The 72,089-nt window shown below is 40.7% G+C and overlaps 1 protein-coding gene and 1 long non-coding RNA gene across 2 annotated transcripts; one reads left to right on the top strand and one right to left on the bottom strand.

Moving 5' to 3' along the window:
* The first annotated feature begins 19,613 nt into the window (after positions 1-19,613).
* On the top strand, positions 19,614-21,233 carry LOC114553522 (uncharacterized). The gene is made up of 3 exons (XR_003692339.1): positions 19,614-19,732; positions 20,906-20,963; positions 21,147-21,233. It is a non-coding gene; the product is annotated as an uncharacterized LOC114553522 (long non-coding RNA).
* Positions 21,234-28,528: 7,295 nt separating this feature from the next.
* LOC114553767 (uncharacterized) lies at positions 28,529-59,445 on the bottom strand. The gene is made up of 6 exons (XM_028575105.1): positions 59,269-59,445; positions 32,897-32,956; positions 31,311-31,403; positions 31,140-31,209; positions 30,832-30,997; positions 28,529-28,837 (listed from the first exon to the last, which is right to left on the bottom strand). The coding sequence occupies exons 1-6, from the start codon at positions 59,443-59,445 to the stop codon at positions 28,690-28,692; spliced, it is 714 nt and encodes a 237-aa protein (XP_028430906.1). The 3' UTR covers positions 28,529-28,689.
* Between the last annotated feature and the right edge of the window lie 12,644 nt (positions 59,446-72,089).

Below are 72,089 nucleotides of genomic sequence, written 5' to 3'. Positions count from 1 at the left end.
GTACTCGAATTTACTGACCTTAAGCAGTAGAAACATGGGTGTGCGTAGCTCTGCTACGTGTGTTTGTGTGTGGTCAGATCTCGAGGACACACACGCACACAATCTCAACCGGGTAGTCGGTCTTCGTCCGAACTGTGACCTCTCCTTTTTCTTTTTCTCACTTTTTTCTCCGGCTGGTGTCAAGCAGGGTCCGGTTAGATGGATAAAACAAAACATTTCACCAGGTTAAAATCTATTAGCTCAAGCTTTACGCTTGATTTATTTGTAACATTAACCTCTACTTATGAAATGAGCCCCCTCGCTTGATTGTGCATTATTTTTGATAAGCTATTGCTTGGAAATGTCTTGTCGTTAATTCTAGATGTATGATACAAACATAAAAAATATACTTACCGCATACTGCTATATATGTCATCCATCGCCATCTAATCATTCTTTTTGTCTTCGCACTTGTGGTGGTTTTCATCTTTCTCTTTCTGCAAATTGTATATGATGTAGCCTATAGCGACATGACCCAGCACCCAAAACACTCCAAGGCACCCTCCATTCTTCGTGAAAGATGGATAAAAAGGTGCAAAAGAAGGAAATAGGTACCTTGAAAAATCAAAAAAGCCTAGCCAAATTCTGGATAAATCAGAGATGCCGATTCGCACGGGACTAATATTATCACAGGACCTCCGTTTTCGGCGAGATATGGTAGGTCATTTGCGGGGGAATTATTACTTTTCGCACGGGATTAAGATCACAGACAACCTCCGCAATTATTACAAATGACTGGAGGTCACCAGGTAATACTAATCCCGTGCGAATAGGGCTTAAAACTACTTTTCAACATATCCCAAAACAAGTTCCTTCCCGATGCTATTTTGCAGAGGCACCGTTGCTCTGTCTGCCGCTTAGTGCTGCCCAAGACGATTGTGATTGGGTTAAAGAAATGCCAATAAACCAGAACACGTTTTTCTCTCATCTAGGAATGCTGTGTGGACTAGACAGACCCTCCTCCACAGCCCTGTGGAGGAAGGTCTGGACATGCAAGACTAGGATTAAAGGAATAAAAAAAAGTGTTTTCTTCTTTTCTCCTCTTTCCCCTATTTTCTCTTTGTCTCCTCTTGACACTCATATTCATCCCCTCTTCTTTCCTCTTGTCTTTTCTTCTCTTCATCTCTTTTTTCCTCTCCTCTTGATCTGTCGCTTCATCCCCTCTCCCCCCTCTGAACTCTTCTCCTCTCATCTGGCTGTTCACTTATTTTATCTTCTCTCCATCCCACTTTTGTTTCCCCCTCTTTCCTCCTCTCCTCTGCTGTTCTCTTCTTTTATCTGCTCTCCTCTGTTTTGTGTGCTTGTCTTTTCTCCCCTACTTTTATCTCCCCTCATCCCTTCTCCTTAATCTCCTATTGTTCTGTCCTTTCCTCCCCTCCTCTAATCTCTTCACCTCTCCTGTCTCCTTATTTCCTCTCCTCCCATCTTCCCCGTAGGTGGTTAGTTTTTGATAGGGAAAACAACATATTTGTTTGATAGGTTTTGTTTTATTTTGTTAAGGTTTATCTTTGTCTTTTTTTATTTTTTATTTCTGTGATAGTGAATCTTCTCTAAAAATGGTCCAATAAAGGGACTTTGAAAACCAAAACTCTCATATTCTGTCCTGTTCTCTCCACTTTTATTTCCTTTTCACTTCCCCTCTCCTCTGCTGTTCCTCTTTTTCCTTTTATTCTTGTCCTGCCACTTCCTCTCCTTACATTTCCTCATCTTCACTCCTCTCCTATCCCATCATTTCCACCTCTCCTCCATCCTTTCGTTTTGTCTCCTCTTTCTGCCCTTTCCTCTTCTCTCCTTTGATCTTCTCTTCGTCATTTCTCTCCCTCATCCTCAACTTTCCCTCTTTTCCTATCACATCTTCTTCAACTTCTTTCTCACCCTTCTGTCTTCTATCCTGCCTACTCCTCTTGTTCTCTTCTCCTCTTTTTTCCTTCACTCACCCCCTTTCCTCTCATGTTCTCTTTCTCTCTATGTTGCTTTCTTTTCCTCTTCTCGTTTCTTTTCTTTCTTTTCCCTTATCCTCTTGATTTTCCCTTTTTCTCTTCTAAAATTTCTCCTTTTGTCTCCTCTTATCCTGTCCTCCTTTCTATTTTCTTTTCTTTTCCCCTCCCCTTTCCCTCTTTTCCACATATGTCTTCTCTTCTTTTCTCTCCTCCTTCTGTCATCTTCTTTCAACTATTTTCTTCCTTCTCATCCCCTATTCCCATCTTTTCATCTAATTTCTTTTTCTCCTTTCTCTAATTTCATCACTTGTCTTCTTTCTTGTCTTCTCCTCTGTTCTCTCATCTCCTATTCGTTCCTGTTTTGTCTCCTTTTGTCCTGCCCTTTTATCTTCTCTTCTTCATTTTCCTCCATTCTCCTCAATTCTCCCTTTCCTTTTTTATGTCTTCTGTCATCTAATCTTTATGTCTCTCTCCTCTTCTTTTGTACTCTTCTTTTATCTTCTCTTCTCTCATCCCATCATACTTCACGGTCCCCACTTCTTTCCTCTTCTTTTGTCTTGTCACTTCCTCCCCTCTCCTCTCTTCCTCTACTCTGGAATGGCACGTTGTTGTTTCGACCTGTTCATAGTGTGATGGATTGAAACCCATTCCACATTCGTCAGCCAACTCTCTGTCTCACCTATTCTCCCGTCGCTTTATCACAGCCAGACGTCTTCGACAAGGCCTCTCTCAGAGTCTCACAGGCAGCCAAGACTTACCTCTTCTCTGGCAGAACAAATCTGATCGCTATAAAATATAAGAGACATCTGCTTTTGCAAGAAATCAACAGTACTTGGGCGGTATATATTGCTGACATATTGCTGATATTGGCATATTACCGTATGAAGCTAGGTTTATGATAACCGTTGTGTTCCCGGCGTGTTGTCAGTCACTTAGAATAATAATCTGAGCCTGTCAGTGGCAAAACAAGCAGTTTTGTGAAGGTAAATACAAGGTGGACAATTGCCCTATTAACTTACATTGTAGCTTGTTTCTCCGCTGCCGACTGCAGAGATCTCGTTTAATACTGGACCAATGTCAAAGATTGTTGTTCCCATCAGTCACTTAGGCACAAAAACATAGGGAAATAGAGTCCAGGTTGAAAAAAATGGTAGTTACCCTTTAACTTTTGTCGCGGCAAAACACTCATTTTGTGGACGGAATTTATCCGTAATGTCGGCTGAAATGACCAGCAGCTCATAGGGATCTGTACACGGCTCAAAGTCACCTATTTTCAGGTAACTGAACCACCAGCTCTGTAGCCGCTTAAACAACTAGCAACTGCCGCTCGGCATCATGGAGCTCGTAGCCAGCCAGCGTCACATGACCAGCCGGCATCACGTGACCAGCTGGCGGTCTCTTAATTTCATAGGATATCACACGTTTTGGTGTGACTACATTTTCATACAATATAATACGGACCTGTTCATGAGAATGCATTGAGAAGGGAGATTGCCTTGATGTGAGAATGACTGTGATATGACTTTTGTGTCCTGCATGAACCAACGCAATTCTTAATTTAATAATTAGATGTTTGGCGATCATATATTTATTTACAACTGTTACCACTTTCCTTTACTTCCGCTCTCTTCTTCTCTACTACTTTCTTATTCACAGATTATTCCATTTTTACGCACCCTGGTGTTTCGGAGAATACTGCAACGAACAATGCATTGAGCATAGAAGTCTCCTTGCATGCTTGTAACACGTGTGCCGTATATGGAGAACTGAGCCGCTGTGTCATGCTCAAATATAACCAAGCCTTCAGAAATTAGGTCATATATCAGGGCCTCAATATCATAGTTTACATAACATTTTCTTTACACATCTTCAAAGCCTTTCAACTGAATTGATTCAATTAAATATTTGAAGCAGATCCAATTCAATCATCAATCAATGCAATGTTTGTCAACGAACCACCGTTTGTAAGGCATTAGTCATGTCTTCTAGTTTTTCTTGTGGTGAGTTTTATTTGAAGTTTTCTAATCTGACTACATTGAACACAGTTCTGAAAAAACAAACAAATTATATAATGGCAAACATAATATTTTAATAGTAGCCTGAATTAAAAAGAAAAGAAAATGTTGTTGTTGTACTGATGTTAATGGATGGCAGAAGAAACACTAAGAGTTTGGCTGTGAGCTGTCTTTTTCTCTCCAGCTTTGTTGGGCATCGCTACAGCCCGGTAACCCATCAGAGTTAAGAAGAGTGCATTTTGGACAGCCATTACGTTTTCCAAGTATATAGTACATGATGAAGTACTAGATTTATGTTGAGCGCTGGGACATTCCCACCCAGAGGCTAGAAGTAAATGTACTTAAGTACATTCAACCACTGGTTTCTGTAAATTATAAAGTATGGTCTAGACCTACAGTATATGCTGTCAGTGTCCTGAGATAACTTCTGTTATGATTTGTTACTATAAATAAATTTAATTGATTATGTTTGTTACTTTAATACAGTAAATGTAATTAATGAAAGTCTGTTGTGGTTTACAGTTGGGTTAACTAAAATATTGACATTGATATTTACATGAATAATGTAAATTACTGACTTTAAAACTTACACTTTCAAGTATTCAATTTGTGCTGGAAAAAATGCTGGAAGCGTTAATATGAACCTTATTTAAAACAAATAACTTGCAGGAAATCCATTCCCTCTCCATTTATGTAAATTAAACGTGTTGGTTTAAGTCATGTGTGAAACATTCTTGGACGCTGTAGATCTGCTTACAGAACATGTGGTGGACAGAGTGTTTGCATGGCAAGGTGGCACTATGCATGTTTTGTGTGTGAATACATGTGCATATCACTGTGTACAGAGAATGTGTGTGTGACAGCATAGAGGCCATTTGTGTTTAATTTAGGTTGGGAGGGAAGGGGACCCAGACTGAGAAGCCTGTCATCACTGTGAGAGGACTGCTCTGCTCTGCTCGGCAACCTCATCTTCATAATGGCTTCCAGTTGCTCGTAAAAACACACTGAACCATGGGAAACCAAGACAGGCCAGCGGCCATCAGAACCTCCTCAGATGTCCGGCTGGCAATAGCTGCAAGAGCTGATATGTGTGTGTGTGTGTGTGTGTGTGTGTGTGTGTGTGTGTGCGTGCATGTGTGTCGTGGTGTCACTCAGTCTGATGACAAGATGACAGGGAGGCTGGTACTCCCCAATGACAACCACCAGCCATGGAGGGAGTACGTCCTTTGAAATGTGTTGGCATTGTGTTGCATCCTATATCATAATTACATATTTTAGGCTACAACGTTATGGTGTATACTCTTTGAGAAATAAATCCCTAAAATAACAGAAAAAAGTTCTTGCAGCTCATTACCCGAGAAATTGTGTGTGTAGCTACAGTAAAAATACAGAACATTTTCTGTTATTTGAAATTCTCTCAGGCTCAGTTAGTAAAGCTCTGAAGAAAAATCTGTACTTTAATTAATTAAAGCTTTTTTTACACTTGCTTCAAAGCTTTTGTTTTTACCCTTTTGGCATTTTTTTACGCTTTCAAAGTTTTTTTTGCAGACAGATAAAATAAAATTGTGTCGCTTTTGCCTCCAAGGCCGCCTAAAGTTGTTGGAGCAGAGATTATGCAATTTAAAATGTAAATAAACAGAAATACAACTGTGAATCTTGTTGTATGGACAATTTCTGTTAAAATATACAGACATACAACTGTTAATACACAGATATTTGTAGTGTAGTGTAGTCTTTGTACCTCTTATTATTTATTTCTGTTGTACTGCTGCAACAACTGAATTTCCCTGCTACGGATCATTAAAGGTACATCTTATCATCCAACAGCAGTGTTTCAGATCCACAAGGGTCAACATAGGCATTGATACATAAAGTTGATAGGTAAAGCTTCTACATATTTCATAGTGATAAACCATACCAATACTGTTTCAAATGTTTGAAAGACACAATGAGGTATGCCAGATAGAAGAACATGATGATAGAAAAACAGTATATTTACTGTACAGTTGCCAGCTCTCACACTATGAAATGTCTAGAACAGGAAGCTTAACAAAGAACAGCAGAGCTAAGTTGGTTGTGTGATGTGGAGGGCAGGCACTCATGCTGTCACTGCCTAGAGCTTTACTGAAGCTAAATAAAAAATAAAATAAACCGTAAACATGGGTCATAATTGCTGATTGTACAAACAACTTATGAAGTTCTTTTTTCGGGGGAGGACTGTTATGGTTTCAGTATTTTGCTTTGTATTTTGCTCCATTTGTATCTGGTATCTTGGTTATATGTCTTGTCTCCTTGTGATTGTGTAATTAATGCTCTTGTTTTGTATTATGTTCTGTTTCCTGTTTTATTGTGATACTCTGGTTTTCTGTGCTGTCTTGTCTAGTTTTACTTCCTGTGTTTTCCCGCCCTCGTGATTGCCTGATGTTTCTCACCTGTTTCCCAGCCCTTGTGTCACCTGCCTCTTGTTACCTCGCTACCCTGTTTATTTAGTCTTTGTCTTCCCCCCTGTCCTGTGTCAGATCATTTTGTGTTTGTTCCTGCCAGTTTGTTTGTTCCCATCATTATTCCCTGTGGTCTCTGTGTTTGGGTTTTGAATATCCTGTTCTCTGGTCTCTCCACTTTTGGAGTGAGTTTTTCGCCTGCTTTGTTCTGGACTCTTTTGTATGAACTTTGTTTTTTGTGAAATAAACCTTCAAGTAACTGAACGTCAGCCTGCTCTCTGCATTTGGGTCCTCTAATTCCTTGCACTACATCAAGGACAGTCTCTTAATGTAATATTGTGGGATCTCTTTCTTTGTATTTTGTGTTGATGAACGTTCCGTATGGTGTCTGACGCTGCCCACTGCCTTTAGTGTTCAAACACATGAACATGGATGAAATACATCACTTCCTGTTCTTTTTCCCCCCCAGAAAACACCTACCAAACACTTTCAATAACTCAAAATGTTTGCGGGTATAGGTTGAGGAAATCTTAGTTGAATAAAGTAATGATGAGGTCAAAAAACATCAATAAGCACTAATATTTGACCTATATTTACTTTAGTTACTAGTGAACTATAGTCCGTTCACATGTCAAAAAACTTTTACAACAGAAACTACTCTGGTCTCCACTCCATGTATACTGTATATAGTATGTCTGTATACATACCGTTGGGATACTTAAGTCCAGATCAATGTCAACAGATTTTTGTTTTATTGGGTGAAGAAACAGCAGTAAGGGCCTGCGGCTCTGCGGGCACCAATCATGCCAGCATAAACACCTCTGTGAAAAAAGCAGTTTCAATTTTCTCGGGGTGAATGCTTGTATCTGTCTGTACATGATTACCCGGATATGTGCAGAAATATGGGTGTCTTTAAGGGTGTGTTGGTGTCAGATTGTGTAATCACAGCAGTATTCAATGTCAGATAATGTGTTTCTCTCTATCGATGCAACACAATTACATTTACTAATAATCTGCTTTTTAAAAACAAAGTTATGAAGTGCTCAAACAAAAAAGCCAAAATAAAATGATAATGAACATATGAACAATGATAATGGTAAGTAGCACATCCGTGTACAAGAAGTAAAAGAGTTATAATTATTACAAATGTTACCAGACTAGATACTAGAGTTACTCTTACTACACAGTATTTAACTACTACTACTACAAATAATAATAATAATAATAATAATAATAATAATAATAATAATAATAATAATAATACATTTTATTTAAAGCGCCTTTCATGACACCCAAGGTCACTTCACAAACAAACAATCGTCAAACATTGTTAAAATTATTCAATTCAATTTTATTTATAGTATCAAATCATAACAAGAGTTATCTAGAGACACTTTACAGATAGAGTAGGTCTAGACCACACTCTATAATTTACAAAGCCCCAACAATTACAGTAATTCCCTCAAGAGCAAGCAGTGCGACAGTGGCGAGGAAAAACTCCCTCTTGGGAAGAAACCTCGGACAGACCCAGGCTCTTGGTAGGTGGTGTCTGACGGGCCGGTTGGGGATATAATGAACAGTGGCGATAATAGTCAAATTAATAATGGAACAGTGACTTCAAATGGTAGTCGTAGTAGTTCATGTCATATCAGGGCGCTGCAGGGCGTTACAGGATGTAGCGTGGCCCAGCAGAGCATGGATGGACGTAGCAGGAAGCAGCAGGGTTCAGCAGGAAGCAGCATGACATTGCAGGGCACCGCTGAGCTCAGCAGGGAGTGCAGCAGGACCACGGCGACAGCTGCAACCAGGATCTTGGTGCCAACGTTCTCCAAGGAAATATGCTGGGTGAAAAATCATAAGGACTCCAGGGAGTAAACTCCCCAGAAGCTAGGATTATTATTGTCATCTCATAAAAAAAAAAAGTTAATCAGTCAGTCCATAAGACATCTTGAAGAGATATGTTTTTGAAGTCAGTAATTGAGTCACAGTGTCTGATGTGGTCTGGCAGTGAATTCCACAGCTTGGGGGTGGTGTAGCTGAAAGCCCTCTCTCCCAGGGTGCTGAGGTTCATACTAGGGACATGCAGTAGGCCTGCTGAGGATCTCAGTGAGCGGGCAGGGGTGTAAACTTCCAGGAGGTCAGTGAGGTAGGTGGGGTATAATTGTGTAGGGCCTTGTATGCCAGGAGCAGGACTTTGAAACATATGCTGTAGGCAACTGGACGCCAGTGCAGTTGCATAAGCAATGGTGTTACATGGCCAGTGGATGTGGAGCATGTTATAATCCTCGCTGCAGAATTCTGAATGAGTTGGAGCCGGTGGAGTAGCTTATTAGGGATTCCAGACAAGATGGAATTACAGTAGTCAAGGCGGGATGTTACATATGCATTGACAAGGACTTCTGCACTCTGCTGGGTGAGTGCTGGGCGAAGCCGTGCAATGTTTCTTAGATGGAAAAAGACACTTTGAGACATACTGTGTATGTGTGCACTAAATGAGAGTGTATTGGGTGAAAGGTTTCATCTTAGCAAGAGCTGATTTGGACCCAACCACTAGCAGCTCAGTCTTACTGTTATTCAGCTTCAGGTAGTTTTGTGTCATCCACAAGTTTATGTCATGGAGGCAGGCAGTGATTACAGCTGGTGGAAGAGTGGCAGTGGGTTTTGTAGATAAGTAGAACTGGGTGTCATCAGCATAGCAGTGAAATTGAACACCATGTTGCCTGAGGATAGTGCCAAGTGGTAGAGGGTAGATAATGAACAACAGAGGGCCCAACACAGACCCCTGGGGCACCCTCTTGTCACAACCCTACTCTCAGACTTCCAACTCATTATTTGCACGTACTGTGTCCTTCCAGAGAGATAGGAGGTGAACCACTGGTGAACACTGCCCCACACTCCGATATTGGCAAAACATTCCAGGAGAAGATGGTGGGAGATGGTATCAAAGGCTGCACTGAGATCAAGGAGAATCAGAATGGAAATAAGTCCATCATCTACTACTAATGTAAATAATTTTCATGTTTGGGTTTCTTTAATGTGAAAAATATCTAAAAGGAGACACTCGGTAAGTGTGTATGTGTGTCCACATTGTACAACTAAGGTTGTATCCCTAAATTAGTAAAAAGTCAAAGGAGAGGAAAGAAGATATTAACCAGTATTTCAGACAACTCAAAGACAGAAATGGTTCAAATTGACCTGCAACATTAATGAAGGTTAACTAGTGTTGGTTGCTGGCAATGTGTTTCAGACCTGAATGTATTTCCCTGGGATATTGTCACATTCCTGAGTCTTTGGCCAACAGAATCTGTGGTCAGCCGCACATACAGTTTTATTGTGGGAGAGTATGTTACAGTGTAAGAATGCCAATGAAGTGATTGATATCATCTATGCTTCGAACTGTGGTGTTGGTGTGTGTGTGTGTGTGTGTGTGTGTGTGTGTGTGTGTGCTGGTGCCTTCTTCTCTGTGGACACATTTGATACATTACATGATTTGGACCACGGACGCTTGCGTGTGGCAGACACAGATCAGAACTCTATCAAATAACATCATCATTACCTACGCCAACAGCATATTTATATGTGTGTGTGGGTGGGTGGGTGGAACAGGACAAAGAGGGTTGATGCGTGACAGAATTAGTATGATTTAGTGACAGTTATGAGGAATTTATAATCATGTGCATTTGTGTGTGTGTGTGTGTGTGTGTGTGTGCGCACATTCTTCAGGAATCTCATCATTGACACCAAATGGACAGAGCTTCTCTGTATCAAAACATTGTGTGTGTGTGTGTGTGTGTGTGTGTGTGTGTGTGTGTGTGTGCTGCCTTCAGGTTATCTAACTGGCTCCAGACGGAACAATGAACACTGATTCTTAGGGCCCTATCCATCCATCCATCCATCCATCTTCGTCCGCTTATCCGGTGTCGGGTCGCGGGGGGAGCAGCTCCAGCAGGGCCCTATCTTGCACCCAGCGCAAATGCCTTTGTACACCGACGCATGTATCATTCCTATTTTGCACCCGATGCACGGCAGACTTTTCCCTCCACAGACGCACGTCGGTAAAATAGGGAATGTATTTGCGCTCCTGGGGGCGGTTCAGCAAAAAGGGGAGGCTTGTTCCGGCGCAAACGTTACTTGGTACTATTTTGCAGTTTCAGAAAACAATTCCGCCAACGACCAGGAAAAGCCTGGTCTAAAGTCAGTGGCGCTAGTCTAAAGTCAGTAGCGCATTATTCAGATGCTATTTTAGGGGCGCATGCTTGGCCATAATGTAGCGTGTGCACAATGCGCATACACTTCTCTCATCTAAACGGATGCAGCAGTTCCCATTTTTGCAAACCATACATAATTACAAGGAAAAATATTACTGGAAATGCGCTTCAGGTGTTTGGATAGGTCAGGAGGCACTTTACAGTAAAGTCCTCAAAAAGTCGCAGCATTCTTCGTGGCTTGTTGGGATTTATACAACATTTCCATGAATCGTGGATGTGTTGATGACATAAATGAGGAAATATTAGAGGACTTAAGGAGACGTGGTGTTGAACCACGGCAGGATCTGGTCCGGGAGTAATGCACGATATGCTCCTGATGAAGCGGGTGGACGGAGATGGTGTAGGGGGAAGAGGAAGGGGCACAACAGGAGCAGGTGGTGCGTTTGGAGGCCCACGCTCCATGGCTGCAGCAATCCTCTCCAGCCTTGAGGAGATGCGCCGGAGAGGCCGCAGCAACATCGCTACCCGGCCAAGACGGCATTTATTACTTTGCCGCATCCCGGACAGCTTCCACTGGCGTGCACCAGGCAAATCCGCCGTCATAATAGCAATCCACCATGGAACAAGCGCGCCTGCTCTTAAAGGGAATGTGAGATGACGCTCTGATTGGTTTATTGCACGTTACGCCCAAACCACACCTAGCTACTTCAGACCAACCCATTTTAGATTTGCGTCGTGCGCAAGACTCATTGATGCCGCGGGTATAATAGCAACAGCGCTCGAGATCCGCCCACAAAGCTACTTGCGTTTTGCGTTTCATACTTGCGTTTCAGATCGTTAAAATAGGGCCCTTAAACTAGATTTGGTGGCTTCCACTCACCCAACAGATACACGTGTGTACATATAGACAAAGTTTTCCACAAACATGCTAACTCATATACTCACATCATCATCATTATGGTTCTGTACTTGAAATCAAGTAGCCTACTGCCAGGGGTTGTGAGATAGTTAACAAGCTTGGGATGAACCAAAAGAGTTCATGATTCAGGGTTGGGTAAACGACACAGAATGGATTACTTAAAGAAACAGTCTTCTTATCACTATTAGAAACAGGAAAGACGGAATGCAAAACATAACCAGAATTAATGGTGTGCATCAGGTGCCAGAACAGTTGACAATGTCCAACAGACCTTTGATCAGTAGTGACAACATATGTTGGCACAGCAGAGGTGCTGTTTTGAAAGGGAGTAAATCAGGCATAAGATATTACTGGTGGATGTGACAGGGTTGTCAATCATGTCCAATCAAATCAGCTTCTCTCATTTCTGTCAAAAGCAGGGCACAGCCATGACGCACTGACATGAGAGGGGAGTCTAGAATGGCTTCATCCTGTCCCTTGAATATACAGCCAGGAGTGGATGATGTCTTTAAGTCTTTCAATTAAATTTTATTTATAGTATCAAATTATAACACAAGTTATCTTGAGACACTTTACAGATAGAGTAGGTCTAGACCACACTATAATTTACAAAGCCCCAACAATTACAGTAATTCCCTGAAGAGCAAGCAGTGCGACAGTGGCGAGGAAAAACTCCCTCTTGGGAAGTAACCTTGGACAGACCCAGGCTCTTGGTAGGCGTCGTCTGACGGTGCCGGTTGGGGGTGTGATGAACAGTGGCAATGATAGTCACATTAATAATGGAAACTTCAAATGGTAGTCGTAGTATCAGTGCATATCATTGTGCTGCAGGGCGTTACAGGATGTAGCGTGGTCCAGCAGAGCATGGATGGATGTAGCAGGAAGCAGCAGGGTTCAGCAGGAAGCAGAAGGAAGCAGCAGGGTTCAGCAGGAAGCAGCAGGGTTCAGCAGGAAGCAGCAGGGTTCAGCAGGACGCAGCATGACATTGCAGGGCACCGCTGAGCTCAACAGGGAGTGCAGCAGGACCACAGCGACAGCTGCAACCAGGATCTTGGTGCCAACGTTCTCCAAGGAAATACGCTGGGTGAAAAAACATAAGGACTTTGGGGAGTAAACTCTCCAGAAGCTAGGATTAATAACAAGCATTTCTGGAACGGGATGCACACAAATGGTAATAGAAAGGGAGAGGAGAGAGCGGGAGAGGAGAGAGCAGCTCAGTGTGTCAAAGGAAGGAAGGAAGTCCCCTGGCAGTCTAAAACTATAACAGCGTAACTAAGAGAGACAGGTCATAAGGAGAGGTAGCTTGTTCGGGCTTGAAACTCTCCCCTGGCTTCATTTTTGGCGTAATTTCCATATATTTACAGTTTGAATTTCATCACGCCACTTATACAAGATCTCCCTAAATGTCTTATAAAGCTAACAACGGTGTCCGATTTCAAATTGATGAATTTTTGTAAACAGTGGGGGTTTCCTTAGCTATGACTGTCCCTTCAATCCTAGCTATGTGTAGCTAGCTACAAATCACGGATAGTTACTGTAACTTCATTTCTGGCGTAATTTCTGTATGTTTACAGTTTGAATTTCATCACGCCACTTATACAAGATCTCCGTAAATGTCTTATAAAGCTAACACGGTGTCCAATTTAAAGTTAATGAATATTTGTGAATTTCAGAGGAATTCTAGGAGGAGCTAGCTCTCATTGATAGAGCTACATCCAGCCGCAGGCTCTATCAATGAGACTCACGGACAAGCGGCGTTTATTTCCCCAATCGTTTGTTTAAATAACTCAACACATTATAATTACACACATTAAAAGATTAACTGGAACCTGTGGTAACAGATTGCTGGCCTAACAAGCTCGCTGACCGTGCTCTCACTCACACACACCGGGCATTTAGCTAGCAGGAAGAGGGGAGCTGCAGGCCCTCGAGCTCTGTCAGAGCACCAGCGTTTAGTAGTCCATTATCCTAAAACCGGTGACTTTGAGCGGGTATGGAGTGCTGTGGGCTGCCAGTCGTGACGGAGCTCCAAGTACATCAGAGCAGGCCGGGGTGTGTAAAGGAAGGCAGGCCAGGCGGCGAGGCAGCAACACAGGCAGCACCGGCGCTGAACTCCAACACACAGTCGGACAAAATTTGCAATTAGCCAACCATTTTCGTAAAACGGCCCATATTTGATCCTTACATATGTAGGCTCAAAGTGAATTTTGTAATGGAATAGCAGAGATCTGCGCGACCTAGATTCGGAAGACTACCTGATCTCAAGTCAGTTGTGTAGCCTATGTAAATGTTGGGGCGTGACCGTTCTCTTAATACACCCATGGGCTGACAAAGGTTCCGGTTTTTGGGAGGTTGACGTCAACTTCCAGCTTTGTTGGGATTCGCCCGTTTTCAGCGGCAGTTTCAAAATATGAAATTTTCATAGTAAAGGGGTGTCAGTGGGACTTTGAGCTTCTATGTATGTCCTATTTACCCACCGAACTGTCGTTATTCAACTATGACAGGGTAAAATCGGTTTTGCATTCTATCACCCCTTTAAGGGACTTATTTGAGCAACCTGACAGTAGGGAATTACAATAGTCCAGCCTGGAAGTAACGAATGCATGGACTAGTTTTTCAGCCTCGTTTTGAGACAGGATATTCCTAATTTTAGCAATGTTACGAAGATGAAAAAAGGCTGTTCTTGAGGTTTGTTTTAGATGGGTGTTAAAGGATATATCCTGATCAAAAATAACCCCTACATTTCTGACAGTAGGTAGTAGTACTTTCTAGGGCGTCATGCTGCTCACTGGAGCTAGGTGCTTCTCAATGTTCTTTTTACCCTTGTGTTGTCTTCCCGTCAACCTTGAAAAAAGGTTGACACATTTTTTTCCAAGGTTTTTGACGCCTTTTTTTCACAGTTTGTTTTTGCTTTTTCCAACATTTGAAATTGTAAAATTTTTCGTCTACACATTTTCAGCGCTTATTTCTATGTCCCATATTTTATGATATAAAACAAAAATTGAAAACGGGTCAATTTGACCCGAAGTCAACACAAGGGTTTAGACAGTTAAATAATTATTAACCAACAGGTGGTTAAGATAAGGAAAAGCCATTCCTTTGCTCTTCCAGTCTTTTGGAATATTGGTGTATCTAAATGGCTAAAAAAAAACTGACAGAAGGGCGGAGCTCAGAGAAACACTCGCAATTTCAAATCCATCTGCTACTTCAGCACCATGAACAGCACAATGGATTTATAGAGATACTGAAATGTCAGAGCCATGGTCAGGGCCATAGATTTTAACTTTGCCAAACCTCAGTAAGATAAAGGATCAAGTCAGGCAGACTATGCTAACATATCCAACTAAACAACCCTTCTTCCCCTGCACTCTCTCTGCCACTTATGGATGGAAAGGGGGATTGCAGGTTAACAAGAGGCATTCATTTTGGTAATTGTGCTAATAAGGAGTATGGCTTCCCCCTTAAAGGAACACGCCGACTTATTGGGAATTTAGCTTATTCACCGTAACCCCCAGAGTTAGACTAGTCCATACATACCCTTCTCATCTCCGTGCGTGCTGTAATGCTGTCTGACGGCTCCAGCGGCATCAGGCCAGCACAGAACATCAGGTGAATGGTTCCAGTAATCCTACTGATCCGAATAAGTGACAAAATAACGGCAACATGTTCCTATTTACATGTTGTGATTTATAGAGTCACAGCATGCACAAAAAACAACGTAACATGAGACACAGCCGTCTTCTAACTATAAAGAAACCGGGAACTATATTCTCAGGCAGAAGAATATAGTACTTGGGCGGAGCGATATGCTTGCATCAAGCCTGTCTGAGAATATAGTTCCCGGTTTGTTTACTGTTAGAAGATGGCTGTGTCTCATGTTACGTTGTTTTTTGTACACGCTGTGACTATACAAATCACAACATGTAAACAGGAACATGTTGGCGTTATTTTGTCACTGTTGTCACAATTTGGAGCAGTAGGCTAGTTGGAACCAGTTACCTGCAGGATCTGTGCTGGGCTAAGCTAATGCCGTAACCGTGAGGCAGCGTTAAAGCACGCACGAGGTTGAGAAGGGTATGTATCGACTTGTCTTACTCTGGGGGTTACGGTGAATAAGCTTAATTCCCAATAAGTCGGCGTGTTCCTTTAACCTCCCTTTAATCGTCTACTGATTATACCTGCTTAACATCGGCATGTTAGCCTTGTCACTGTGAGCAAGTTAGCATGCTGACATTAATATCTCATTACTAAATTTGAGCTTTTATAGAACACTAGCTTAGTTTACTTTGAAGGCAACTTTGGCCCAACTGACTCCTATGCGTGGAAAAAAGAACAACCCTGGGAGGATCTTAACACTGTCTAACTGCATGAGTCTTTCTGATTCTTATTATGTAAGAAGACACATTAGTGATTCTGCTTGTAACAAACGTATGTCTAAAATGACCACCAACAAGACCTGCAGTTTAATCTTTTGCAAATTATTCAGCCCCCGGCGTGCCGATAGCATGGTTTCTGATCACGGCAGCTTGTCAGTTTGATGAGGCCCAATGGACATCTTATAGTAGATGATCAATGCTTTGGACATGCATGCACAGTGGGAGGGAGTCATAGTCTCTTTGATGGGAGAGTTAACTGGCACCAGCCTCCGAATGACTTGTTGCTGTGGCAAGCCCATGTCTCCTCCCTCCAGTGGACAGCATTGGAACACTCCAAATGAGTTTCCAAAGCCAGAGACACTATATCACTTACACACAAACACACACACGCCCACACACACAGCAGTCTGTAGAGCCAGAGAGTGAAGGGATTTATTGTTATTGTGATAACCTGGGAGTCCAGCGGTGGTTGAATGTGGCAGAAATAAGGCTGTTTTAGTAAGACCTGATTTAAAGTGGGAATCCTGGAGGAGTTACACAAATGCACACACACTTAAAGTATGCTTTTTGGCTTTTTCCCTTACCTTTATTGTGTTGTATATCTTTTTTGTGCATGTTATAGGTTTACAAAGGGAAAAAGCCAAAAGTCCACCCCAAAGGAACTTACCATCTCCAACAGAAACACTGTTCACAAACTGCTCCAAACAGCTCTATAGTAATAGCCTTTACTTCAGAGACAAACGTGGGTCACTTTGTAACACGCGTTATAATGCTTGACTCATACTCTGCTTCTGACTGGCTAGTAGTCCTTACCTAGGAACTGAGCATGTGCAATTTCCAACAAAGATGGAACAGAAGTGAGATGCCTCACTCTGTAGCTAAAACAGAGAGCTCAACACACAGGGTGAAAAGAGGAGCTGCAGCAATGTATAACAAAAATATAGTGTTTTTTTAAATTTAAACCATGTAAACATATTCTGATATAACCTCTAAATACAATTATGAACCTGAAAATGAGCATAATATGAGCAGTTTAAACTCGGAATGGTTGTCTTTCTCTCCTTTTTTCCGTCTTTCTCAATCTCCCTCACTTTCAATACATTTCACCTTGTCAGGCTCTGGGTATGTGCGCGCAGGGACGAGCACAGAGGTAATTATGAGGTTCATTTAAAATCATCAGTCATGAATTGCATGCAAACCATGCCACCTCTGCTAAGATATGACTGTGTGTGAGCGTGTGTGTGCCTGTGTGTAACTTTACTGTTACGTCCCAGGGGGATCAAGTCTCTGTCTAATCTAAGCAGACAGCAATGACAAACATTAGGTTGAACTATGAGCTGCCTGCTTACAGCAGAGTGTGTATCTGCTGTGCATGTTGATGTGAGCGCATTTGTGTGTGGTTGTGTGCAAATATTATTTCTGGTATAGTCTATCCATGGGTTTAATAGATGGTGCCTAGTGAAGTGTACCACCAGATATAAGTTTTGAGTTCCATATCAAAAATCTAAAAGTATACTGTTATGGACATTGGCAACAGGGGTGTAGCTAGGAATTATGGGCCTTGTGCAGTAGGTGACTGTAGGCTCACTTTGAACACAGCAATTATCCAATCTATTACAAACTTCATGCTACATTAGCTGCTAGACGTTCTTGTTTGACATGCAACTATAGGTAGATATATAATTATATGATTATGAATCAAAATCTAAACTTATAAGGTGGCTTGTGGAGTTTACCTTTAGTGGCACTCACAAAAAGCAAGCAAAGCATTTGACTTGACTTAAATCTGCACTGTAACCAGCACAAACATTTTAAAATTGGGCTGATGTGGTTACTGCATGTGGCTCTCGTTAAATGTTGATCTGTACATGCTGAAGACAGGGAGAGGTTTTGACTGATGCAAGACTACAGAGTGCTGCTGTAGCAGTGAATTTAACAACATAAATACGTGACCTCATAGGATGAAAAATGGTTGATGGTAAACACACAACTACTTTATTCTAAATTAAATCAGACATTTTATTTTATTACATTTAAAAAAATATAGACATCTGTCTTTTGACATCTTTTCAGACTTCTCATTGGACAACGTGTGCAGTGGACTATCACTGAATATCTTTTAGCCATGCTAGCAGCACTTTGGTTCAGTCTGAAATATCTTCACTCTTGAAACGATTGCCATGGAATTTTGTACATATGTTCATGGTTCCCAGAGGATGTATCCTACTAGTTTTGGTGATGCCCCTTTTTAAATTGTTGCATACGCTTCTGAGCAATAGAATTATTCACATTTCCCTTACATTCTCTACATTGCCTTAAAAGCTAAAGATACTTAATATTGGCCAGCTGTTAAAGGGAGGTCAACAATTTTTACACACGCACTTTCAGATGACAGCATTTTTTGATTTCACTTTTATTCTCCAACCTTTAATTGTCTTTGGGGTTGAGTCAGTCCATTCCTCTCCAACTCCTCCCTTGACTCCCATGCAGTGATTTAGAAGCAGCATGATAGGATGATAGTGTCTTCCAGCCTTGTTAATGGTGATAACCTGACATATAACAGCCCGGCATATTACACTGACTTCATCCGAAGTTAGAAAAGAGTCATTGCTATCATCTCTAGTCGACCTTCGGGACTCCTGTAAAAGTAATTAAAGTCTGTGTGAGTCACACAGTAAGTCATTTGTTTGTGTGATGTGATTGGAGTGATACAAAGTTGTACCTGGCAGACATACTGAGTATAAAATAGAAGTGGGGGGAACAGATAAAGGAAATAGTGTCTCAATTGGCATGTATTTTATTACTTTCCTTAATCATGGCAACTCAGCTAGGAATAAAGAGGGCCTTATAATGAACATGTTACCATGAAACAGGCCATGATTTCAAGTTTCCTGCATTTTAAATAGTGATAGTGTTCCAATGTTAAAAAAAATTGCCCTTATACTGCTTTTTTGTCTCATTATTAGCCTCAGTGTTACTCTAACATCACTGAGCTTGCACCTCCAAGTCTGAGGCCATCGAACAATACTTTGCTGGAAAACAATGGAATGCCCCCCACTGAGTTGAGTTCAATATGCTGCCCCAAGTAAAGAAGTATCTTGAGGTTTTATTCACATGTGAGGGCAATACACTCAAAAAACAAACTTGGGCATGTGTTTGATTAACAAATTAGGAGTTTGCTTGAATTACATGAATGAATGGTGTTTATCTTCATTAAATGATTCATTCTTGTCTGTAAAACGTGATTAAAAGAAAATTCAGATGAATTTTTATCATACAGATCAATGCAATGAGAAGTGGATTAATCGAAACAACGGCCGCTTATACTGTCAGCTTGACCGGCAGCTGATTGGACGAACGCGTCACGTGGATCTGGCTACTCCCAAATTTGAAATGAACCTTAATGGCGGCTCGATCGGAGTATACAATCTCGTATTTTACGAAAATAGTCCACCGAAACGTTTTTCTGAAAACATTTTAAGCGAGAAATAGGCCATACAGTTGCTGAATCTGTCTTCATTTCAGATCGACAAAGGTCAGTTTGAAAGATTTTCGTTAGATTTTGAGAGGCGGCAAGCCGAGCCGGCCACTACTCATTTGCACAACGTTGGTTGGATTAAACTGATTCAACTACATGAGAATGAGCGGGCGATTCGACGCCCTGCTTCCCGCGATGCTACATGAATGAAATGAATGGGAAGCTGGGACATGACGCTGACGTTGGACAGGACACAGCTTTAACGGACACAGAATGACCAGCTACAGCTCCGTTGTTTCCCATCCTCCATCCAAGTGTAAGTAATACATACACTATATTTAAACATGAATTTATTTAATTTAACTTGGTGAGTAATAATAGTCATTGGCCCTTGTGAGACGTTTCTCAGTGCAGTTGTTTTCTCTAGGCCTAACGTTACAATATAATGTGTGTCACTCTTTCTCAGTTAGCTAGCTAACGTTAGGTAGTTGACGTTGGCTCAACTGCGCCTTACTAGGTTTCAATAATTTACACCCCGGGTACATTATTTCTCGTAATAGTTTTTTGGCTGCATGTAAAAAGAAATGGCGATAAAAAAATAAAACGTACAACCAAGTTTGTGTGCGGGGCAGGAAGAGTGCCAGCAACTAGTTGTAGCCACAGTCAAATGTATTTTGAACATGGTTTTGAGCGGTTAACGTTAGCTAGGCTTAAGTGACCATAACTTTTAATGCCAGGATAAGCTCAAGCTATAGCGCAAGGCTGTAGCTAATACGTTTGCGGACTCGTTTTTAATTGTAACTTTTTATGTTTTTTTTTTGTTTTTTTACAACAGAGTGTGACGACTACCGTGCTACTCTAGCAGTGTGTGTGTGTGTGTGTGTGTGTGCGCGCGCGCGCACGCCTTCCTTGAGACTTTTGGTTAGGGGTCTGGCTAAATACTGTACAATTTAAACTGTAGGGCAACAGGTCTGTCTCAGCAACTCTGGCAAGGTAGCTAACAACAGAAGCAAGTTAAAGATAAATCTGTAGCTTCAAAATTAATTACATGTGATTTGTCTGCCTCTAACCTAAGATTAGATCATAAGTATGATTGTTTCCTTGGTATTACGTTTTCACTGGTCAGTCATGGAATTCATTTGGCCATTCTTGAAATTGATTTCATTATCTCTATTTGGGTTAATATAATTAGCTTTTTTCTTAATCTCAGACTATACTGACTGATATTGCACTATTCCTTACCTCTATTTTGTGTCAAATTGTATTGTTATACTGTACACTTAACAGTATTCTTTTTTACCGTCATTTCTGTTTTTATATGTTAAGTGAGTGTTGTACTTTGAGAGCAAAGATTACGCTTGAGTAACGTCTGTTATGTGTAACTACAGATACTGAAATGCCTATTTGAAACATAAATATTGCTTATGTTTTCAACATTTAAGTATTTATATTTTGTAACCAAAAATTCATTCACCTTTTATTTCTACAGGCAAGTAATTTAGAACAAGTTCTGTCCCCATGCTCTGAGACGTACACAAAATACATTGGTAAGTTAATATTTTTTATCACATTGTTTGTTTATCTGGTGCCATATGTACACACACCAACATTAGAGGATTAGTGATTTAGCTGAAATGCAGTGTTTAATTATTTTTGCAAACTGAAATCACTTTCATTCTGCGTGAAGATGAAGGATATTGCCTAAAGGAGTTTCCTTTTTCCCCCCTCAGGATGACACAATTCATACGAGACGAGCACGTGTCCTCAAGTCCTTGTGAATCTACTTGAACGAAGACCACGAGAAAATTGTCAAGGATTATATGGTGAGTTACGTATGTTTAGCAAAGAAGCTGTTAACCAGTTGGAAAGAGCACATATTTACTTGCTTGTAAGGACGATTCATCATGAATCAGTTAAAAATCAATTTAAATGTGTTAAGATTACAACCTGTTGAGATAGAAAAAAAAAAAGAATCAATCTATCTCACACACGATGCAACCGCCTAGGGCTTGACTCTTAACATTACTTAACATACAGCAAGTAACCTTAGCTTGCTTAAACACAGTTAAATGCTGGCAGCTAAATGGTCTTTCCTGTGGCTGTATTTCACTGGAAAGGATTCCAACACCGGGACGTTTAAAAGTCTGGGCCTAAAGAGACAGAAGAGATTGCTGCGCTTTGAGACACCATAGCCATAGTTGGATAAGGGACTTCATGTTGCATTTGGGTCCTGCTCCGTAAACTTGTGTTTCGTTCAATATTATTATGAAATATCCTTCTGTTTCTTCTTTTTGTCGTTAAAAAAGCAAATGAGTGGTGAGAAATTGTTATAAGTTAATTTTAAATCATGTAAATGTAATCATATGGCCTCAGCAAAAAAAACAGGCCTTTCTTTTTTTTTTTTTTTTTTTTTTTTTAAGATAAAATACTATTTTAGTTGCACTTTTGGTAAGAGGACACATCTCTTTGTTTTGCACAATTTATATAAAAGTAATGTTTTTCAGTCATTTCATTCTGTTAAAAAAATAGTGAGGAAATCATATCGTAAACTTTAAATCGTCAATTCGTTCGAGTGTATTGTTACATCCCTACCTGGTATGATAAATTCAGAGGAGAAATTAATGATGATAAAGTTGAGGTATTTAAGGTGCAGTGTGTAAAAGGAATTTGTGGGGGGGTCAGAACAGACTTGGTATAAATTAATTATAATATTCGTAAGTGTTTTATTAGTTTGTATGTAAGTTTGGACTGACCATTTTAATCTATGAGCTGAAATGACGTCATAGCTTCAAGCAAACATAAAACATTTTACCTATTACATCCCACAGAACACAGACCTCAAGGCCAGTGCTTTCATGGAGCAAAATGATGGGTGTATGTCATACTGAAGGAGGGCACGGAGCCTGAAGATAACCCAGCATCGGTGTCCTGATCGAAGGTGTGAAGGTCCTTGGGGAGTTAGGAAACATTGGGGACACCTGTGCTTTCTTATTTGGACCTTTTATCCTTTCTGAACCTGAGTTACCCGGCAGACCTTTACTACTATGCGGATTGTTTTTTGTTTTTTCTTCCTAGTTTTCACAAGGACTTTTAGTTTGCTCAAATGGACGCAGACTGTAAAAACGTGAAGCTACACACCAGACGTCAAATGCACTTTTGAAGTGATGCAGAAGATTCTCAGAAATCTGGATGGGCAGAGCTCGTCGTCCAAAGCACAATTCCCAAAAAACAAGATCATGGAGTTTAGGTTAGGTTTAAGATATTTCTACTGATGCAAAAAATGTGTTTGTACTTTTCCAGAAGAAGCTGTTAAGTTTAGAAATGTTCTGATAAAAAAATTTTCCTTGCCGATTCAGATACCCAAACTTGTGCATCAGCCAATACCAAGTACTGATCCCATACCAGTGTGTGTTACATTTTATTATGTTTTAACAGCTGTACTATCCTTGTACTGGATGTGATAGTATTGCTATCATTGTTGCATGAGGCTCAGGTTAAACCTTTTGTGATCATACACAAACAATGCCATAGAACTTTTTTTTTTATCTAGTTTGACAGTGAGTGTAACAGAAGAAGAAAAATTAAACTATTTTAAAGTAGATTTTCTTTCTTGGCTAAATTACGTATGGATCGGTGCATCAACTCCAGTATTTGCCGATACCAGCATTTAAGGCACTATTCCGATACTTATATCAGAAGATCTTGTTATGTTATCTGGTAAATTGTTAAGTAGCTAATTGCTAAAATTTGCTACGTGTGTAATGCAGGCAAAATGTTTTATAAAGCTCAATGTTGTATAAATAAAAATGTAAAATGGATTTGCATGTTGTCATTTTGTATGCATGTTTGGTCATATACAATACATTCTTGTCTTAAGAATGAAAACAACACTAATTTAACCAGCAAGATTGACATCAGTTCATTCAACAACACTGACATTACTATAACTGACAAAGCTTATATGAGTTGATTTGTCAAGATGGAATTTTGTTCTACTGAAGTATTTGACCAGTGTAGAATACACTCAAATTGATTTAACTAAATTAACTAAGAACAAACATATACATTCAACAAGATGTAAATTTGTTGAATGCAAATACTAATATTATGTTTAACCAACACATGTATGCTGTGTTCAAAACACATGATGACGGTTAGTTGATTTAACTTGGTTTGTTTAGATGGAATATAGGTGGCATGATAAAATCATGTTCATCCAATGAATACTTTTTTTGAGTGTATTCTGCATGGAATTGGCAGGTGGATTGTAGAGGCATCTCCAGTAATGTGGGCATTGTAACGGATTGTTGTGGAGAAAACATAGAAGATGAACCTCTTGATTTACCAATTGACCAACACTCCAATCCTAACCTATGGTCAAACTTTACAGTGACCAAAAGAATGACTTGACCATCCAAAAACTAAACATGTTTCCTTTTTAGGGTGTCAAGTTGAGAAGCTCAGACATATAAAAGAGCTTGGAGTTTGACAGCTGAGAGGAAAAGTTGAAAATTGGGGGGCAGATTTTCTACTGTAAACCCAGTGCAGATTACCCTTATAGCCACAAAAACCATGTACATGTGGTGAGCTTAGTCGATCGCAGATTATAGAAAAGACGACAGAAGCAACGCACTTGGGTATTGTTTTATTTTCTGGTAGTTTTTGATTTTCTAATTAATAACTCTCAAAACATTGTCCTCTTAGAGAAAGTCTGATTAGATAAAAATAAATATGAAATTAATATGAAGAGGCAGTCATACCCGACCCCCTAATGGCCCATTAGTGCGTCCCTCGCAGGTAGTGGGCAATGCTAAACAGACCAACACTTAAATCCTCAACTGTGGACCGATGCTGAAAATAAAAGCAAGAACTTTATTTATTTATAATGAAGTAAAATAGATAGATTGAGAGACTGAGGAAACAGTCACATTGTGTGTAAGACATTCTGATACACTGACATTTAAATGTTTGCTCAGAGGTGAATTGAAAAATTGTTATTTACAGGTTGCTGCTGTGCCACTGCAAATCATCATTTTTTAATCCTAATGTCCTGACAAAATCAACATAAATACAGGTTGATGACAGCTGTGTGATATATGGATATTAAAGATTAGTGATTGCAGGTAAAGTTAGAAAGGACAAAAGGTTGTTTTCTATAATGTAGGCAGAAGCACCTGCAATGTTTAAAGTCCATTACGTCCAGCTGTGTTTTCTCCTGCTCAGACCAACTCGTCTGGTTGGCAGAGGATCACAGACCTCAGATGTCTCAAAAATGTTTCCACTTTGTGCACAACTGCATGGCAGCGTGGATAACTTCATAAATGTTTTTAAATCTTTGCTCAGGAAGAGGTGGAGTTGTGTGGCCACACACTTTCATGGTAAGCTCAGGTTTTCGCACAGCTGATCTAGTTTTACACACAAAGGTTTGTGTATGAACAAAGCTATACATATCTTGGTAAGAGTTAATGGTGGAAGAACAGATGGACCGAAGACCACGCGATTATTAAAATCATCCCCCTTTAACATGTAAACGGCCACAGAAAGCATGTTTCATTTAAGTTCACACATGAGAAAAAAATACAGAGGCAATGTCTGATGCTAAACTTGAATTATAGGCTATCACAGGCTAACTCACTGATATTTTTAATGTATCTTGGCTTCCTGTTAAGATGCAATATGAAGGTGGGAGCTGCTGTATGCAAGTGAAAAATGATGCACTCTTGGAGCGATAACGTTCAACCATTAATAACTGGACCTATAATAACCCACTCCATTACTCAAATTGGGCTTTATGAGTTGTGGTGCACACAAAATAAATCTGTTTTATCATGACTTTTTCACATTAAACCTCACGAGATGAAGCTGAAATGAAATATAAATCCAGGTTTGGCAAAAGTCAAGTCTGGAGAAGGTTACAGAAACAACCCGGCGTTGTTTTCGAAGCCTGATTCCCTGTCAATATATATATATTGTCATATTTTACATTTAACGCAATTAAAAAAAAAAAAAAAAATTACACTACTCCGAATAGATCTATTTAAAAAAAATATAATATAATGAAAAGCCCTATAACAGTCTCTTTAAATTGATATTAAATATTGAAATCTCTTTGAAGGTAATATTTCTTAAGTGCTTTTTTAAAACCATACTGAGTGTTTTGTTGTTTGATAATATTGTTATGAGTTTGGTGTGTATTGTCTTATTTTGGTAATCTGTTTTGTGTTTTTGCTGTTTGCTGTTTTGTTTTGTTTTACTTGTGTTTTCCCGCCCTTATGATTACCCTAATGTGTTTCACCTGTTTCCCTGACTTGTGCCACCTGTCTTGTGTTTCCTCATTACCCTGTGTATTTAGTCTTTGTCATCCCCCTGTCCAGCGTCAGATCGTTGTACTTTGTCGTTACTGTTTTTTGTCTCTGTGTTCCTGGTTGGAGTTTATTCTCTTTTTTTTGTTTGTACTTCATTTTCTTTTTGGACTTCTTCTGCCTGCTTTTTCCAGGTCTCCTTTTGTTTGCATGTTTTTCCTGGTTTGTAATTAAACTCATTTTTATTTACTCTGCTGCCTACCATCTCTGCTTTTGGGTCTGCCATTCTCCGGAACCTAACAAATATTTGGGAGAGAGTTCAATTCACACATTGCTCTGTATCTAATTGAACGTTGAATTGATTTGGTTTTCACTTTGGGTAAAATAAAACTACCTCCTACCGCATGCCTCATTGGATAATGATGTATCAGTACTGAAAGATAGTTTTGTATATAAAGTAAAAGGTGTTTGGTTTGTTGTAACATTTTGTAAAAAAAAATAAATAAATGCATAAATCTATTTTTAACTTTAAACCATGAGAGGCTTTCATGCATTTTATCAACATTTGATCTAAACCCACATGAGAGAGCCACACGTGCCGCTTTATTCTGAATCACTTGTAGTTTTTTTTATATTAATTGTTGAAGTGCTGGACCAAACCACAGAGCAATGATCAAGGTATGAAAAAAACAAAGCATGAAGTACTTGTTTAACGGTCTGTGGTGTAAAGTGTTTTGCACACCTTTTAATAACAAAGAGTTGCCCATTTTAGTGACCAGTTTCCGAACATGTCTATCCCAACACAATCTATTATCAATCATCACTCCCAAAAGTTTAACCTCTTCTCTTGGCTCCACAGAATTTTGCTCTATGCTGAGTTCAAGTTTCGGTTTGGAACATAAAGAAAAATGAGTTCCAACCACTAAACAGGTAGATTTAGATACATTGAGAATCAATTTGTTACTCCTTATCCAGTCCACCACTGACTGTAGCTCTCTCTGTAGTTTTACATTTAAATTACCAATATCAGTTCCTGCTAAATATATAGTGGAATCATCAGCGAACATTGAAATGCTTGCTTTATCTAAAACAAATGGTAGATCATTGGTAAAGATTTTGTAAAGAAGTGGCCCAAGACCACTTCCTTGAGGCAGACCATGTTCCACAACCTTTACCTTTGAAAAGCTTCCATTAAAGTAAACTAATTGTCTTCTGTCTGTCAAATAACTTTTCATCCATAATATGCAGTTTGTGAAAAACCATAATATTCCATATTTATATTTATATTATATTTTTTAACCGTAAGTCGTGGTCAATTATATCAAATGCTGCAGTGAAATCAAGCATTACAACACCTATTATTTTCGTCTCCTCCATATCCTTGAACCAGTCATCAACCATCTGATTCAGGGCAGTGGCTGTTAAGTGTTTTTCTCTATATGCATGCTGAAAATGTGTAATTAAATCATTATTTAAAAACATAAGACTGAATCTGTTCATAAACAATTCAAATACCGAGAATTGACCTGTCTCTCTTAGTTACGCTGTTATAGTTTTAGACTGCCGGGGGACTTAATTCCTTTGACACACTGAGCTGCTCTCTCCTCTCCCTTTCTATTACCATTTGTGTGCATCCCGTCCCAGAAATGCTTGTTACTAATCCTAGCTTCTGGGGAGTTTCCTCCCCGGAGTCCTTATGTTTTTTCACCCAGCGTATCTCCTTGGAGAACGTTGGCACCAAGATCCTGGTTGCAGCTGTCGCCGGGGTCCTGCTGCACTCCCTGCTGAGCTCAGCGGTGCCCTGCAATGTCATGCTGCGTCCTGCTGAACCCTGCTGCTTCCTGCTGAACCCTGCTGCTTCCTGCTACGTCCATCCATGCTCTGCTGGGCCACGCTACATCCTGTAACGCCCTGCAGCACCCTGATATGACATGAACTACTACGACTACCATTTGAAGTCACATTTCCATTATTAATTTGACTATTATCGCCACTGTTCATCATATCCCCAACCGGCCCGTCAGACACCACCTACCAAGAGTCTGGGTCTGTCCGAGGTTTCTTCCCAAGAGGGAGTTTTTCCTCGCCACTGTCGCACTGCTTGCTCTTGAGGGAATTACTGTAATTGTTGGAATTGTTGCACTGTAATGAATTTGACTGTAGATTTTACAGTAAATACCTGGCAAAAAAGTTGCAAGTAAAGTCTTGTAAAATTGCTGTTAATAACTCTGAAAATAATTACAGTATAATACAGGATTTTGTTTACAGGTTATTGTTGTAAATAAATTACAGCAATGTATTGCTATTTTTACAGGAAAACAACACTTTATTATAATTTAGTTTACAATATTATCTTGTATTCTTTTCAAATTACAGATATTATCTGGCAACTCGAGTTGCCAGGTAATTTCTTCACAATACAATATGTTGTTGTAAATATTTTTTTACAACATATTGTATTGTGAAATACAAGCAAAACGCTGTAAATATTTCACAATACAATATGTTGTTGTAAAAAAATGACAGTTAGTTAGTTTTTGTTTTTTACATTCACAGCTTTGCTGATTCCTATAGTAAAGTGTTTTAAATAAGACCAGGCTTGCTTTTAATCCAAAAATCATTGCATTGGATTCTCTTCAACTGTTAAGTAAAACCAGAGTCCGAGATGCAAAATCATGAAATTTTATTATTAAAAAGCAATACTGTGTTACAAGACTGTACGTTTTCAGAACTAGTAACTTCTCTTTTTCTTAACAGCTCATTAAACATTCAATGGAATTGAAATTAAGAGTTGCAACGAGGTCCAGCAATATTAAAATTCACAATATGCATTGCTTAAAGACCCAATTTAAAATCAGGACCTGGATTACCATAACTGTTCAAAACATAACCTCGACAACAGGCAAAAATTAAACATTAGAAGATTAGAACACTGTCCGTTCAAATAGTGAGGAAGTCGTTTGTATATGACTTACAATTGAAGCCATTCAAAATCCATCATCTGCTTGAGTAGAGAGGAAATGTGAGGGTTTCTCTTCTTCTCCTGTACCTTCCCACGTTTTTGGCTCACCATCTTTGTTGTCTTGGTCCCACTGGAGGGGTTCAGTCCAATAAAGCATCTGAAATTACAAAATCACATGAAAATAAACTTAATGAAAAAGTGTCTTAACTGTTCTACAAGAGAGTGCAAAATAAATCAGGCTGTGCAAGTCAAGCTAATTTGCCCTTTCAGCTGAAGTGCAGAAAAACTTCAAAAGAAAAATGAGGCTGGTAATTCTTATTCATTTCATTTCAGTTGTGCTGTCCAGGCAAGCTTAACCAGTAAGTGGCTCTGCAATGCAATACTAATATGGTGAAAATATAGGGTCATAACGGTTAGGATAGTTTGGATTTCTAGTCACAAAATTGTATGAGTTAGGGTTAGGTAGTGATATCATTTAGTTGTATCAACATAACCTAAAGCAGCAGGTCCTCTGGTTGAAAATTTTCTGACTAGCCCCGGCTTCAAAGGACAACAATACATCAAACAAACCACAACAATATAACATTTTAGTATTCATAACTTAATACACCATATTAAGTGTATTTAGCTGCTTTACAGTGCTTTCAGACCACTCCTTACATTGGAACTATTTTGTTTGTGAAAAACATTCTGAATACGCACTGGAGCCTCACCGGGCTTCAGAAAGGCTCTACTGCGTAGTTATACGGTCTGTAATGAAATGGTCTGAGGGCACCATAAAGCAGGAAAATAAAATGTATTCTGTTGAGGAACACAAGAAATGTCTTTGTAAATGTTCTTCGGTTGTCTAAGTTTGCTGCTGTTGGGCTGGTCCGGAGATCTCCAATTAAAGAACTTATAGCCCGGGGCTATGTCCATGCAACTATATCACTACAGGTCGGTAACATGTACAGCCTTGCGAAAAACTACAAATGAACTATTTCTACAACTCTGTTTTCCACAACAAAGCGCCTTCTTTAAAACTTGTCTGAGTCTCATTTTTACCCATGAATAATTGAATTATCGTCAAAGGTCATGCAAATCTCAATAATTTTTTTGTTAAAAAGAAAACATGTAGGTAGGTGTGTATGGTATGTTTATGTATCAATATATGTACGTGAGCGTGTATATGTATATACATGCATACATATGGTTTTTTGTGTGTTTGCTTTGAGCATCACTGTGCCATAGTGGGGAGGGTGGGGGCTGGGTGGGCATAGAAAATCATGCACATGTAAAATTAACTTTCATCTGGGATTTCTTGTGAATGCAATAAAAAAAGAACAAAGCAAGTTTGCAGTTTATTCACCTAAATGCTCAGTTTACCCCAATGCAGAACTACTTTTCAAAATGTATAATCAAATAGATCTTTATTGTCAATGTTTGAAAAACAACGGAACACAGTTTAGCATTAAGGCCTTTTTATAGTTGTGCGTCGAATTGACGGCGCAGGGTCCGGCGTAGATGCAGACCCCTCTGCGTCTACGCCGAACCCTACGCCGTAGCCTGACGTGCACCTCTCGAAAAACTAACTACACGTCGCAGCGACGCACGTCGCTCTGCCATGGCTTGGTAGCGTTGGACTTCCCCCGTCTCATTTCCTGGTTCTCCTTCTCCATAAACAACATGAAATCATGGAGAGAGTTAACTTCTACTGCTCCAGATTTCCCACCATGGTCAGAAAACACAGGGGAGACACTTTGTTTCTCTCACTATGACTCTAGAGTCGCTACTCGCTCCGAAAGCTAATTGCCGGCACTCTCTCACTTCTCCCTCTACCACACACCCCCCCCACACACACGCGGCTCGACGCACACACCAGCGCACAAGTATAAACATCAGGCAACTTACATAGGCTACGGCGAGAGCTCTGCGTGGAGCCTCCGCACAACTGTAAAATGGCCTTTAGTCATTATTATAAGAGGAACTGGTTCTGCAATGGTATAAAGCATTTGGGTAAATAACTGCTAACTTACCCTTTTTTCTAAACTCAAATCACGTTAAAGGTATTTACTGTAAGTACACTTAAAGCAAAATAAAATCTCTGTTACTCATAATAGCAAACTTTACAAAACGATGATCAACCGCATTCTACTTCAAGCTCATAGCTACCTTTGAATGAATACCAGTGTGCAAGATGCTTGCTCCTGGTACACCAGATTGAAGTTGTAGTAGCTAGAAAACAAAGCTGCCACTCCAGCCAAGAAGTTGGGATGTGGAGTCAAAACCACCTGACCCTCGACGCTCAGCATCCAAAAGCTTGCTGTCAGCAATTCACCTAAATATAAATAAACAAATGGTTTACATGCAAAGAAAATTTCTGTTGCCTTCCACATAAACATATCTACATTTAACTAATGTGTGTCCTTCAAAGACTCTGTCTTTGCAATGCTTTACAACTGATTACAAAAAATACATACCTAAGACAATTAGTCTTGAAGAGTCAGGAAGCTGTAGTGTTTGTTCAACGTCAGCTGCTGTTGCCAACACCTAAAAGACAAAGAAAAATGGATTAAAAATTTACAGTAACTTTTCTAAATCATACCAATATATATTTTTTAAACTTCATAATATAATAATTTCACACTTACATGGCACACTTCAAAGAAACACCTGAGGGACTCCTTCTGCAGGCAGATGTAAGTGTGGAAATCATCTTCAGGATGTTTCTCCTCGACCTGTAGCTAGCTTAAACAAGACAAAAGGTGAAAAACACACGTTATGTTGGATTAGTCTCACATTTGGTTACTAATAAGGTTGGGCACATTTACGTTAATGATGTCTGCCTAGTATAACATGAACTAAGATCTAACCCAATATCAACTATCTCAGTCAATATCCATTATATTCTGTTTTGGCTGCCATGCCAGTCTGAAGGCCCATTATACAAAAAGAAAAAAATATGTTGTTTATGTAACCCTCAGAGACCCAAATTACACCTGAGGAAAGCATGGTCTACATCATCCAAAAATTGGGAGGGTGAACAATTTGAGATGCAGCTAAGCATGGTGTGTCAAGTTTTCTAGTCATAAATCTGTAATAAACAGTGTGTTAGGCGCATATTTGAATCTTGAAAGTTGAGAGTGTATAACATTATGATGGAAGTATATGATGGCCATTTTCCTCCTTTAAAATACATTGTTACAGCTATTTGGGTTGATATAATTTGTTACACAGATTTTATGTTAAATTTAACCATTATTGGCCACTCAAGAATTGGTTAAAAATTGTCAAATTACCACCAAAATATCACATTAAGACACCAAGATATGAGATACAAAATTAATTCTGTCATTGCTACCAAAAACGTTTGATAAGATTTCCGCAAGAATTGCATTTTTTTGTTGATACATCATCATCACACATTTATTGAGTCCACAAAAGTCTCTAAGTCGACTAAATTTATGCAACTCCAAGGCTGTTTAGGGACCCCAGTCTGCTGAAATATCTAAATACACCCTTATAGAACAGGCGAAAATAACACATGTGCGCTGCATAAACTGCATGGGATTATCAAAAAGTGGCCATGTCTGTAAAGGGAAGACTCATGGGTGTCTACACAGCCCATTTTTATTCAGATATCTTGAATTAAGAGGTCAAGGGACCCCTTTGCAAATAGCCAAGCCTTTTTTCACCCAGCTATCATTAACATTAATGACAGTAAAACAGAGACGTCAATAATGTTTTAAACGGAGCCAGCTTAATGTCGGGCTCTAACTTAGTTTACAGAAGAGCTGTTAAGGTTAAATATCAGCCAAAATTAAAAGGTTTTTTTCAGGGATCGTGCAAAGTCAAACGTTATTATAATTTAGACATCATCTGTTAAATCGAACAATATATTAATGACGTCTGGAATTAAGGAACCAACAGTCACTGAAGAGTGTATATTTTGGAGCAGTGACTTCTGGACAAAACACGACCAGACTTAGCTACGTTATGGGCTTTCGGTTCAATAAGACATTTTTTGAACTATTGGGACTTCGGATTAATGTTAATGGGCCGTCTGCAGCCCCCTGATCTGCAAGCGATTCGGCTAATGCATATGGTTAAGTTAGCTGGCTTTTTCCTCACTAAAGTTGACTTTAGTTTGCTAGTGTTAGCTAGAACGGCAAAGAGATGTATTACAGTCAGTCACACATAGCTAAATAAAACATTGTAACCTTAGACTGTTACTTACCAAAGACCTGACTCCGTGGCGGTGGCGCCTGACCGTCTGTCTTGTACCTCTGCTGCATGCCTGAGTGACGTTATAACGTTAACGTTACAACACATACATTGAAGTCCACTACTACGCTCAGTTGAAAATTAAATAAATATGAAAAGGGTTAACGCTTACATTATACCCATACGTTTACTTTGGTTTTACCATTAACTGCTTCGCCTGGGATTGCTGAAAATTCTCCAGCTAATGTTAGCTATAAGTTAGCTTTATTTTGGGGCCTGCACTAGACTGATACACGGTCAACTTAGGTTATTTCAACCAACATTAACAAGTTAAACCACAATTTAATTATGTAAGTTATTTATAATAGTATACTTATATATTGTGGATGAGTGGAGTGGCAGTGTGGCTGCTCCTCTGTAATCCTCCATCAAATGATCTTGTGTCAAGCTAACCGCCTCATGCAAGGCATTCAACAGTAAATAACTGTACTACTGCATCATTTACAGTCAAGCGCAAATATGCCTGTAATTTATTGTGGAAAAAAGCTGTCAACTACTGTAATAGTTTTTTTGACCCACAATGCAGTGCAATATACAGCTAAACTTTGTAAAATGACAGAACAAGAAGTTCCTGTAAAATTTTGCTGTAGAAATTACAGAAATGTGTTACAGTGTGGGGCTTTGTAAATTATAGAATGTGGTCTAGACCTACTCTATCTGTAAAGTGTCTCGAGATAACTCATGTTATGATTTGATACTATAAATAAAATTGAATTGAATTGGTAATAAACTTATTGGTCTGTTTGATCCAGAAAAAAGCATTTTCTTATTTTTAGATATTGGCACAACTTTACACATTTTCCATGCTTGCAAACATACATTATCCATAAAACACATTAATTATATGAGCAATAGTAGGAGCAATGATTGAAACTATTGGCTTAAGCAATTTATGTTCAAGATAGTAAACACCAGGTGGTTTGTTTTTACAATTCATCAGAAGTAATTCCACTTTAGAACCACTGACACTCTTGAATTTAAAGCTACATATTTTACCTTCCATCATCTTATTTATCAATGTATTTGATAAATCTGTCTTGTGTGGCTGTGTAGTATTTTTAAGATTATTTTATTTATGAAATAATTAAGATGATTCGCTATATCACTTGGTTTAGTAAAAGATTCACCTTCATTTTCTAAATAGGCTGGAGTTGATTTATTATTTCCTCTTAATACATTATTCAATATATTCCATAATTGTTTACAATCATGTTTTATTTCTGTAATTTTCTTATTATAATACAATTTTTCTTCTTATTTAACTTAGTTACAACATTCCTAAGTTTACAATATATTTGCCAGTCCGATTTGAATTTAGATATAATTGCCGCTTGTTTAGCTAGATCTCTCTCTTTCATAAGATCTTTTAATTCTTGATCTAACCATGGGGTGTTGACATTTCGAACAGTAAACTATTTTATTGGTGCATGATTTTCTACCAATGTCATTAAAGTTTGATCAAAAAGCTGAAATGCTTTCTCTGGATCCTTTTGTAGAAATATCTCTGACCAGTTTGCATTTCTGACATCCTCTTCATATTGTAATTGTTTTCCTTACAATTACAATAAGACTATTGTCAGTACAACCAATTGGCACAGATAAGCAATTTGAGCAAAGTTCAAGTCTATTTATAAACATGTGGTCAATACAGGAAACTGATTGAGTGTCATCCTTTTTTATACATATTCTAGTTGGTTTATTAATTACCTGTGATAATCCACATGCCGTTGCTGTGCTCATTAATTTGATTTTCCTAAGACAGTCAGAAGAATTCCAATCAATGTTGAAGTCACCCATTAAGTAAATTTCAAGATTCATACTACTAACATGATCTAGCATATCACATATTTTATTTATATTTGGAGGTCTGTAACAGCATCCTATAAGTATTGGCTTAAGATGTTTCAGGCTAACTTTTAACCAAATTACTTCAATTCTAGAATACATTAAATCTGTTATCGCTTTGACAGGTATATGATGTTGAATATAGATAGCAACTCCTCCTACATATGCATTCCTATCATTCCTAAAAATGTTGTATCCATCAATCATTAAAGTTGCATCATCAAATGTAGAGTCTAAATGAGTTTCAGACACTGCCAATATGTGCAAGTTATTTAGCTGCAGTATATCTGTTAAATCACTCAATTTATTCCTTAGACTGCTTATAGTAATATGGGCAATTTTAAGACCTTTCTTTGGTAGTTTATGTAACATACCAAAGATCACTATCTTTCTTTCGATACATACTTTTAGATTCTATGTTGGAGCAAAATAGTTTACAAAAAATGACTAAAGTTTACAGAAAATGTCTTTTACGATGTGAAATACAGTAATACATAAGCATTGATACTGGTTTGGGACTCCTTACTGCATACAGATAGAGTAGTATGAGGGTGCCATGTTGCGACTTCTGGTGGCAGAAAGGAAAACGGAATGTTGGATTTTATGAGACCGGAGAATACTGTGTGTACTGCCGCAACCGTGCAGGAGAGCTGCAACCAAACCGTGGTGGAAAAGTTGGACACTTTTAAGTGCTACCTCTGTAGCCTGAGAGAAAGACTGCAGACACTACTTAGGGCTTTAAAAAGCACTGCTGCCTTCTCTGCATTTTTAGGGTAAAAAAAACCACATTTAATCTCTCTGAATTTGGAAAAACTGCTTTAAATTTTAGTGTACCCAACTCTTGGAACAAATTAAATAACTGCTTTACATAATTGTATTTTCTTTTGCATCCCTATTATCCTAATGTATTTATCAAATAATTGACCAATTCTGAATGTTTTTATGTTTCTATATTTCTTATGATTGTACTCTCTGTGTCGTTCTGTATTTGTCTTTTTAATCTGACTAGATGACATTGAATTTGTTTTCACAGTTATTAGTCTCCTAAAAATATTCTAAAATCAAAGATAATGCTCTTTATAGTCAAGATGCAAATGCAACAATATATACTACATATCAGATCTATATTCCTGAAAATAGACATGATTTTAGGATTAGTGCATTCATATTATAATCTAAATAACTCCTAACTTTCTTTCATGCTGCAGCTTCTGAAACCAATGTTGTTGGACACATTGTAACTCGTTAAAATACATTGTAACAGACATTAATTCAAGCTGATCAACTGCTATTCTCTTAAGCAGGAAACGTTTTTACTTTTCTTCATTGACGTGTCTGTCTCAGTCTGGTTCAATAACAAGCCGTCTCTCTCTCTCTCTCTCTCTCTCCATGGCAATATGTTGAGACCTCTGATGGATGGGTGGTATGTATGAATGACTGTCTCTATTTATTGAAGGCGGAGGACACAGACGCTGTGTTGTTGGGACAGGACTTAGACCTTGACCCAGTGACCCCGCATCTCACACAAATTTCAGATCATTCCGTAATGAGTGTGTCCCGGTCACAGCAGCCCCTTTCACCTGACCACTCACACACTGATGTAGACACAAACATGTGCTGATCAGTCATCATGTCTCTGCTCGCTGTGATAAGTCAGAGTGACTATAATAAGTAAGCTGTAATTACTGCAGGCTGCAGTGGACTAGGGTTAAACTATTTCTCATTAGAGGGCATTACTCGCACCAATGCACTATGACACTTTCTTTATAAGCTGTCTTTTGTTTGTTGTTTATTTTCTTTTTGTTTTTACTTTTTACAGTAAGATCATACTTCACGTAGGTGGTAATGATACCTGATTACATAAATTGGAGATCACTAAAATTAATGTTAAATCACTTTGTGCATATGCAACGACAATGTTGGACTCAGTAGTTCTGTGGACCCCTGCCAAACCTGATCAGTGATGAAATGTACAGCCGCATGTCATCCTTCAACCGCTGGTTGTCAGAATGGTGCCCAGCTAATGATGTGGGCTATGTGGCGATCTGGGGAAAGCCTGGTCTAATTGAGTGAGACGGCATTCATCCCACTTGGGATTTTTTTATCTCATATATAAATAAAAAAATCTGACCAAGAATATTATTGGTCATAAACCATGACAACCCAAGTTTGATAGTAGTAATCAGCGATTCAGTGCAATGCACTCCTCTGGGCTTCCATTAGAGCAGTCGCCCACTCATAGTCTAATAACCACAGTGTCTTTCCCCCGATTCAGATCGGTTAAATCAAAGGTAAACAAAAGAGGGGCTATACTTAACAACCTAATTGGAATTAAAACTAACACTGCAACGATAGAACAGAATGGAAAATTAGATGTGGACTATTAAATATTAGATCTCTGTCTTCTAAAGCAATATTGGTAAATAATTTGATATCATATAATCAAATTGATATATTCTATCTGACTGAAACCTGGCTGGGCCATGAAGAATATGTTAGTCTAAATGAAGCCACTCCTCCCAGTCATAATAATACTCAAATTTCTAGAGGCTCAGGCTGAGGAGGGGGAGTTGCAGCCATATTTGACTCAAGCCTGTTAATTAATCCTAAACCTAAACTAAATTATAACTTGTTTGAAAGCCTTGTTCTTAATATTCATCATCCAACATGGAAATCATTACAGCCAATTATATTTGTTGTTGTTTACCGAGCTCCAGGTACATATTGTGAATTCTGTTGTGTTTATGGACTTTTCTGTTGCCTGTTATTGTATATTGTTTCTGTGGCCTGTGTGTATTTTGTTGTGTATATTTCTGTTCCCTGTTTTATTTTGATAGTTTGGTTTTCTGTCTTGTCTTATCTGGTTTTACTTCCTGAGTTTTCCCACCTTTTTTGATTACTCTCCCTCTCCTAACGTGTCTCACCTGCTCCTTGTTTTCTCATTACCTCATGTATTTAACCTCTGTGTTCCCTTTGGCCCACGTCAGATCGTTTTGTGTCTGTGCTCGGTTAGTTTGTGTGTGTTTTGTGTCTCCCAGTGTCCGCTCTCGTCAACTTCTGTGCTCTTGGTTATTCCTGTTGTCGGATTCCCTTGGTTTTTTGATACCTTTTTGTCTTCGTTTTGGAATTGGTTTTTGCCTGCTGCAGCTCACAGGACTCCCTTGGTTTGTTTGTGTTTCATTAATAAATCCTCCACTTCAACCTTCTCCTGCCTGCCTGCCGCTTTCTGCGTTTGGGTCCTCTAATTCATCAAACTGTAACAAATTCTCAGTTTTTATCATGTGTAGTCCTTAAATCAGACAAAGTACTTATTGTAGGTGATTTTAATATTCATGTGGATGTTGACAACAATAGCCTTAGTACTGCTTTCAACTCATTATTAGATTCAATTGGTTTCAGTCAGAGTGTGCATAAGGCCACGCACTGTCTTAACCACAACCTCAACCTTGTGCTGGCATATGGCATTGATATTGAGGATTTAATAATATTTCCACAGAATCCTTTATTATCAGACCATTTCTTAATAACTTTCGAATTCTTACTACCCGACTATACGAAGTTAGATAAAAGCTTCTACACTAGATGCCTATCTGACAGTTCTATAGCTAAATTTAAGGAAGATATTCCAACAGCATTTAACTCAATGTCATGCCTTAATAATACAGAGGACCTCTGTGTTAACTTTAGTCCGCTCCAAATTGATAAATTTGTAGACGGTGTTATGGCCTACCTACGGAAGACTTTAGACTCTCTTGCCCCCCTCAAAAAGAAGATGATGAAGCAAAGGAAACTAGCACCTTGGTATAATTCCCAAACTCGCAAATTAAAACAAATCTTGCGAAAATTTCAAAGTAAATAGCATTCCACCAAACTGGAAGAATCTCGTTTAGATTGTGTTAAGAATTTATCTAAAAGACGTGTTCGTTCTGATTTCTGGAGGAAGGAGGAGAAGCTGGGGTCGAATTGAAAGTTAAGCAAAAGGTTTAATAAAACAACATGAAAACGACAGTCAAAACACAATCAAACATAAAACACTGCCAGCAGCAGACTGCAAAACATGCTTCCCCTGTCGGGTCACAGTTAGCAGCCACGCGACATGACAAAACAAATACACTGTAAACAGCGGACTGCAGCAGTTTCCCCTTGCGGGGTCACAGGCTGTAATGTCGAATCTTTCTCCTGCTCCCACATTTATTCCTGTCTCTCAGGATAAGGACCCACCTCTGAATTTCAAGTCACAGACTAAAGTTGTTTGTCATAGAAGTGTTGATTCTACAGTAATATGCATTTCCTTTGTTCCAATCACATCTAGCTCAACAGGGGATGGCTCCCCAAAAAGAGACAACAGTCACCTTTCCTGTGGGGACAATGAGTCTCCCACAGTATGCTAAATAACAGCCATGACCTAATTAATTCTTCAGAAGCCGGGCTTTGGGTGAGGCAGCCAAATGCTGATTAGTGTAGTGTGATGCAATCGGTTGATTCAGTGCTTCCTCCAGCTACAGTGTTCATTCAACTAAAAGTACATTTTTATCAGACATCACCAATGTTTTTTTTAAACCTAACAATTGGCAAGACAGTCTGAAAACCTATAGGAGGGCCCTCAGAAATGCCAGATCAGACTATTACTCATCATTAATAGAAGAAAATAAGAACAACCCAAGGTTTCTTTTCAGCACTGTAGCCAGGCTGACAGAAAGTCACAGCTCTACTGAGCCATCTATTCCTATAGCTCTGAGTAGTGATGACTTCAAGAGCTTCTTTAATGAAAAAATTATAACAATTAGAGATAAAATTCATCACCTTTTGCCCTCAACTTCCAATGGTTCACCTTTAAATACGGGACTACTAGAATGAACGATAAAACCTGAAATAAACTTAGACTGCTTTTTTCCTATAGACCTTCAACAACTAATGTTAAAAGTCTCTTCAGCTAAGCCATCTACCTGTCTCTTAGACCCCATCCCAACGAGGCTGCTTAAAGAAGCGTTACCCGTGGTTAACACTTAATTACTAGATATGATTAATATGTCTTTAGTAACAGGTTATGTACTGCAGTCATTGAAAGTAGCTGTGATAAAACCTCTTCTGAAAAAACCCACCCTCGATCCAGAAGTCTTAACCAACTATAGACCTATATCTAACCTTCCCTTTCTCTCCAAGATCCTTGAGAAGATAGTCGCTATTCAGTTATGTGATTTTCTACATAGCAATAGTTTGTTTGAGGACTTTCAGTCAGGATTTAGAAAGCATCATAGCACAGAGACGGCACTGGTGAAAATTACTAACGACCTTCTAAATTTTGCTGACAAAGGACTTGTGTCCGTACTTGTCTTACTAGATCTTAGTGCTGCATTCGACACTATTGATCATACCCTCCTGTTACAGAGATAGAAACAGACATTACTCCAGACATTACTTCACAGCACAGCAGAGTAGCTAACGTTAGATGCTAGTCTCACATAGCCAGACATTAATCCATAGCACAGCGGAGTAGCTAACGGTAGATGCTGGCTATATTGACAGTCATAAAAGCCCGTGCTTACGCGGAGCTCTGTAACCAACTGACAGACACAATTTGTGGGCTTAGAATTACAGTAGGAACCGCTAAAAACACAACAACCTCACCGTCCTCTCCACACGCAAGTCAGGCACACTTCCTCGGATGAGAATTACAATAGGAACCGCTAAAAATACCACTACCTTGCCGACTGAACACACTTCATTGGCTTAGAATTACAGCAACAATCGCTAAACATACTGCAAACTCACAGTCCTCTCTTTCCAATTTACAGCCCCCCTTTCGTGGCTTAAAATAACTCACCGTTGTCGGCTCCAGCTGCTGAACTACACGTTGTAAACAGCCATGGGATGCTTGCCTGGTCCTCCTGGTAACGTTAGCAGTTAACAGGGTTAGCATGGCGGCGTTAGCCAGGACCAGTCGAGATCACTTTACTAGCTGTGTCTCAATTGTTTTTGCGAGTAACCAACTCTAGCTATATAATTCAATGCGAGTACACAAATGTTGAAATTACATAAAATGCCCATCCCTAGTGGCTGTGATAAATTAGCCTGAAGCTAGTGCTTACCTGTTCAGGAGGAAATAAGCCAACTCTGCATCCTTTTGGGCTCTAAGCTGTCTCCATCTTTCAAATACATTTCCAATATTTACCAGGGGGTTGTTACGTCTCTGGTCACACAACTGTTAGAAACATGCTGTTTTCTTTTTTTTTAGGTTGGGTAGAATCTATCTCCGTTGATCCTGTTTGTTTGTTTGCTGCTTTCATGGCTGTACTAACGTTACAGCTGTAGCGCACTGGGTTTAGGTTTTTACAGGTATATCTGGCAATCCGGCCTGGCTGTCAAACTGGCAGTTGATAACAACACACAGATCAAAACAGAAATTCCGTCACGGAATGTAAATTTCAAAAAGAAAAAATACTGACATTAGCATTGTTGTCAGAAAAGATAGTATTTCTGCTTAACATGTTTCCTTAATATCTGATGAGGCATTGGTGTCATTTTTGGAATTATTACAGTACATATTACATATTGGACCTATTTTTCTGATCAATCTCAATTTGTTAATATTAACGATAAATCCTCCAAGTACACTAAAGTTAGCCATGGCGTTCCACAAGGCTCAGTGCTTGGGCCAATTCTGTTCTCCTTATATATGCTTCCTCTAGGCAATATTATTAGGAAACACTCAAAACTTTCACTGTTATGCGGATGACACCCAATTATACTTGTCACTTAAGCAAGATGAAACTAGTCAGTTAGTCAAACTTCACGCATGCATTAAAGATATAAAATCCTGGATGACCTACAATTTTCTGATGTTAAACTCAAAAAAAACTGAAGTTATTGTGCTGGGTTACCTCTGAATTTCATTATCTAAAAACATTGCTACCCTGGATGGTATTGCCCTGGCCTCCAGCACTACGGTCAGAAATCTAGGGGTTATTTTTGATCAGGATATATCCTTTAATGCCCATCTAAAACAAACCTCTAGAACAGCCTTTTTTCACCTTCGTAACATTGCTAAAATTAGGAACATCCTGTCTCAAAACGATACTGAAAAACTAGTCTATGCATTCGTTACTTCCAGGCTGGACTACTGTAATTCCTTACTATCAGGTTGCTCAAATAAACCCCTTAAGACTCTCCAGCTGATCCAGAATGCTGCAGCGTGTGTTCTGACAAAAACTAAGAAAAGTGATCACATTTCTCCTGAATTAGCTTCTCTGCATTGGCTTCCTGTTAAATCCAGGATTGAATTTAAAATCCTTCTCCTGACCTACAAAGCTCTAAATGGTCAAGCACCATCATATCTAGAAGAGCTCGTAATACCTTATTGTCCCACTAGAGCACTGCGCTCCCAGAATGCAGAGTTACTTGTCGTTCCTAGAGTCTCTAAAAGTAGAATGGGAGCCAGAACCTTCAGCTACCAGGCTCCTCTCCTGTGGAACCAGCTCCCAGTCTTGGTTCGGGGGGCAGACAGTGTCACCACATTTAAGAATAAACTGAAAACCCTCCTCTGTGAGAAAGCATATAGTTAGGGAGTGAGGAGATCCAGAAATGCTTTTTACTAACCTAGCTCTGGGGAGTTTACTCCCCGGAGTCCTTATGTTTCTTTTTCCCACCATTTTTCCTTGGATTAGGATGGCACCAAGATTTGGTTGCAGCTGTCTTTGTGGTCCTGCTTCACTACACCCTGCAACGCTCTGCGGTGTCCTTCTGAACCCTGCTGCATCCTGCTACATCCAGCTATGCTCTGCTGTGCCACGCTGCATCCTGTAATGACCTGCAGTGCCCTACTATGACATGAACTACTATGACTATCATTTTTAGTCACTGATCCTTTATCCTTATCGTGACTGTTATTGCCACTGTTCATCATATCACCAACCGGCCCGTCAGACACCGCCTTCCAAGAGCCTGGGTCTACCGAGGTTTCTTCCTAAAAGGGAGTTTTTCCTCGCCACCGTCGCCCTATGCTTGCTCTTGGTGGAATTACTAGAATTGTTGGAACTTTATAAATTATAGTGTGGTCTAGACCTACTCTATCTGTAAAGTGTCTCGAGATAACTCTTGTTATGATTTGATACTATAAATGAAATTGAATTGAAAATTGAATTTTTTTTTTTTTTTTTTTGGTATAGAACCAAATGGTCACTTTTGACACACAGATGGAAATCAGACCAAGAAATGCAGATAGATATTTTAAGGCAAACACAGTCCCTCTAGCAACACCATCAAGGCTCGATAATGGTGCCAAAGTTCTTACCTACACCAATTCAAAACCTTTAAAAAAAACACTTCTTCACATCTTTCTGCATTTAAAAAAGAAGCAAAGATTTCCAATGTTGTCTACAACTCAAGAACTTTGTCAAAATAAAATGCACTCTAAAATTGGCAATATATTGATTTCAGCCTCATCAAAGATAAAGTAATAGTAACTAAGATTAGATACACAATTACAAGACCACTGAAATTCATAAAAGTGCTCAGAACAATGACAAGTTTGGATATCTGCAGTTTCATGACAACTTCATCTGTTGATTAAGATTGTGTGAAAGAGTTGAAAGCGAGTGAACTGTGAGTGGAGATTTCACGAACTGTGAAGCTCAACCACTTCTACATCTTAGCCACACCAGCAGCATGGCTCTAGGGATGGCAATGTTGGTCTGTCTATACAACAACTGGATGGAGGTCATGATATTTGGTACAGGCATTCATGTTCCCTTCAGAATAAATTGTAATCACTTTGGTGATCCATGAACCTTCTTATTTAGCGCCATCATCAGGTTGTCCTTGTCCAATACTTTGGTCAATACCCAAATACCTGCAGAAGTAATGGCATTCCCATCAGTTCGCAGAGTTTAGTATTTGTAAAGACAAAGTTTTGTCTTCACTAATACTAAACTAAGATAGTGAATATGAAAAACATAACCTGCTAAACCTCAGCCTGTTAGCCTAGTCATTGTGAGCATGTTAGTGTGCTGACACTAGCATATATACTTCAAAGCACTGCTGAGCCTAAGTACAGCCTCAAAAAGCTGCTAGCATGGCTGTAGACTCTTAGACCAGAAAAATAGTCCAAACATGCAAAGGTAAATGACAATGCCTTGCCCAGCTGGCACAAATGGTCATCATACTGAACATGCCCTCTTACTCACCGGTGGAGATAGCAGATGCCAGTCCTCGAAGGGGCAGTACAGAGCTAATTAGAGTAAATAAATCTATGGAGGAACGTGTACTGCTGTGCTTTCTGCACAGAAGAAGGAAGAAAAAAAGAAAACATAGACAATGGGATGTGTGTCTAATTGAAGAGGTGACACAGTGTCATTAATATGCTGTCGCATATGGACATGTTAAGGTAGAGCTTCAGCAAACTGGTCAGCCATGGCCATTTTGAGCAGAAGTGTACCCAAACAAAAGAGGTCAGCTGTCTCTTGTTGTTTCATACTATAGCGCACCTAGCAGCAATGTCCAGACTGCAGCTTGCACTTGCATTGCATTATGATTTTCAGGTGACACATTCCAGAACACAACAATGCGTGAAATCGATCTCTTTTAGCTCGAAGTGCCTGTTTGGGTTGGGTTAGGTAGTGGCTGAAGAGTTTTAACATTCCTGCATTTCTCTCAGAAATACTTATTACTTATGGTGTCTTTACAGGTCTCCCTAAAAAATCAATCAGACAGCTGCAGCTGATTCAGAACGCTGCTGCCCGAGTCCTCACTAAAACCAAGAAAGTGGATCACATCACTCCAGTTCTGAAGTCTCTACACTGGCTTCCAGTGCCTCAAAGAATTGATTTCAAAATACTTTTGCTGGTTTATAAACCAGCAAAACGGTTTAGGGCCAAAATACATTTCTGATCCGCTACTACACTATGACCCACCCAGACCTCTCAGGTCGTCTGGGACAGGTCTACTTGTTGTTCCCAGAGTCAGGCAGCGTTCAGTTTTTATGCTCCACATATCTGGAACAAACTCCCAGAAAATTGCAGGTCCGCTGCAACTCTTAGTTCTTTTAAATCAAGGCTAAAGACCTATCTTTTTGATGTTGCCTTTCTTTAAATAATCTATTTTATCTGCTTTTATATGTTTAACTGTTTTAACTGCTCTTTCTTTAAATTCTAATCATTTTTATCCTCTTGCAGACACAGACATATTTCTAATTATTTCTCAGATGCTGACAGGACAATAGATTGACGGAAAAGACAGACGTTGGGCTGGTCAAAAGTTAGTCGAAGTAACTAATTTAGGCAGAAGGCCTAAAAATACTCTGACACTTTAAAACGGCTCTGGCCTATATTCTGTGACACTTTAAAACAGCTCTGGACTATGTAGGATATTCTATGACACTTTAAAACGGCTCTGGCCTATATTCTATGACACTTTAAAACAGCTCTGGACTATGTAGGATATTCTATGACACTTTAAAACGGCTCTGGCCTATATTCTATGACACTTTAAAACAGCTCTGGACTATGTAGGATATTCTATGACACTTTAAAACGGCTCTGGCCTATATTCTATGACACTTTAAAACAGCTCTGGACTATGTAGGATATTCTATGACACTTTAAAACGGCTCTGGCCTATATTCTATGACACTTTAAAACAGCTCTGGACTATGTAGGATATTCTATGACACTTTAAAACGGCTCTGGCCTATATTCTATGACACTTTAAAATGGCTCTGGGCTATTTGTAAAAAATACTCTATGACATTGTAAAGCGGCTCTGGACCCCTTACAAAAATAGTCTATGACATTTGAAAGAGGCTCTGGACTATTTAGAGACAGACTGCAGAAGAAATAAAATAGTTTAAGAACAAGTTCATGACTATTAAAATATTTTTGTCTGCAGGGCTGTACCGGGTTTTGCAAGGTTTGCCGAAAAAAGAATTTAGCTTTGTGGTGACGATCACATCAAAAAAGTAATAGTATACTATAAAGTTTTTGTCAATCATGGGTAATGTTTAAATGTTTTAACTGCGCTTTATTCACATATTTTCTCTATTCTTTAAATTCTTATACTGCACTGTAAAATTTATTCTTGTCTTTTAAATTGTTTTTAATTGTGTTTTAACTGCTCTTTCATGTTTTATGTAAAGCACTTTGAATTGCTATGTTGCTGAAATGTGCTATATAAATAAAGCTTCCTTGCCTTGCCTTGCCTTACTTCAGTTATTGCAGAATATTTGGCAGACGAGAAGTTGGCAGTAGTGAAATAAACAAGAAGTTGGCCTCATCTCCACAAAGCTTTCAATCGTGATCAGCATTGCTCACTGGCTAGACAATACTTCATTGTCTCTGTGTGTAATGTACTCAACTTGATGCACTTGCCTATAATTATTGAGCTACTTTAATTTCTACTATACTTTACTTTATTTGTCAGAATTGCTTGTTATAAGCTTTTTCTGTACTTAATCTGTCTTACATTCAAAAATCAGGACTAGCCAGTTTGCACGGTAAGGAAAGAAAATGTGCTGATATTGTTGATGGTGTTTGACTGAAATGTAAAACGGTAAAGTGACAATTTAGACACAGGAAAGGTTAACTTGAATCCTATTTCACATCGTAATCCTCTCGTCCTTAAACCAAGGTTAGATACTTCACTACAACTACATTGGCTGATGTTTTGAGTACACTTTGTTTTTTTCTCAAGCTCCATCTCTGCTCCCTGTCACAAATCACTAATGCTGGTGAAAAATGTGTCAGCACCTGCAAGGAAACAGCAGTTCAAAACTCAAAATTATCAGTTATACAAATTATTATGCAGTCAGGTATGCTTAGATAACAGTTTTTTCTACACATTCTTAACAACATTTCAAGTTATGGGTTTTTGTGTCTGAATTTTACTATACGTACACAACGCTGCCAACTTGAGCTGCAAAGAAGCTCTGGCCACCCGTCAAAAAGTCCGGGGAAGCTTATTGACGCTTTGGCTGCTCTGACGTGGTAGCATTCTTCGATCATGTTCAACACACGATTGAAGAAAAAGCACAAGCAGCCACTGCACGGCCAATCCATTGACACTAGAAACCTTTTATAAATTACATATATAATGACAGAATTTGTATTGGTTGTTGGTCGCAGCGGTGTCTGTTAGCAGTTAACTTGCTCGTTAGCTGCAGAATGCAGGCAGAGTGAGCAGCCACCAGCTGTTGATCCGTGAAGTTCTTCACTGTGAGCGGCCTGTTTAGAGACGATGTGGCCGGCAGGTAACGTTAACTGGTCTCTATACGCACACAACATCATAGCATAAATGATAGGGGACCCAGCAACAGCGATGATGAACTTTTCCTCTATTGTCTTGGAACTAATGTTTTTGTAGGAACGAAGGTTTACATTGTATGTTTCTCCAGAATCAGTCAGCACGAAGGACGTCTATATTCCGATTGGTTGCTGGCTTTTGCCGCTGCTTGCTGCTGAACCGCATCATAGCTCATTACCATAAAGTTGACATACTTTCAACTTTTGGATTGACGCTCTGGTCGCTCAAAACGCCCAAAACGCAACGCCCGACAGATTACAATTCAATTTCATTTTATTTATAGTATCAAATCATAACAAGAGTTATCTTGAGACACTTTACAGAGAGTAGTTCTAGACCACATTCTATAATTTACAAAGCAGCAATAATTCCCCCAAGAGCAAGCATTAGCAGTGGCTATTGCGACAGTGGCGAGGAGAAACTCTCTTTTAGGAAGAAACCTCGGCAGACTCTTGGTAGGCGGTGTCTGACGGGCCCGGTTGGGGTTATGATAAACAGTGGCGTAATAGTCACAATAAAGATAATGAAACAGTGACTACAATGGTAGTCGTAGTAGTTCATGTCATAGCCGGGCACAGCAGGCATTACGGGATGTAGCGTGGCACAGCAGAGCATGGGTGACGCAGTGGATGCGGCAGGAAGAAACATAAGGACTCCGGGGAGTTAACTCCCCAGAGCTAGGTTAGTAACACGTTTTTCTGGGACAGGATGCACATAAAAGGAAAAAAAGAAAAGAAAAGAGAGCGCAGCTCATTGTGTCATAAGAAGGAAGGAACTTCCCCGGCAGTATAAAATAATAATAGAATGACTAAGAGAGGCAGGTTAAAGAGAGATGCCTGGTCGGGCTAGAACTCTCCCCAACCAGATCGGGCTGTTCTGGCCTGCCTCCCTCTACTCTCACTTTATTATTGAACATATGATAGGTAAATCTGATGACTATAAAGAGAAGGAGAGAAAAGCAAGGGTGCTGTGTCTGCAGATATACACCCTGCCCGGCTGGGCTAGGCGTACACTGCAACTCCTCACTCCTTAACTATAAGCTTTATCAAAGAGGAGAGTTTTAAGTTTAGTCTTAAATGTAGTGACGTGTCTGCCCCCCGAACCCAGACTGGGAGCTGGTTCCACAGGAAAGGAGCCTGATAGCTGAAGGCTTTGGCTCCCATTCTACTTTTAGAGACTCTAGGAACGACAAGTAACTCTGCATTCTGGAAGCGCAGTGCTCTAGTGGGACAATAAGGTACTAAGAGCTGTTCTAGATAGGATGGTGCTTGACCATTTAGAGCTTTGTAGGTCAGGAGAAGGATTTTAAATTCAAGAAAGCCAATGCAGAGAAGCTAATACAGGAGAAATATGATCTCTTTTCTTAGATTTTGTCAGAACACGTGCTGCAGCATTCTGCATTAGCTGGAGAGTCTTAAGGGGTTTATTTGAGCATCCTGATAAGAGGGAATTACAATAGTCCAGCCTGGAAGTAACGAATGCATGGACTAGTTTTTCAGCATCGTTTTGAGACAGGACATTCCTAATTTTAGCAATGCTACGAAGGTGAAAAAAAGCTGTTCTAGAGGTTTGTTTTGAGTGGGCGTTAAAGGATATATCCTGATCGAAAATAACTCCTAGATTTCTAACAGTAGTGCTGGAGGCCAGGGCAATACCGTCCAGAGTAATTATATCTTCGGATAATGAGTTTCTGAGGTGTTTAGGGCCCAGCACAACCACAGTTTTGTTTGAGTTTAACATAAGAAAATTGTAGGCCATCCATGATTTTATATCTTTAACGCATACTTGAAGTTTAGCTAACTGACTGGTTTTGTCTGGCTTGATTGATAAGTATAATTGGGTGTTATCCGCATAACAGTGAAAGTTAATTGAGTGTTTCTTAATAACATTACCAAGAGGAAGCATAAGGAGAATAGAATTGGTCCAAGCACTGATCCTTGTGAAACGCCATGGCTAACTTTAACGTACCTGGAGGATTTATCATTAACATTAACAAATTGAGATCGGTCAGAGAAATAGGATTTAAAACAGCTTAGAGCAATTCCTTTAATGCCAACTAAATGTTCCAATCTCTGTAACAGGATGGTATGGTCAATAGTGCCAAATGCAGCACTAAGATCTAATAAGACAAGTACGGAAACAAGTCCTTTGTCTGTTAGAAAGTCGTTAGTAATTTTCACCAGTACCGTCTCTGTGCTATGATGCTTTCTAAATCCTGACTGAAAGTCCTCAAATAAGCTATTGCTATGTAGGAAATCACATAACTGATTGGCAACTACCTTCTCAAGGATCTTGGAGAAAAAGGGAAGGTTAGACATAGGTCTATAGTTGCCTAAGACCTCAGGATCTAGGGTTTTTTTTCAGAAGAGGTTTTATCACAGCTACTTTAAATGACTGTGGTACATAACCTGTTAATAGAGACATATTGATCATATCTAGTAACGAAGTGTTAACCACGGTAACGCTTCTTTAAGTAGCCTCGTTGGGATGGGGTCTAAGAGACAGGTGGATGGCTTTGCTGAAGAGACCTTTAACATTAATTGTTGAGGGTTTATAGGATAAAAACAGTCTAAGTATATGTCAGGTCTTGTCGTTCTTTCTAGCAGTCTGTCATTTAAAGGTGAACCGTTAGAGGTTGAGGGCAAAAGGTGATGAATAGTATCTCTAATTGTTTTTATTTTATCATTAAAGAAGCTCATGAAGTCATCACTACTCAGAGCTATCGGAATAGAAGGCTCAGTAGAGCTGTAGCTATCTCTCAGCCTGGCTACAGTGCTGAAAAGAAACCTTGGGTTGTTCTTATTTTCTTCTATCAGTGATGAATAATAGTCTGATCTGGCCTTTCTTAGGGTCTTCCTATATGTTTTCAGACTGTCTTGCCAATCTAAATGAGATTCTTCCAGTTTGGTGGAACGCCATTTACTTTCAAGTTTTCACGAAATTTGCCTCAATTTATGAGTTTGGGAGTTATACCAAGGTGCTAGTTTGTTTGCTTCATCATCTTCTTTTTGAGGGGAGCAACAGAGTCTAAGTAGTCCGCAGGCAGGCCGTAGCACCATCTACACAATTTTCAATTTGAGAGGGACTAAAGTTAACATAAAGGTCCTCTGTTTTATTAAAGCACGGTAATGAGTTTAGTGCTGTTGGAATAGCTTCCTTAAATTTAGCTATAGCACTGTCAGATAGGCATCTAGTGTAGAAGCTTTTATCTAATTTTGTATAATCGGATATTAAGAATTCGAAAGTTAAGAAGTGGTCTGATAATAAATGATTTTGCGAGAATACTATTACATCTTCAATTTTGATGCCATATGCCAGCACAAGGTCGAGGGTGTGGTTAAAACACTGATCTGAGTCGAGGAACAGACACGTCTCATTTTTTGGGACAGGCTGTGGCTGACGTGAACTTAATGCTAAATTGACTATGTTTGCAGTCAACTTCTTATTACTTAGGGGATTCACCACTTTGTATGGTCTATTGTTGATTATAACTGGAATAGTACTAGTACTACATGTTACCGTGCAGAAAACATTTTCAGATTCATCCACTTGTAAAATGCCAGTAGGATCAATACCTGGGGGGCATGAATCTGTGATATTTTCAACAGAACGTCAATACTTAACTTTCAGTGTGGTCGTTATGTTGTCAGATAGCAGCCTGGCTCCATGTCGGTTTGGGTGGAGACCATCACGCTTCAGCTGACTGGGCCTTTCCCAGAACAAGTTGAAGTTGTTGACATAGGGAATGCTCAGGGAAGTGCAGAGTGGTTCCAGCCAGGTGTGGAGCCAGAGCAGTCTGGACCATCTCTCAGCACCCTTCCTGTAGGTAAGTAGAGGCCCAGAGATGACGATCCGTTTTCCTATGCCCATCAGGGTGGTGATGAGAGTGGTGAAGTCTCTCCGGAGTGCCGTCGACCGTCCCTCTCTGATGTCGTTTGTGCCCACATGCACGATGATGTTGTCGACCTTGGTGTGGCGGGCGAGGATGCTTGGACGTTTGTGCTGGATGTCACGGACCTTGGCACCAGGGAAGCAGTAGACCTTGGAGGGACCGCTAGATGAAGGGGGAATGTAGAAGTCCCTGACCATGTAACTTCCGATGACCCCGCATGGAAGTTGTTGAGTCCGAGGGGGGGCAGGATTGAGGGCGCGCTGACTGTGTGGATGAACCAGGATGAGCTGCGTGGGGATGTGGCAGAGAAGGGTTTCCACAGAGCAGATGGAACTCCTCATCCGCTCCTTGCAGCTGAGAGAAGCCAGCTTCCATTGAAAATGAATGACTTCCAGTATCTTTAGAAGCTCAAGTCGGTGGCAGTGTATACATACAGTTAGAGTTGAGGCACAGAGAAAGACACAACATGTAGGACAGGTCATGTGCTGTCAGGGGAGAGTGAGACAGGCTGCAGGTGACTCTATAAACCCTCCTTTATAAGGAAGCGGAGCACAACCTATCTCCCCCAGGACCTCCTCATGAATGAACCACTCAGCTTTCCCCTAAGTCTGGTTTGGTGTGTGTAGATGTGTGTTTTGAGGGAATCACACTGATTGTTTTTTTTTAAGATCAATTTATTTAATTTTTTTTCATTTTAAACATCAGAACAAACACACTTGAACAGGAACGGAATCAGAAGTTTAAGTTCCTGGATATAGTCAGAGTTAAGTAAGTAAGTTATTGTGAGCATCTAACTGGACATCCTTAATATGACACACTATAATGGCAGTCTCTCTGTTTCTTTGCCTGTAGTGTATATCTCACACACACACAAATACAAACACTCGTCCCCCTGCCAAACAAACAGCCTTGGTATGCAAGCTATTTACGCTAAACTTTGGGAATGAGATTCCATCGTACTGCCTCATGTTCAGCAATACATTCCACTGAGACCCTCAGACTGAGTCCCTTCAGCTCTATGTTGGTGACATTTATCTTGTTCCCTCACATGAGTAATTTAATTTCTATATTTAATTTTCACATTTCATTTGAATTTAAAGGAACAGAACCACAGCTTTAGTCATCTTGTGGCATGTGTCTAACACGAGTCCTTTTCAGACATCCAACATCGTTTCCACATCCTTGGACAGCCTGCTGACATTTGCTAATTTATTTATTTATTTAATGAGGAATACCTCTTGAGATGTATCATCTCATTTTCCTCGATAGAACTGGACACTACAAAGGACAAGACATTACCGTACAACATACACATTCACTCACATACTAACCTCCCACACCCCTGCCCAGACATCACCAGAATGTTTACAAAATGTATGAATAGTAATTAAAAACAAAAAATAGAAAACTAAAAATCCAACCAAAAAACAATTACACCATAAAGCAATCAAGTGGAAAGCATTATTAGCACTAATTATAGAACTAATTAACACTTAACACAAAGTACAGCTGAGGCTGATGGGAATGACATTATTTTAAATGTGTTAAAACAAATTACTGGACAATTGAAAAATTTCTAAGGCAATGGCCTGGATGCCTGGAAGAGGCATGTTACAGGCCTTCTGCTCTACTCAAATTCATACCCGATGCTGGCAAAGATGACGAGAGATACCAGGAAGGATGAAGCCAAAATCCTTTGGGGACTTCAGAGTGCTGGAAACTCAATTGCACTGTGGTCAGGAACAAGAAATTGATTCAACGGTCAGGTGAGGTTTGCGTCTCAGAACTTGTGTTGATCAAAGGTGCTGTGGTGGCCATCATTGACATCACAATAAGGTATAAGATGAGCCCAGGCATGTTGAGCGAGGCATGGGAGGAAAAGAAGGCAGAGTAGGCTCCTTCCCAATCATGTTTACTGTATTTGTGAAAGAGAAGAATATAGCAAGATAGTGGGGTCTCCATTTTCACCTCGGGAAGATGAACAGGAAGCACACTTAAAGACACCTCTCAAAGCTCCGGCCTGACATCAAGTCATTTGTCTCAGTGAGTCAGTAAGTTGGAGAGCCAAGTTCAAGATGCAGCACGCACACACAAACACACACACAGCAACTAGCAATCCTGAAATTAGAAAAATAAATCACCCCTTACTGTCATTTGTACTAGCAAGGGACCTTCCATTCATCACAAGTTAGGGACAGGAAGTGCACTGAGCAGCCAACATAATACAATACATCCATAAGGTAATAACGGCTAACATAATAAAACAAAAAGTAAATATAGGTATGGCAGGTGGCTGTCTGGGTTCTTCAGAATAAATGTGCGATGAATTTGAATGAGTTATTTTCATATTTCATATTTTATATTTCACATTATTTTATTTTCTTGAAGCAAAAGAAAGGAGTACTGTTAAGTGATAGTAAGATTTAACTTGTCACTACCATTTTATGGGAGATACATCAATTGCCATTAATCATTTGTTACACAGGATTTGAATAACTGTGAATGGACAACAATTTAACTTGTTAAGGTGCAGTCAGCCAATTTCTCAATGTTAGAGAAAATGGAAACATGTTCTTAATTCGTCAGTCTCATGTGCTTCAGTGGAAATAAATAAGAGGTGGAGGGAATATTCACAATGATTGGGTTTGTCACTAAGCCCTCAAAAACCGCCAGACAGGATGCTCTACTCACAGCGAATCGATGAAAAAATGGCTGCAACTTCAGTATCATTTGCTTTTATAACTAACATGAAGGGCTGACATCAGTAGCCTTTAAATAGGAATTCTGACGAAGTGTGTCTTGACTTTCTCAAAATCACTTGAAAGATAACATACCACACTAACTGAACTTTGGGAATATTTAAAGAAGCAACAATTATGGTGAGTTTTTTGCTGAAACTTCTGTTCAAGTCTGCTGTACCAGCTCTGGTCTAGTTCACCATAGCTCCTACTTTAGCTGATATAGGCCAAACTACAGTTTTGTCTCCCAAATAGATAACATTGCATTGTCCAAACTCCAACTTGTCCACATTTAGCAAGGCTCAGTGTCAGGGTTACTTTCCCATACCATTCAAATATTCCCTTAAAGTGGAAGACATGTTGTGTCCTGGTTGAACTGTGGATAACCACATCACTGTGTGTAAGCCTCACAAGACGGTACATAACTATACCCAACCTTTTATTTAGGTGGCTCAAACTAGTGGAATCATTAAGTCCACTTGCAATATAACTTGAAGGTAGCATTGCATGCACCGTGAGGAGGAAGCATTTTCAAGCAAGTCAATTATTTGTTTGTGCTGTGGATACATGTGAAGCTTGCTAGCAACTGCAGATATTGTGTGTAAAAACAGCTTTTTGCCTTGCCTTCAAGTGTGGCAATCCGGAACAGACTTTTACCTTGAGACTTGGTTGGATGACTCTTGGTATGAACTATTTTGTTTTAAGCATACTATGACCTTTAAAGGGATATTTTGCTGATTTTAATCCAGCTCTGTGTCATGGCAGTGTGGGCATGTGTTTGAATGAATGTTGTGTTCCTTCCCTCCGTGGCGCCAGTGCATGGAGCTTGGAGTAGTCGTGGTTTGCTAAAATCTGCTAAAATGAAGTGAAATGCTGTGTCACCTCACATGTTTTGCGTCATCCAATGGATTTTAGCAGAACACACTGGTCATGCTGCCATGACACCAAGCTATAAAAAAATCATCAACATATCTCTTTTATGAAAGAGGAGACAAATACATTGTCATCATCTTTTCATGAAACACTTTACGTATCCAATCCTCTCTTTTTCAATATACCACCATAGAAAAATACTTGTGTTTTTTCATTTGACAGCTGTAATAATGCTAGTCTGTTAAGGAATTAGTCATGACATTACACATTACAAGTTATCAGGATATAGCTTAAGAGGTTTACTATGATCAATAATTATGCAGTTGGTTTATAACAGTATTAAATAATTGCATTATGCCTTGAGCACTTCTAATGTCCTTGGCAGGTTTTATTGCACTTGATAGACAGCAAGGTTGGTGGTCAACCAGAAATCCATTTCAGACATAAAGTCGCTGAAATGTTTTACTGCTTCGAGAAATGGTGCTGTTTGCAACCTCAAATTTATACACACACACACACACACACTGAGAAGGTGATTACTGACAGAGCTATGTGCTGACTTTATGTGTTTCCAGTCAAAATTATCCTGGAATGAAGATTGACACCTCAGGATTAAAACCGACATGAAATTACAGTTAACCAGCAGTAGAACACACAAAGGCAAACAAACTCGTACTTAAACTAAAGGGCCAGATGACAGTGAGAGCATAACAGCATACTGAGCATAACCAAAATTTGGTGTGTGTGTTTGTGTGCACACACGTACATACGTGACCATGTCTGTTATTTTAGCTTCACTCCCAAACAAAAATGATGATTTAAGTGCATGTAAGTAGATTTCCAATGAGAGTTGTTTTTTTGTATTTGGGAGTAAGGATAGCCACCACCATCAACACACACACACACACACACACACACACACACACACACACACACACACACACACACACACACACCACAAGTACCACATTGTCAGAGCAGCATCGGTCAAATTAACGCTGAACTGCTGAAAACCAATCCATGTTTTTACACACGTCTCTCTGTCTCTCTCTCTTTCACACACACGCACACAAAATATTGTATGATTCAAACATCTTTGGATTGAGCCTGGGAAGAACTTAAAAATACAGACTCATGGTGGACCTTCTGGTTGTTTTTGGTCATCATACACATGAGCAAAGGTCTGTCTCTCCCATGGCTGGTCTGTGGCCGGATGAACATTACCTTCCCCTTTCTTTGTGTTGTAATTTTAAACTCCGGTGGATTTCTGAGGACTATGGTTAACTGCTCCTCAGATCTCTGCAGGGTAAATCCAGACAGCTAGCTAGACTATCTGTCCAATCTTTTTTTTGCATGACTAAAACAACTTTGTAACGTACACATGTTCCACCAAAACAAGTTCCTTCCCGAGGCTATTTTTTTTCTTAGTGGTGGTTTCTTCCATCCCTGTATGCTAGCCAGACCCTCCTTCGCAGCTCTGTGGAGGAAGGTATGGCAAAGCGAGACAAATTTCAAAGTAATGTTTAATATGTTTTTGTAGGCACCAACAATGGTAAAGGTAAATTCCTTGTAAGTGTTACTTATTTGGCAATAAATCCTTTCTGGTTTGTTTACTATTTTCTATTTGGTTTTTTCCACTGTCAGTTTCTCTGTTGTCTTCCCCTTTCTCCTCCCACTACTGCTGCCAGCTGATTGAGTGCACCTGGTTATCGTTTTTCCCCGTCTTTGTGATAATGTTTACTTATCTTTTCCTGTGTTTGTCCCCTGCAGTTACCATATCAGACCTGTCTGTTATCTCCAGTCAGCTGGCTTCACCACTCGTTCCCCCCCTTATGAAACCAAAATATATTGCAGTACATTGGAAAATATTATGTGATATATTGGGCAATATATTCCCATATATGTGATTTAATATTTATATTTTCCAATATATTGCCATATGTGCATATACCATATGTTTATATATTGATAGCCTACATATAAAAAAAAATGTGTAATCCTGTTTTCCTGCTCTTTGTATAAGGTTCTGTTTCTCTATTTGTGTACTTCTGTTTAATGTATGTCCCTATGGATTGTTTTTGTACTGTGATTTTTGTCTCCTTGTCATTGAGTGATTTTCGGTCTTGTTTTTTATTATGTTCTGTTTCCTATTTTATTGTGATAGTCTGTTTTCTGTCTTGTCATGTCTAGTTCTGCTTCCTGTGTGATTGTCTAATGTGCTCCACCTGTTCCCTTGCCCTGGTGTCACCTGTCCTGTGTTTGCTCGTTGCCTAGTTTATTTAGCCTCTGTGGATTGTTTTGTGTCCGTTGTCCTGCCTGCGTGAGTTTGTGTTCCTCGCCCTGCTAGTTTGTGTCCAGAGGCCTGTACTACGAAGCAGGCTTTGGTGTTAGCGAGCTAAGTTCAGGTTCTACCCAGGACTTTCTGAATCATGAAGGTGGATCACTTGTTATTGGGTTCAATCGCCGTGGTAACTCATGCTGAACGCCTAACCTGGTCGGGAGTATGTTAAGCTGGAGATCAGAGATCAACCGGTGTTAAAGCACCGCCTACTGACCAATCAATACTCGATTGATAACGGCGTCACCGTTCTATGAAGACCAGGTGGAGCTCGGTGCACGGAGAAAGAGAGAGAGGGGACAGAGGTGTGCACTCATAAAAGTTAAAACATTTAGAGACAGACAGCACTGTTAACATTCCCTGATGAGTATTTTTATGAAATATATATATTTTAATAGGAGGGAATTACATATCTGCTATTTGTCGGCTTCTTGAGCCGTGTGTCGCCAATGCGCACATCGGTATGAATTATGTTTTATTTCACGATCACTTGCCACTGCTGGGGTTGCAACTGAAATAATAGGCTGAAGCAACGACAGTTTATGGAAAGCACAAGTGTAATTATGGTCAGATCTTGTGCCTGACTGATGGGGAAGTGACCAGTGTAGTCTAATGTAGGCTATTTTAGTGGGTGTACTGTATATTGGCCAGAATCTGCCTTTGAGGGAAGAGGGGGGCATATCATAGTGGGTGGGGCCTGTGTGTCCTCCCCCAGGGACGTTTTAAGCATCAACGACTTCATTTCCTGCATTCCAATACACTTTAATACACCAATTTACTTTATTCAGCCTATATATATATGTTAAGAAAAAAGCTAATATAAATAATATATATAAAATATAATGGTGTCATTGAGCATTTTTAAGTGGTTAGCCTACATAGAAATCCTGGAGCTTACTATCACGTAGACTACACCACTTATTGATAGGATAAGCGTTGTGATTTACGTAAAACAGCGTCGGCTTTTTTGCCAGCTTTCCTTCCTGCATTTTGCCTGTAAAACGTGTTTGTGTTTTTCATATTTATGTAGAATTATAATTTGCACTTCTTATATAAAACCTGCGGCTCTGGTAGATGTTTGCAATTGGTCGTGGTGCGTAAACACCACCTCCTTTTATGTGAATGCACACGCCGCTGGAATGGGAAACCCTGAGTTGACTGAACTAGTTGATAACCAGCGTCATGATACAGCTTATGCGGGTCCGTGGTTGTTAAGTTAAGGTGAAGCCGGATAACTGAAAGAGATCCAGGGCATGTTGATCTTGCTTCGTAGTACAGGCCTCTGGTCCTGTGTGTTGAGTTAGTTCCTATCCTGTCAGTTTGTTTCAGCCTTATGCCTTTTTTTTTTATTTTTCCCTGGGTTTTTAACAGCCTTAGTGCTGCCGTGTTTTTGTTAATAAATCCCCTTCCTCAAACCTTCTCCTGCCTACCTGCCTGCTCTCTGTGATTGGGTCCTTTATTCCCTGCCTCCCCATAACACATTTACTTATAAAAATCTTCTTCCTGAATAGGGTTGGGTACCGAAATCCGTTGCTAATACGGCACAGGTCACGACCTGTATCTACTGGACCGAATAGCAACGTGGATTTTGGCGCCTCATTTCGGTGCTACCGATATGTCTGCTCTGCTCTCTGGTGCTCTGAAACAGACGTTACAGGCAACAGAAACATCACTGCACGTGATGCTAGTTAACACTACACTTGACAGCAGCTAACGTTAGCCTACTGCTAGCTAGTAGCTGGATTAAACACGGTTACAATGCTGACAACTAACGCTAAACGGTGTAACGTTTGTCTGTATTACACTGTAGAGGATTAAAATATATTCTACCATATATTAAACACATATTTGTACATATATTTCATGTCTACGTTTCCATATACTTTTCCATATATTTAAAATATATTCTACCATGTATTAAACACATATCTACATATGTTTCCATATAATTTTCCATATATTTAAAATGTATGCTACCAAATATTAAACATAGATGGGAAACTATATCTTTACATATATTACCAGTACATTTTCCCATATAAATGGGAATACATTGTGGTGGATATTTATAAATATAAATTAGCATATATTTTGGAATATATAAACACATATATATTCATGTTCAATATATAGCAATATATTGAAAGTGGCAATCATTTGTATATTTTGCAATATATTACATGAATATATAATATATTGTATAATATATGTGTCATCAATATATTATAATATATTGTAAAATGTAATGGAAAATAATATATTGCAATGTATTACAATATATTTCAAGTAATATATTGGTAAATATATTTTCCTTTCGTAAGGGCCCTCCCACGGCACCCTCCTTTGACCTGCCTCCGCTTCCATCCATCCACTCCTCGGCTTCTCTGCTCTCCAGCCCCAGTGTCTACTCCTCGGCTTTGTGGCCCTGGTTTTCCCGCGCTCCTCTGAGTACCCTCACCCTTGAATTCCTTCACCCTCCTACCCCCAGTTCCCAAGTCCCACACCATCATATCTGCCTTCGCCATCCTACCCCTGCTCCCGAGTCCCTCACCATCCTTTCTGCCTTTTCCTCGGTCCCTGGCGTCTACCTCCCTACTTCCTTTTCCCTATTTACTCAATAAACCTGTTGCTATTTGATCCTTGTGTTTGAGTCAGTTCTGTTCCCGCATCACAAAATCCTTTTCTGATTTCTAATTTTAATTCTCATGGGTTCATCACTACAAGTACCACTTTCACATCCAGGTCAAAAACACAAATTATAAGGCGCAATATAATTAACAATTTCAGTTCCTTGTGCTGTATGTGTAGTGACTGCAATGCATTCTGGTCATTGAAGATGCTGAGGAACTTGAATCTCTTCCTCTTCTATGACTGGATTAAATGTTGCCTTCTGAAAGCCACCAAAATAGTTTTATGAGCTCTCTTTTGCGCTGCATTGTAGCTACCCTGTTGATGTTAGGGTGTCACATCCAGCTGAACCACCAGCTCCAAAGTTGAATCAGGAACATCAGGTGTTAAATTGTTCTGTGGATTTTGCCTTTGACTAAAGGCTAGATCATCCTCAGCAGGACGTGGTAACTCTTTATAATAACCACCATTAATAGATGGTAAATTGATAGTTAATTAATCTTTAGTTAATTGTCATTTAACTGTTATCAAACAGTTATTTAACTGTTAACAAACAATTAAATTATAATTAATGTTTACTAATTATTAGTAGTGCTGTAAATTAACAGTTTATTGTAACACATATATCCCTCATATACTATATTAGGTATCGGGTAATGATTAAACAAATGTTTGTTAACCTTTAAGAAACCATTTTTAAAACATCTATAAACATTACATAGATGGACCAGATATTCCTAACACTTTGTCAAGGGTTACTAGTTGGTTTGTAAACCATTTATAAACAGTGTCTGGATGGTAGTTATAAAGTTGCAACAGATGTCTTTAATACCTTGTTATATAGTTAATACTTAGTAAACCATCTATGAACATTATTTGGATGACTATTGTAAAGCTGTGAGTGATGTTTTTCATAGTTATTGGTTAGTAAGTGCTTGGAAAAGCAATGAGAAATGTTTTGCCCTTCATTAAATTAGATATATAATTAAGTTCAAACACATTTATGAAAAATGCACCTGCACGTCAGGGTGGGATATAAAAAATATTGGATATTAAAAAACAACAGATTACTAATAAAACCTTCATTACAAAATTACATGTAGAATTTTACAAAAAAGTACCAGCATTGGTTTTCAGCGCAAAAATGTGGGCTCTAACTGTGTAAAAATTGCCACACAGAATAAAGTAACTGTTCAAGATCCATTGGGTAACTTATACATCCATCCATCTATCCATCCATCTTCGTCCGCTTATCCGGTGTCGGGTCGCGGGGGGAGCAGCTCCAGCAGGGAACCCCAAACTTCCCTTTCCCGAGCAACATTAACCAGCTCCGACTGGGGGATCCCGAGGCGTTCCCAGGCCAGGTTGGAGATATAATCCCTCCACCTAGTCTTGGGTCTTCCCCGAGGCCTCCTCCCAGCTGGACGTGCCTGGAACACCTCCCTAGGGAGGCGCCCAGGGGGCATCCTTACCAGATGCCCGAACCACCTCAACTGGCTCCTTTCGACGCAAAGGAGCAGGGGCTCTACTCCGAGCTCCTCACGGATGACTGAGCTTCTCACCCTATCTCTAAGGGAGACGCCAGCCACCCTCCTGAGGAAACCCATTTCGGCCGCTTGTACCCTGGATCTCGTTCTTTCGGTCATGACCCAGCCTTCATGACCATAGGTGAGGGTAGGAACGAAAACTGACTGGTAGATCGAGAGCTTTGCCTTCTGGCTCAGCTCTCTTTTCGTCACAACGGTGCGATAGATTGAATGCAATACCGCACCCGCTGCGCCGATTCTCCGACCAATCTCCCGCTCCATTGTCCCCTCACTCGCGAACAAAACCCCAAGGTACTTGAACTCCTTCACTTGGGGTAAGGACTCATTCCCTACCTGGAGAAGGCATTCCATCGGTTTCCTGCTGAGAACCATGGCCTCCGATTTAGAGGTGCTGATCCTCATCCCAACCACTTCACACTCGGTTGCGAACCGATCCAGTGAGTGCTGAAGGTCGCAGGCCGATGATGCCATCAGGACCACATCATCTGCAAAGAGCAGCGATGAGATCCCCAGCCCACCAAACTGCAACCCCTCCCCACCCCGACTACGCCTCGATATCCTGTCCATAAATATTACAAACAGGATTGGTGACAAAGCGCAGCCCTGGCGGAGGCCAACCCTCACCTGAAACGAGTCCGACTTACTACCGAGAACCCGGACACAGCTCTCACTTTGGTCATACAGAGATTGGATGGCCCTGAGTAGAGACCCCTCACCCCATACTCCCGCAGCACCTCCCACAGTATCTCCCGGGGACCCGGTCATACGCCTTCTCCAAATCCACAAAACACATGTAGACCGGTTGGGCATACTCCCAGGCTCCCTCCAGGATCCTTGCGAGAGTGAAGAGCTGGTCCGTTGTTCCACGACCAGGACGGAATCCGCATTGTTCCTCCTCAACCCGAGGTTCGACTATCGGCCGAACCCTCCTTTCCAGCACCTTGGAGTAGACTTTACCAGGGAGGCTGAGAAGTGTGATACCCCTGTAATTGGCACACACCCTCTGGTCCCCCTTTTTAAAAAGGGGAACCACCACCCCAGTCTGCCACTCCTTTGGCACCGTCCCAGACTTCCACGCAATGTTGAAGAGGCGTGTCAACCAGGACAGCCCCTCCACACCCAGAGCCTTGAGCATTTTTGGACGGATTTCATCAATCCCCGGGGCTTTGCCACTGTGTAGTTGTTTGACTACATCAGTGACTTCCGCCTGGGAAATCGACGACAATCCCCCGTTATCCTCCAGCTCTGCCTCTAACATAGAGGGCGTATTAGTCGGATTCAGGAGTTCCTCAAAGTGCTCCCATCCTTACTGTACACAGCTTGGATGGTTACCCGCTTCCCCCTCCTGAGGTGGCGAACAGTTTTCCAGAAGCACTTTGGTGCCGACCGAAAGTCCTTCTCCATGTCTTCTCCAAACTTCTCCCACACCCGCTGCTTTGCCTCTTTCACGGCAGAGGCTGCAGCCCTTGGGCCCCCGCCGGGCCCCGGTACCCTGCAACTGCCTCCGAGTCCTCCGGGATAACATATCCCGGAAAGACTCCTTCTTCAGTCGGACGGCTTCCCTGACCACCGGTGTCCACCACGGTGTTCGTGGGTTACCGCCCCTTGAGGCACCTAAGACCCTAAGACCACAGCTCCTCGCCGCAGCTTCAGCAATGGAAACTTTGAACATTGTCCACTCGGGTTCAATGCCCCCAGCCTCCACAGGGATGCACGAAAAGCTCCGCCCGGAGGTGTGAGTTGAAAGTCTGTCGGACAGGGCCTCCTCCAGACGTTCCCAATTTACCCGCACTACACGTTTGGGCTTACCAGGTCTGTCCAGAGTCTTCCCCACCCCCTGACCCAACTCACCACCAGATGGTGATCGGTTGACAGCTCTGCCCCTCTCTTCACCCGAGTGTCCAAAACATACGGCCTCAGATCAGATGAAACGATTATAAAATCGATCATTGACCTTGGCCCTAGGGTGCTCTGGTACCAGGTACACTTATGAGCATCCCTATGTTCGAACATGGTGTTCGTTATAGACAATCCATGACTAGCACAGAAGTCCAACAACAAACAACCACTCTGGTTTAGATCAGGGAGGCCGTTCCTCCCAATCACGCCGCCTCCAGGTGTCTCCATCATTGCCCACGTGTGCGTTGAAGTCCCCCAGCAGAACAATGGAGTCCCCCACTGGAGCCCCATGCAGGACTCCAGTCAAGGTCTCCAAGAAGGCTGAATACTCTGAACTCCTGTTTGGTGCATATGCACAAACAACAGTCAGAGTTTTCCCCCCCCACAACCCGCAGGCGTAGGGAGGCGACCCTCTCGTCCACCGGGGTAAACTCCAACACAGCGGCGCTCAGCCGGGGGCTTGTGAGTATCCCCACACCCGCCCGGCGCCTCACACCCTGGGCAACTCCGGAGAAGAAAAGAGTCCAACCCCTATCCAGGAGTATGGTTCCAGAACCGAGACGGTGCGTAGAGGTAAGCCCCACCAGATCTAACCGGTAGCGCTCCACCTCCCGCACCAGTTCCGGCTCCTTCCCCCACAGAGAGGTGACGTTCCACGTCCCCAGAGCCAGCGTCTGCCGCCCGGGTCTGGTCCGTTGAGGCCCCTGACCTTCACTGCCACCCATGTGGCATCGCACCCGACCCCAACGGTTCCTCCCACAGGTGGTGGGCCCATGGGCTGGAGAGATGGGAGCTTATACAAATAATGTCATATTTGCATAAACTGTCCCTATATTCAATTCACTTTCAATTCAATTTTATTTATAGTATCAAATCATAACAAGAGTTATCTCGAGACACTTTACAGATAGAGTATGTATAGACCACACTCTATAATTTACAAAGCCCCAACAATTCCAACAATTCCAGTAATTCCCTCAAGAGCAAGCAGTGTGACAGTGGCAAGGAAAAACTCCCTCTTGGGAAGAAACCTTGGACAGTCCCAGGCCCTTGATAGGAGTTGTCTGACGGGCCGGTTGGGGATATGATGAACAGTGGCAATAATAGTCAAATTAATAATGGAACAGTGACTTCAAATGGTAGTCGTAGTAGTTCATGTCATATCAGGGCGTTACATATCTCGACACTAGCACATTAGACAGATAAGCTATGAAAAAAAATCAAGTTCCTTTGCCTCCTTCTGGTGCTTCTAATGGCATAAAAAAACAACCAATCAGAGCTGAGGTGTCTAACAGTGTCAGTGAGAGCTTGGGATTCTCAATCAAACTGTCAAACTAGGCATCGCTAATCAATTATGAATCAAGATTCTGTTACTAAGCAATCATTAATAAGCAATACACTAATGGAAACCCTTGATTCAAATTTGATCAGCACTGCCTAGTTTGACAGTTTGATCACAGTTCACAAGCTCTCATTGACACTGCGTTGAGACTCAGCTATGATTGGTTCTTTTCTTCGGGCCTGGTGGAAACTTGCTATGCCATTAGGAGCACTAGGGCGAGAACTTGAAATAGGATTTCTTCAGATTAACTGTCTCATTTTCTGCTGTCAGGATAAAGTGACTAGGGTAAGTTTCAGAAAATATGACAAAAAAAAGTTACTTACTGAAACTTTAAATTTTTTAAACATCAAGTGAAGTGCTATTTAAGTTTTCCATGCCAAAAAAAGTGGTATTGGTGCACCTCCAATTTTATGGTGTGGTCTAAAATTTAAAAAGAACAATGACCATACATAAAACATAAATGAACATGCTCAAACCTTTACATTGCACAGTCCATTCTGCACATTACAATTTCAACATCACTCCAGTCAGCTGCCCAACCGATTACTTCTGCTCCCTCTTATTGTAGGGTATGAGCTTATCCACCGCTTTATTTTTAGCTATATTTGCCCTTACTTGTGGATCCTTGTTAATGATGTCTTCACATCTGTTGAGGAAGTCAGCTATCTTATGTCTTTTGTTGTATCCTGCCATTAGTACTTCAAATTTATGTGGGGAAGATATGGCAAGTTCTGAAATCGCCGTTTTAGACCTCACTCTGTCAGCTCTGTCACTCCAGCATGTGCACACGCTTCTCCCAATGTCATGCCATGGTTGTATGCCCTCAACACCCTCTTTTATCTGTTGATGATCTCTATTGGGCTACTGGCTGCAAAAGTAGAGAAAAGTTCATAAAGATAAACTTGTCAATCATTTGACAACTACTTATAAAATAAGTATACATCATAAATAGGGGTATGTATCCCTATGAGACAAAACGATAAACAAACTAGAAATTTGATAGGATTAAACTATAAAACCTAAATAAGGGCACAACTAATAATTTGCCATATCCAATTCTCTTTCCACAGATGTGACTGATGTTTTTAACCATCTTAAGTATTTGTACTTCACTTTAAAAGCAAAATAAATAAAACACATCTCCTGGTTAGGCTTCTTTGTGTGTAGTTTAAGTAAAAGTAATGTGCTTCAAGGGGACGCTTACTCAAAATATAAAAAAATAAAGCTCCTTTAACCCATAGTGCTATAGACGGGGCATTTTTGTCTCAGTGGACATTGTCTTAGTCCCTTCATTTCGTCATGGCATTTATAGAACACATACTCTATGGTCTTACAAAGCTAACGTTTTTGACCGATTACAATTTAATCATTTTTTGGGAGCTGGAGAGCTCTCGTTATGAGAAGCTAGCTATAGCTCTGTTTGTCATTCATTCCAATGGGGAAACATCGCTGCTAGAATTTCGACATGCATTCCGGTGGCGTATTCCTTTAAACTATCCGTATTGTTTGTATATAACTGCTGACTCAATAAAACATGATTTTAGTTAGTTAGTCTTTAATTTTGCAGTGTTACTGTGATATATATGTATGGCAATAATTATCATTTTAGGCTAATGTAATAGCCCGTGTTAGCAGCAGGGTTACTCCTGAGTGTACCTTTATGGTTGGTTTATGTCTTAAAATAATGGCCAGGATTTCTGGGAAAAGGTACAATATGTTAGTTTCAAAACATCACTGCAGGTTGTTTTTCGCAGCAGAGGTTGATTGTGGGCGAGAGGGCGACAACACTGTCTTGGTTAGCTCGCCAAAGCTCTATTGCCACTGTCTCGGCAACGTTAGCTAATGTCCGCTAGCTAATGTAGGCTAACTATAGCCAGTTAGCTTTGTATGTAACGTAACAAAAACCCACCCATCTCAGAGGAGCGAAGCTTAATATTTCATTCAATAAAGTTATGTACAAAAGGAGCACTAACGCCACAGGTCCTATGTTGGCAACGTGGACGCAGATATAGTAAACTCCGAAGACAATATCGTCTATATCGTAATATATACCTAGTAGGCTAGGCTAACACTGTTGCGCTAACGTTAGCAAAACATCGGCGTAGCTTTAGCTAGCTGTCTAAACTTGTCTCGAGTCCGGACCTTTAATTGTCTATGGTCCGGACTCGAGTACCACAGCCCTGACAGGTAGATATCACGGAGCTGAACAACCACAAGCTGCAACTTTTCTGATTGATACAATGGGAGCCTGACTCTTGCATATGACCCCAATCTGCCCCTCTTATTGCTTGAAGCCATAACCTCTGCTGGCTTTTGGCAAAAGCATGCTTTCCCCTAGGTATGTTAAACATCAGGCACCCATCACTGGCTCTGTTTGTACAATTAACTACGCAACAACTCCTTGGCATTTTGACTTACGCTATGCCGCTACTAGCTAGCTAGCTAGCTACACAAAACATGTCTTCTTTCTGCCCCCCGGTTGCGTGCGCAAGCAGTGATGACGTTGCCGAGAAACCCATGTATATATCCATCCAGATAATTTTGGTGTACTCTCGCATTGCCAGCTCTATCTCCGCAGCTCAGTTTCAGCACTCTAGTAAGGTCTGGCTATACTGTTTTATCCCGGATGTAGCAGTGGTGGGGGAGGGCCTGGAGGAGCTACAAGGAGACAATCAGTAGACTCAGAGGGAATCGCACGGAGGACCTGCTCAGAGACCATCTGATTGTTTGTTTGTTTGTTTGTTTATTTTATTTGGATCCCCATTAGCTCCAGCATAAGATGAAAGCCATTCTTCCTGGGGTCCTACAATCTATCATGTGACAATACAATTTATGACATCACATTACACACCATACGCACAAAGACATTACTTCACATTACACAAATCATATTTAAATTTTACAGTTAACGCAATTAATCACACAAAAAAAAATAAAAATAAATGTGATCGAGTGGAATGAATGGTTGGGTAAAAAACACCATATTGGTCCACCAGGAGGCCTGCTACATGATATTGCTAAGCAATATAAATAGAAATAAATGATATCAAGTTTCTGGAGCTTGTGATGTTAATCGCTTTGGGTCTTTTATTGTTGTTAGGGCCTCTAAAGTACCCCTACCACTGTATTTACATTATTGTACTGACTTATTATATAGTATTAGTATTAACTACCTATCTAAATAATGTTTATAGATGGTTTACAAAGTATTTATTAACTATTTAACAAGGTATTATAGTCATCTGTTGCAACTTTATAATAACCATCCAGACACTGTTTATAAACAGTTTACAAACCAACTAGTAACCCTTAACAAAGTGTTAGGAATATCTGGTCCATCTATGTATGTAATGTTTAAAGATGTTTTAAAAATGGTTTCTTAAAGGTTAACAAACATTTTTTAATCATTACCCAATACCTAATATAGTATATGACTGTTACCCAGGACTTGAATGATCTGTGAACCGGTCATTAGTTTAGTCTCTTATCAGGTTTAACTGCTGACATGAACTTCACTTTACAGTACTGTCTTACAGTTACAGCATGCTCCCCATTCAGGTCAACTGTTGATTGAGCTGAACGATACAGCTGTGTTTGTGTGTATTTGTGTGTGGTTAACAGCCTGTGGTCTGACTTGCATGCAGGGCCAAATCTTTTGGGTTTGGCTCTGATACTGTTAAACAGAGGATACGCAGCAGAGTTGCTGCATAATGTGTGTGTGGTTAGCTCCATGGTAGTAGCAGTAAGCAGAGTAAACAGCAGCTATGCTAATATCCATACGAGCATACTACCGAGTTACATATGAGCAGTGTTTTCTCAGCTGCTGTGGGCTGTTGTGGTCCTGAATGCTAGCCCTACACACTGTAGGGTTTGTGCATTAAAATGCCTTTATTTTACAAGCAGATGCATATTTGAAACTGACATAGTTCTTCATCAAGCTCCTACAGTGTGCATTGGATTGTTTTTGAAGGAGCCTTGCATTTTAGATTTATTTTCACCCATGCAATGAGCTCTTTGCAAGACAGAATAAACACGGACCAGCTGAAGTATCCAAAGTGCACCTGTATGTGAGCATCACCACATAGACAGTGCTTCTACTCCATTGTCTTCATATTTTAGTCTCTATTATTGTTGTTAATCAGTCACTCTGCACGTGACAGATCACTTCCACATCTTCAAGTTTAACATCTTTTAAAAGGAGAATTTCGGTTGATTTCAACACGTAGCTATGTTGTTTGTGGTCACAGAGTGAGTCAGTAACGAGAAAAACGGAAATAATCGGTTTTGCCTACACTGAGTCGTGCTCCTGCTACAGTTCGCACCCAGGCGGCTGAAACGGGGCAGGTTTTAAATGTGCTTTTAGACTCTTACAATGTTCAAAATGTCATCAGAATCAAAATTGATTGCTTTATTGGCCAGGTTTGCGTAAACAAACAAGGAATTTGACTCTGGTAATCTTTGCTCTCAAAGTACATCACTCACTTAACATAAAGAATAAAAAACTTGGGGCTTAACTCCAGGTGGTTCTGACTGCACCATTGGACCAGCTGTTCCACCTCTTGTCTGTAAGCAGACTCATCACCATCCTGGATCAAACCAATGACTGTGGTGTCATCTGCAAACTTCAGGAGTTTTACAGACGGGTTCTTTGAGGTGCAGTCATAAGTGTAGAGGGAGAAGAGCAGCAGGGAGGGGACACACCTCTGTGGGGCGCCAGTGCTGATGGACCAGTTTTTGGATGAGATGCTCCCCAGTCTGACATGTTGCTGCCTGTCAGTCAGGAAGCTGATGATCCACTGACAGGTGGTGGCAGGCACTGAGAACTGGGTGAGCTTCTGATGTAGGAGTTCAGGGATGATGGTGTTGAACGCCGAGCTGAAGTCCACAAACAGGATCCTGGCATACACCTGTTCAGCACAGACACACACACCATCAGGTCCTGGTGCCTTCTTGATCTTCTGTTTCTGAATGTCATTACAAGTGCCTAGCCATGTGAACTGATTCCTTCCGAGTGAACACAGTGAATATGACTGCAGTAGATGTGAAAGAAATGCATAAAAGTTGCGCTAATTCAGCCAGTGCACATACCTCTGTTTAGTTCCGGTGTTCCGATGAAGTCCACACTAGTCGATTGTCGAACTAATACAATCCAATATTCCAAAACTTATTTTTTCCACCAAATTATGGTGGTGCTCCTGTGGATACTGTATGAGTTCTCAAGGACGCACACACACACAATCTCAACTGGCTAGTTATCCTCCCGACCGTGGCAGTCTCTCTTTTCTTTTTCTCCCTTCTCTGCCAGGTGGCACATGTGCCCGCTCACTGTGTGAAGCGCGTGTCCGCTGCTGATAGACAGCCTTTTCTACAGTATCGCAATGAGCACAGAGGAAGAAAACCTGTGCTGTAAGGAGTGGGAACTCATACAGCCTGGTCTGGATGGGTCCCCAGATAACGGACATTGTTTTGCCCATACAGAGTTCGACAATCGACTTGTGTGGACTTCACCGGAACTAAACAAACGTATGTGAACTGGCTGAATTAGCATGACTTTTATGCATTTCCTCTCCTGGAACCATCACTTTATCGTGGTGGAGAGGTTTGTGTGTCCCTATGAACCTGAGGGCTGTGTTGTCTGGAGCTTGGTGCTCCTGGTAAGGTCTCCCATGGTAAAGTGGTCTCAGGTGAGGGGCCAGACAAAGAATGGTTCAAAAACCTTATGAGCGAATGAGGGAAAAGGTAAAATGACCCTGCCCGGGCAGGGTCCAGATGGAGGGCTTGTCAGAGAGTGTCTGGTGGCCGGGTTTGTCATGGAGCCTGGCCGGGCACAGTCTGAAGAAGCAATGTGGCACCTCCCTCCCCATCCCATGGGCCCACCACCTGTGGGAGGAACCCCTGGGGTCGGGTGCGCTGCCACACAGGTGGCAATGAAGGTCAGGGGCCTCAACGGACCAGACCTGGGCAGCACAGGCGGGCTCTGGGGACATGGAATGTCACCTCTCTGTGGGGAAAAGGAACTGGAACTTGTGCGGGAGGTGGAGTGCTACCAATTAGATCTGGTGGGGCTTACCTCTACGCACAGTCTCGGTTCTAGAACCATAGTCCTGGATAGGGGTGGGACTCTTTTCTTCTCCGGAGTTGCCCAGGGTGTCTGTTGTTTGTGCATATTCGGCCTTCTTGGAGACCTTGAATGGAGTTCTGTATGGGGCTCCAGTGGGGGACTCCATAGTTCTGCTGGGTGACTTCAACGTGCATGTGGGCGATGATGGAGATACATGGAGAGGCGTGATTGGGAGGAACGGCCTCCCTGATCTAAACCTGAGTGGTTGTTTGTTTTTGGACTTCTGTGCTAGTCATGGATTGTCTATAACGAACACCATGTTCAAACATAGAGATGCTCATAAGTGTACTTGGTACCAGAGCACCCTAGGCCAAAGGTCAATGATCGATTTTATAATCGTTTCATCTGATCTGAGGCCGTATGTTTTGGACACTCTGTAAAGAGAGGGGCGGAGCTGTCAACTGATCACCATCTGGTGGTGAGTTGGGTCAGGGGGTGGGACCGACCACGTAAGCCTAAATGGGTAGTGCTGGTAAATTGGGAATGTCGGGAGGAGGCCCCTGTCCAACAGACTTTCAACTCACACCTCCGGCGGAACTTTTCGTGCATCCGTGTGGAGGCTGGGGGCATTGAACCTGAGTAGACAATGGGTACCAAAGGGCCCAAAGGGCTGCAGCCTTTGCCGTGAAAGAGGCAAAGCAGCGGGTGTGGGAGAAGTTTGGAGAAGACATGGAGAAGGACTTTGGGTCGGCACCAAGGTTCTTCTGGAAAACGTTCGCCACCTCAGGAGGGGGAAGCAGGGAACCATTCAAGGTATGTATAGTAAGGATCGGACACCGTTGACCTCAACTGAGGAGGTAATAAGGCATTGAATGAGCACTTTGAGGAACTCCTAAATCCGGCTAATATGCCCTCTATGTTAGAGGCAGAGCTGGAGAATGATGGGTTGATTTCCTTGGTGGAGGTGGCTGAGGTAGTCAAACAACTCCACAGTGGCAAAGCCCCGGGGATTGATGAGATCCGTCCAGAAATGCTGAAATCTCTGGGTGTGGAGGGGCTGTCTTGGTTGACACGCCTCTTCAACATTGTGTGGAAGTCTGGGACAGTGCCAAAGGAGTGGCAGACTGGGGTGGTGGTTCCCCTGTTCAAAAAGGGGGACCAGAGTGTGTGTGCCAATTACAGGAGTATTACACTTCTCAGCCTCTCTAGTAAAATCTATTCCAAGGTGCTGGAAAGGCGGGTTTCGGCTGATAGTCGAACCTCTGGTTGAAGAGGAACAATGCGGATTCCGTCCTGGTCGTGGAACAACAGACCAGATCTTCACTCTCGCAAGGATCCTGGAGGGAGCCTGGGAGTATGCCCATCCGGTCTACATGTGTTTTGTGGATCTGGAGGCATATGACCGGGTCCCCTGGGAGATACTGTGGGAGGTGCTGTGGGAGTGTGGGGTGAGGGGGTGCCTTCTCAGGGCCATCCAATCTCGGTATGACCAAAGCGAGAGCTGCATCCGAGTTCTCGGCAGTAAGTCTGTCTCGTTTCAGGTGAGGGTTGGCCTCCACCAGGGCTGCGCTTTGTCAGTAATCCTGTTTGTAATAATTATGGACAGGATATCGAGGCGTAGTCGGGGTGGGGAGGGGTTGCAGTTCGGTGGGCTGGGGATCTCATCACTGCTCTTTGCAGATGATGTGGTCC

This window comes from Perca flavescens, chromosome 4, assembly GCF_004354835.1.
Source record: "Perca flavescens isolate YP-PL-M2 chromosome 4, PFLA_1.0, whole genome shotgun sequence".
NCBI lineage: Eukaryota > Metazoa > Chordata > Actinopteri > Perciformes > Percidae > Perca > Perca flavescens.
This window is presented reverse-complemented; position numbering and strand designations above follow the sequence as displayed.

Bases quoted from the DNA above. Each gene is read 5' to 3' on its own strand.
- LOC114553767 (XM_028575105.1), bottom strand. From the start codon at position 59,445: ATGGCGAAGGCAGATATGATGGTGTGGGACTTGGGAACTGGGGGTAGG. The intron at 31,210-31,310 runs GTAAGTGTGAAA...TTTGTCTTTTAG, and splicing joins GTTTCTTTGAAGTGTGCCAT to GTGTTGGCAACAGCAGCTGA. The intron at 30,998-31,139 runs GTATGTATTTTT...ATTTATATTTAG, and splicing joins TTCAAGACTAATTGTCTTAG to GTGAATTGCTGACAGCAAGC.